This window comes from Plectropomus leopardus, chromosome 12, assembly GCF_008729295.1.
Source record: "Plectropomus leopardus isolate mb chromosome 12, YSFRI_Pleo_2.0, whole genome shotgun sequence".
Classification (NCBI taxonomy): domain Eukaryota; kingdom Metazoa; phylum Chordata; class Actinopteri; order Perciformes; family Serranidae; genus Plectropomus; species Plectropomus leopardus.
In genome coordinates, this window is record NC_056474.1 from 18,441,728 (window position 1) to 18,492,645 (window position 50,918).

Here is a 50,918-nt window from a genome sequence, read left to right on the forward strand (position 1 = left end):
TGACAGCAGGCCTTCGCATCTAGACAGTTAAGGAAATTAGTGCGTTCACCCGGGTGTTGTGTTCTCATCAATGCAAATTGGAGCCAAAGGCGTTAAAAACCCTTGTCTACCTTAAAGTCATTAGACCCTGGTGTGAATGCCGATTGTGCGCATTCTCATTGCATTAAAAAGCCAAACGTTAGCGGTGTAAGCAGGGTTTTTAATGCAGTGGGAATGAGGCTTATGGATCAAGAGAGGAAAAGTGAGGGCCCACAGAGACTGCTAATGCTAAGGGTCCAGAATTTGGATCTATGGCCCTGCACATGGCAAGTGGAAATAACAGCACAATTTAAATGGATTACAGTATAGAGTAGTTCAGAATATAAAATAATATTACTAAGAGTATTTCACTACACTGTGCTGTGGTACTCCTACTTTTACTAGATAAAAAAAAAAATGAAAACCCCAATTCTGTCATTACAGAATTTCTCCGGAAAATGTCGTTTTCGGACAGTAGGGGGCGGTGAGACTCTGCTTTCACGTTTGTTCAGCCAACAGAAGAAGAAGAATCCCGCAGCGGAGTAAACTCCTGCCTCTCTGCTTCCAGCATCATCAGTCTCCACCATCACTTCTCCGCAGACTTAACGCACAAAAACCTGGATTCTGCTGTCATCCGTGCTTCAATCTCACATCTCATATCAGGTATTTTAACACGCCTGCATAACCGTGTAGCTTTTATACGTGTCAGTGAACGGGGACGTGAGGCAGAAAGGCTCGGGCGTTGGTTTGCGGTGCTGCCGTCAGTGTTACCGTTAGTCGCTTATTGTGACAGCAGCTAGGCCCGCCGGACGGCCGGCTGCCATGGAGATTAGCATGCTAACACAGCCGAGACAGCAGTCTGTGCTCATAGTTCAGCCGTTAATTAGATTATACAAATGTTTGACAAGCCCTTGACCCGGTAGAAAAACCTCCACAACACGATTAAATCACCAAATGAGTGATTTATGGTGAAAAAACAAAGGGTGAAATGGAAACAATAGCTAGTTTTCATATCTGCGGTGAGTATAACAGCGGCTCTCTCTAACTATTCTGGACACTCATGACTCAAATCTAACGGGATTAACGCACCGATGTTAGTATCGGTATATTAGTTTGACGCTGCAGTGTGTATGTGATGACATGACTAGCTACATCATCATTTAAAACGCTGCTAGCTCTTACTATTAATATGTAACGTACAAGAGTTTGGCTAATAAGTCCCCAGCTGGATCCATCAACTGTTAAAAATAAATGAATACAATTAAAAAAAAAACAAAAACACAACTAAATCATTAGTTCTATAAATAGTGGACTTTTAGTTAACATAACCTCTGAGCTTGCAATAAAGACAGCAAGGGGGGAAAGAAATATCTTTAAAGGGATCAATTCAAGTCAATTTTATCTATACATCCAAATATTACAAATTTGCCTCAAGGGGCTTATTCTTGAAGTGTGATATAATTATTATTAATTATTATTAGTATTATTATGTTATTGCCCTATTGTCTCTGTGTCCTGCTCGTGAGTATTGAAGTCTACCTACAAAGCAACCAGCCCTTAGCCAAGATGGTCTAATTGCAAACACTCCAAAACTGTACCGCAGGTTTACTTTAGAGCTGAAATGACGTTTTGAAAAATTGATGAGTCTATTGACAGAAAATAAATTGACAACTATTCAGATGATCGATTACTTGATTAGTATTTTTTTCTAGAAAAACAGCAAACATTCTCAGTTTTCAGCATGTTTTCATACATAGTATTAAACTAAATATCTTTGACTTTTGGACTGTTGGATAAAAAAAGAAGGTACATTTTAGAGAGAAAACAGTCATTGGATTCACTGAGATGATTTTTGAAACAGTTGTATAACCAAAAGGAAGCTTTTTTTGTTTTTGTCTTGCTTTCCTCAGAAGTCAAGCTGGTCAAAAACACTTCAATTAAAGTGTGTGCTGAGCCGATAGAGAAAAAGAAACAGTATACTGAACAATTTCTAGGTAATAAAATAAACATTACTACTACGAAATAATCTTTTTCAGCATTCATATTTCACATATCAGTGCTGCAGTGTGCTGATTGTGATGTTTGGACCGATAGTCGCGCAGCATTATTCATCCACAGTAGCCCTGGGCCTGTCATAATGGTAACATGTGAACACCAGCCAGCTGTTGATAACAATGTTCTCTTTATCTGTTTTTTTTTTTTTTTTACATAATAACATGGCTATTTTTGAATGAATGAGGGAGTCTATTACTCCAAAAATATACAAACTAAGTAACTAAGTATAATCTATTAGACCAGGTAATTATGATTCCCTCAGTTATATTTACAAATAAATATCTTCAGTTTAGGGAATGTTAGTTAATCTGGCAATTTGCTGCATTTCTTTGCTTCATTTAATTGTAAATAGAATATATTTGGGTTTTTAAGTGATGGTTGGACAAGACAAGATATGACACGACAAAATTGTGATTGACATTTTCATATAATAACTGACAGGTTAATTGATAATGGCGATATGGATTACTAGCAGCTTGTAAGTCTATTATTCAGTATTCAGTGTAGCTTATTATGGGTGAAGCAAACTGATAAACTGAAATTCAATAACTTGGAAAAATCCAAAGGGAAAAAACGAGAGCAAGTACGTATCAGAGTGAAGATCCTCTCTTCCTCCTACAGAATGTCTGACAAGAGTGAGCTGAAGGCCGAACTGGAGAGGAAGAAGCAACGGATTGCCCAGATTCGAGAGGAGAAGAAGAGAAAAGAAGAGGAAAAGAAAAAGAAGGATGTAAGTGGTAGAGAGAAACAAGAATACCTGTAACTTCAGGTATCACAGTTGAACCTGCGGGGCTGCTGCTTTGTTTTTAGCTCGTTCTCTACTCTGCAGGGAGACTCAAAGCGTGGAGTCGAGGCGGGCGGCGGGTCCTCAGGTGGCCATGAAGACTCTGACCTGGAGAGGAAGAGGAGGGAGGCAGAGGCGCTGCTGCAGAGTGTCGGCATCACCCCTGACATACCCCACGGTAAACACGCATCGCCTGCATGCCTCTATTTTTATCTTTCACCCTCACTTATCTCCCATCGTTTTCTGGTTGTTTGCTTGATCAAACTGTGGTGTTTAAAAACTGTTAAAAAGTCACCTCTAACTTTGTGGTCTGGCTTGGTTCCAATTACTGCCACTCCCCCCTCCTCCCCATCTCACACAATATCTGAACATTTTACATGTTTTTAACTGTGTTGTGCATGACACCTAAAAGCTGCCTGCCATTTATTTCCATTCTCTCTTCTCTCCCCTTTCTCTGTCCTTTTGTGTCTCGTGTCCTCCTCACTGCATGCAAACTCAATCACTCACTCACTCATTCACACACATGCTCCATACCTCACTCCCTCACTCACTCTCTCCCTCACTCATTGACTTGCCCACTTACAAACACGCACTCACAGCTCAGCCCCTGAGGGTAGTAACAGAAGATACGTGTCTGTTTCACTACCTAGTCCCTGCCCCCATGTCTCCCTCCAACAAATCAGTGGGCAGCGATGCAGGAAGCCAAGATTCTGGGGACGGAAACGCAGGACCAAGGTCTGTGTGTGTGTGTGAGACAGAGGGAGAGATGGGGATTGGTTGTTTTAGGTCATTTTATGTAATGTTTTTGGGTTGTACCTGCATGGCAAGTGTGTGTATTAACATTGTAAAGATACTTGATGAATTCTGACCTGTCTCCTCTTTGCCTTTTCACCGGCACGCTTCCGTTTCTCGATTAACATGCACTCCGTTCTTCCTCTCTCTCTGTCTTTCTTCCTGTCTGTTTGCTGTCTCTCATATCTCTTAACTGGCTTACCTTTTGCTTGTCTCTTGGGTTTGGTTTCATCCTCTTGTTTTCCTTTCTGTCCTGTCTTTCTCTAACTAACACCATCCGGTGGTTTGGCTGTATTAGGACATTGCATTGGGATCCTGACCCCTCCACTCTGCAACTCCACTCCGACTCTGAGATGATGGGGTACTGCTCCTCCTCTCTCCTTTAGCTTGTCTTCCAACTTGATTCAGTTTTTGTGGTTTCATCTTAGATTTGTCTAAATGTGTTAATATTTTGTGTGTACATCCTTATTTATGTCTCTACATGTCAGATTTGCAGTCACAGTGCTTTGTACTGCAAACCCGTGTATGTGCTTAATTCCATGATGCGTTGTTGGTGTGTGTGTGTGTGTGTTTGTGTGTGTGTAGACGTGGAGCCGTTAGACTGGGCATGTCCAAAATGACCCAGGTGGACTTTATCCCGAAGGAAATGGTGTCCTACTCCAAAGAAACGCAGACACACACCGAGGCACCAACACACACCGATCAGAAAGCAGGTAAACAAACTCTAGGGTTCTGGCGAATTCTTAAAAAGTCTCAAGGTCATTACACACCAAGCCCCTCCTGTGCCGCTTCACGTCACTGTGTCCTGGCCAAAAAGTTGCACATTAGCACAACAAACTGACTGCCAGCACAGAGGAAATGCTGTCCCATACCAGCAGACGGCAGTCATGAAGTCAGAAACCGGAAGCCTGACATGACGCTAGTTAGCCACTTACCAAATTACCAACTCAACCCAATATTAAAAAAACAAAGCTTATTTACTGTGCATCAGTGAACATCACAAACCACCAGTTTTTATTTCATCTTGTAAAGGGCTCCTTGCATGGGCGAAATGGATTCTACAATATATATAAAATTCTACAAAAAATATAAAAAGCATGAAATGCAAGTCTCCTTCAAAAACAATCCATGGCACACTTTAGGATTTGTGTATATATTAAAATGCTTTTACTTTACACGGCAATATTCTGTAGATTGAAAAGACCAATGCATTGCGACCCACAGGTCCTCATTAGAGTCATTATCTGCTGAGGCTTACACGCCTGTGTTGTGTTACACTGATGAGTTAAGTGAGAGAATGACTCTCCTCCCATGTACAAGCCTGTTGGTCCACAAATCAAGGAAGTGATACATCAATTGAAGGGAGGGGCAGGAGAAGCAGTGAACCAACCTATCAGTGATTTCATTCTCTGACGGGCTCCACAGTCGCCCCCAATTCTGCATGTTGGAAAAAAAGCCAATAGTGCAGGACACACAGCAGCGACATGGGTCCCAGATGCTCACCAGCAGCCCAACTTTGGCTGGCCTGGTGTGTCAGAGCCTTTAGCTTCTCAATGCAAATTGTGATGTAATATGGCACAGTGTCCTTATTGCCAAAATGTCAAACAAATCATGTAGATCTTTGCATTTTTTTCCCACACCAAAAAAGTCTTAAAGGACATTTATCCCTAATCTAAAAAGGCCTAAATCAATCTTTCAAAAGTCTTAATTAAATCTGTATGTGTGTGTGTGTGTGTGTGTGTGTGTGTGTGTGTGTGTGTGTGTGTGTGTGTGTGTGTGTGTGTGTGTGTGTTCCAGATGAGGAAGAGGATGAGGAGATAACTGCTCCGCCGAAAGCAGATGATGCCCAGGAGGAGAAAGATGAACATGGCGAACAGCAGGAGGAGGGTGAGGACAGAAGTTTGTAACAGTCTTTAGACCCTTAAAAAGAGGGCTGGCTGTTAATGGCCTCTTCTTGGATACCAGTAACTGTGGCAGGCAGTCCACTCTGCCTTATATTTATACTGAATTCTCTGTGTATAGACACTCCCAAAGAGCTGACAGAAGAAGAGAAGCTGCAGGTGCTGCACTCTGAGGAGTTCCTGTCGTTTTTCGAGCGTGGCAGCAGGATTGTGGAGAGAGCTCTCGCTGAGCACGTGGACGTCTGCTTTGACTACAGTGGCAGAGATCTAGAGGATAAGGAGGGGTGAGGCACATGAGAAAAACTTCAATGACAGACAGATGGATAGGCAGGGTTAATAAATGTTTTGTTTTTTGTACCTTACAGTGACTTGCAGGCAGGTGCAAAGCTGGTTCTGAACCGACAGTTTGCAGATGAGCATTGGACTAAAAACAGAGTGGTCACCTGTCTCGACTGGTCTCCTCAGGTTGGTTATGTTTGTTATTGGTCATCACAGAAAAATCTATATTTACAAAACCGCACCCTCGGTAGGGGTTCAGCCAGAACAGACTGAAAATTGTCTGTGGTTTCTGTGTTGATTTATTTGTGACTCTTAAGTTATTCCTCCCCTGCTTCTCTTCTACATCTAAAAACACCACTGTGTCGCTCTCAGTATCCAGAGCTGCTGGTGGCTTCATACAACAACAACGAGGATGCTCCCCATGAGCCCGATGGAGTGGCACTGGTCTGGAACCTGAAGTACAAGAAGACCACACCCGAGTACATCTTCCATTGCCAGGTAAGAATTCACATGCAATTGTGCTACAAAAGGCTAGCATGAAGATATGATATTTAAACTACACTAAACCCCCCCACTTTTGACTTGAGTACCTCCTCCCTGTAATGTGAAAGAAGTCTCAAAAATGGCCAAAGGGTGTGAGGCAGTGTAAGACACACCCAGTCACCCAATCATGCCGCCTCTCGATCCACAGCACCTCCCTGTCCCCGCACCAACAAAGTTGTCGTTTGGTGAGAGCACAGTGACGGGTCAGCAACAGGGGGCTCAGTTGGTGATAAAAGCAGACTTCTGCTACCTTGATCAACCAATAACAAAATTCAATTACAATAGCCAGGTTTAACCTTTAGAGGGCAGTCACTATACGTGTTTATAACACAATATGTAGAATTTCAATACTCTACACTCAAATGTCAAGACTTGGACTTAAATCAATCAACAACGCTACTAAATACCCATATAAATCACCTTTTAACTGAAAAAAATGGTTAAACGGTTTACTTACTCTTTAAGGGGTTTATATGGCAAAATATAATGTTTCCAGCATAACTTAGGCAAATACTCAGGCAGAAGCAGATTTATTTAAATTGAATAATTTTCCTCCCCAGTCGATGGTGATGTCCACCGGGTTTGCAAAGTTCCACCCCAACCTGGTGGTGGGTGGGACGTACTCAGGACAGATTGTCTTATGGGACAACAGGAGCAACAAGCGCACCCCTGTTCAGAGAACTCCCCTGTCCGCAGCTGCACACACAGTAATGCACTGGCACTCACACACATTTATGGCTACACACACTCACTCAATTTAAGTTAATTCAATTGATATTACATCTAGCAGAATTCCCCTTTTAAGTGTATGTTAACTAACTCCTCTATCTGCTGTGTTTAGCACCCAGTCTACTGTGTGAACGTGGTGGGAACCCAAAACGCTAACAACCTGATCAGCATTTCCACTGATGGCAAAATGTGCTCCTGGAGCCTCGACATGCTCTCTCAGCCACAGGTACATTGAACCGGCATGGATTATGCACAGGCACACTGACATAGATATCAGATGGTGGAGTCTGACACTGCATGTGGTTTCTCCTGCAGGACAGTCTGGAGCTGGTGTTCAAACAGAGCAAAGCAGTAGCCGTCACCTCCATGGCCTTTCCTCTGGGTGACGTGAACAACTTTGTGGTGGGGAGCGAGGACGGCTCGGTCTACACAGCCTGTCGACATGGGAGGTGTGTGATCTTTAACCTTAGTCCTCATTGGCACCAAATGTCTTCCTAAGGACAGATTTTTGTTTGGTTTACAACCAGGATGACCTGGTGGAAAGACGGTTGCTAGCAGAAGTGCTCACGGTTATTTCTGTGTGTGCGTTACAGTAAGGCGGGGATCACTGAGGTGTTTGAAGGCCATCATGGTCCGGTGACCGGGCTGAGCTGTCACAGTGCTGGAGGGCCTGTTGACTTTTCTCATCTCTTCATCTCCTCCTCTTTTGACTGGACCGTCAAACTTTGGAGCACAAAGGTGAGACGTTTACAGTCACACACAGGCTGTTGATGTAGATGCACCATTTGTCATGTTTCTTAACATGAATCCATTTCTCTTTGTGTTCTGCTTCCTGATCTTCTGAACAGAGCACCCGTCCGTTGTACTCGTTCGAGGACAGTTGTGACTACGTCTATGATGCCATGTGGTCTCCAACACACCCTGCTCTGTTTGCTTGTGTGGACCTAGCTGGACGCCTGGACCTGTGGAACCTCAATAATGATACAGAGGTACTCACACACACACAATGCACTGAAACCTAAGACCTTCATTTCAGCATTTAAAAGAGAAGAGGGAAATGCACATATTTACTCTGTTGTTGAGAGGGTTGATAACCACTGTCACACCTGTATGCTGAGTATGTGGCCGGAGCCAGCGGGTGATTAGCTCAAAGGGTAACTTTCAGCCTAAACCCTATTTTCCCTTGTTTTTGTGTACAAGTGAGTAATGGAGACAACAGTTTTAAAATTAGTCCAATATTGAGCAAGTGCACTGCAGTCAGCAGCTGTGAAACACATTGCAATGTAACATTAATGGGCAATTGAGTTCTGTCCATGCATATGTACTAAAAATGTTTGTTTTGCCACTGAGAGGCTCAGATTACTATTTTTAGTGTCTGACAACATAATGGAAAGTACCTCTATAGAGATGGAGATCTGCTTCTTCAGGTGTTTGGTTTCCTTTTTTAGGTTCCCACCGCCAGTGTGTGTGTGGACGGGGCTCCGGCATTAAACCGTGTGAGATGGGCTCACTCTGGCAAAGAGATTGCCACTGGAGACTCAGAGGGACAGGTGCAGGTGTACGACGTAGGGGAGGTGAGATATCATTCCGTGTTTTTGTTTCAGTTATTTCCGCATAGGTTTGATCTTCTGATGCTTTCTGGCATCACTCTCTCCCAGCCTTTCTCGATGTGTTGATTCTATGTCTTGTCCTTCTTTCTAAAGCAAATCTGCGTGCCTAAGGCTGACGAGTGGACACGCTTCGTGAGGACGCTGGCTGAGATCAATGAGAACCGAGATGAAGCTGAGGAGCTGGCCAACGTCTGATGCTACAAACTCCACACTGCTAATCCATTTCTCTCCAGCACACTACACCACCTACACGACACTGCCAGAGGGGCGGTGCTCTCCTCTCTCTGGCTTCCAGCTTTTCCACCTACAACATTCATTGGCCTGAGGAGATTGGCAGAGCTAGAATGAATAGAAAGTTTTAGACAAGTTTTAGATGTGTTTTTAAAGCGTTTTAGAGAACAATAGTAGGGATGATGAATGTCATGTGTAGCAAGAGTAGAACAGAAACCACAGCGACGTGGTTGAAAGTTAAACTGACAGGAACACAGGGAAGTGATTTTCAGTGTAGATGAGACTTCTAGCTTTGATAATATCCTCAGGGCTCCAGAAACTGCTCTTCTCCTGAGGCCTCAACCAACTCAGCCCTTTTTTAAATATGCAAACCTTTGTACTTGCACCTTTTTATTACCATTTGAGTGTTTTTACATGTTTTAATATTTTCCAGACACACTTGTGCACACGGCTGGAAAACCGATAAAAATTGAAGCTGACATATCACTATCAGATCCTCTTTATCCTCGACAGCACTTGAATTTGATGACTAAAACAGCCGATGTGCTCAGACACGCACACTCTGGCCTGTGCAGAAGTGTGTCACTTACATTTCAACCACTACAATATTTAATATTTATTCTGGTGGTTGCACTTATTTAAATATTTTGTGTATTGTTTAAAAATGCTGCTTTGTACTAAAAGCTTGAGTAAAACATTCCTAAGATTAGCACTACAAGCTTTTTACCAGGCAAAATCTGTTAGTGTACTTGCCTTGAATTTATTGACACCAGTACAGTTTAAAAGTGATTTCTGTACCAAAGGTTATTCTTTTATACTACACGTACCTGTGTAATGAGTAGTAGAAACAGTTTCCTGACGTATCCTCTTTATGAGGATCTAAATAAACTACATGAAGTTTCAAAAGGAGATTTAAAGCTGAGGTTGGAAATGAGTTTTCACCACAGAACATTATATAATTTTCATTATTTTCCTTTTCCATCCAATGTTTAATTCCTTCCAGGATGCAGCAATCCAACCTCAGCAGGCTGGTATAAATTTCAGCTTCAAATGCTTTCTCTTTAATGTTAAAAAAATGCGCTTAAAATGCACTGTAGCAACCATATTTGATATGAACGAGATCAGTATTCTGCATAAACTAATTGTACTGTATTCTTTAATGTTATTGTTCCTGACACAGTTAATGGTTGCACTTTTCCATTGGAATAAAACTCAAAGACCTATTGGTAAAATTAAAACCATATGGATGATTTATTTCAATAAAATACAATGACTGAATTGAGATACATTTAATTTATTAATATCTAATTCTCTCATGATTCTTGTTTTATCAAGAAAACACTTAATCGAAAAGTTCTGTACATCAGTGAGTTATTCTCAGAGACCAGGACCGAAGGCCCCACATTGCCATAACATTACAGTTACTGTGTAATGATGCTGACTGAACGTTACGGACCTTTGTCTTGTAACATTTTCCTTCCTGTCAATGTGCTGTCTCAGTACAGTTATACAATATGTACAGTATGTAGCCTCCTGCGTGACGACCAACCCAGAGTGAAGCCCCACACACCATGCTGACCAATCTAATATTTCCTATGCCCGCTGTCCAAAAGAGAAGTCCTACTCGTACTGAGTATCAGACGGAAAACAAAAATCAAATCAGCTACTCATGAGAGACAGGAGTGCCCGAGGCTCTGTTTTATACCAATGCTGGAGAGAAAAACACAAAAGATGGAGGTACCAGGAGTGTACAGCCACTGAAGATACAACACAGTCAGCGCTCTGATCCCATCGCTGTCTGCTTTGTCAGCCAGCTCTCCACCTCTGGCTGGGCAACAGTGGAGCACACCTTCACCCTGGTGTTTGTTCCTATATTATCGCCCCCTTTTCGTGGAGTGTATTTTTATTTGTGTGCGTTTGTGTGTGTGTGTGTGCGTGTGTGTGTGTTTGTGTATCTATCTAAGTGTCTGGCTCCTGGTAGAGGAGGAGAGGGATGATGGCGAAGTGATATGGAGATTCAGACCTCTTATGGGGCCTGAGCCGGAGGGGCAGTGGCTGGCTCTGGGTGATGTATGGAAGCCACGCCAGAGGACTTAAATTTGGGGAGGTGGAGGCCAAATTTGTTCTCCACTCCGGCAAAGGTAGCTGCGGCCAGGCGGTAGCCTCCAACGTGGTCGGCGTTAATGGGAGGAAGTTCCGAGATGCGAGACTTTGGTGTGGGCTCAGATCCTGATGGACGACTGCAGAGAGGAGGAAATGAGTAATGATTACATAAACATAATGACATTTTTAAAGGAAGGGAAAATGTATGGTTGTAGCATTTTTAGTTACATTTACAATACATGTTTTTTTATGGCAAAAGTCCTTGTTCATTTTATTGGAAGCTACTGGTTTAAAATACTTCTCTTCTGAGAAGTCACGATAGAAAATAGGAAAGTAGTAGGCTGGGATGGTATCACAATATTGCGGTATACCAGGGTTTTTAGAAACTCTGAAGGTATGTTTTTCAATACCCTTATAAATACAAGCCCTCCCTTTTTCTATCAAACTCATTGTAACTAGTGCACAGCACGCACCACCAGAGCTCAGTCTCTGCTCTTTACTGGTGGAACAGGCAGGTAAGTTGAAAGACACCTAGTAAATTAGTGAATTAAGGATTTATTTTGACCAATCAGATCTGGTGAGTGTGTTTCTGTTTTGTTTGAATGAAGCGTGTTTTATGATGAGTTGCCTCACACCCTGGTGAAATTTCAGGACGGTATAAAATATTACATACCACCCAGGCCTACAAAAAGTAGTGTATCCTGATGTTTATGTGTAAAGTTGCTGGTATGTTGGTCTACAAAGTCAAAACCTTGCTGGTACTCTGCCGTTCAAAAGCTTTGGATCATTATATTAATGTTCTTCTTTCCTGCAATAATGGCTATTGGAACAGGTATAGAAACAATATAATTCCCCCAGATCAACGTACTGTCCTCCGAAGTCAATGTAGAACCATCGCTGTAGGAGCTCATAAGTCACCAGAGTCACACCAAACTGAGGAGAAGACCGGCACATACGAGCTGCAGAAAAAGAGACACATGATTCAACATGGTTTACATGCAAATCAATCTGGGACACACACTGTGTCTACACATGCAGGAGTTCACAAACACACACCTCCAGCTCCTTTCCACAGAGCCCTGAACCCCTCCTCTCTCATAATCTTCCTAAAGCAATCGATGACTCCTGAGTAAGTGGTCTGTCCGGCCCTTGCTGCAACTTGCAGACGCGTCTTGATGACATCAGCGGGTGTAACAAGGGAGGCTGCAGGGATACCTGGGAAACAGTTATGAAGGCGTCAGATTAGCCATGTTTGTCAGTTGAATGGTTTAAATTCTCTCATGCTTTTTTAAAACAAAAATATATACAGTGCAGGTACAGCGCTGTCTGACTGCTCCTGCTGTTCTTGGTCGTTATCTGCGGTTACCTGCTATCGCTCCAGCAGTGAGGAGCTGCAGGGGCCCCAGCCTGCCTTGCTCGTCAGCAAACTGTTTCTTGAGGTGAGCGTACGCAGGGAAATAGATGGCAGAGAAGGGGATGTCTCTCAGGAAACATGCTTTAGCACCCTACAGAGAAACATAACAGACGCATTTGAGCCCCTGATTTTTGGTGAGGCATTTTCACATCTGGAGCCTGAGAGAGGAATGTGGTGCTTTCAAAGACACATCACCTTATAGAGGCCGAAGAAGCCCAGGTCACGAACGACACTGACAGCGCTGACTCGAGGTCCAGTGGTGATCTCACCTGCCACCTGCAGGCGAATCTTCACAATCTCCAGAGGGTTGGTGAAGATCACCTGAGAGCCTCCAGCCTGGAGACATGAGGGGAAGAAGAGGTTGTTCACACATTAACATAGAAATAGCACTCCTCCTGCACCTTCACATGTGCGCAGCTGAAGGATAGGAGCCAAGTCTCACTCATGAAAAGTATTAAAAGTTAAAAAATATATATATATTAAATCCTGATCAATCATTTATGTTGCCATTTCCTTAAAAGATATGGTACATGGGCCAACGTGTGTAAGGATGAGGAACACTATCAAACACAAAAACAGAATTTGCCATTGGACAACTTAACAACTTAACTCTGGATGGGATAAAGCATTGCAGTCCTCTGATAGTAATGCCACTAGGAGCTCTGCAAGCCAGCTAATAACAAATAAACAGACTGCATGCAAGAGTTACTTTTTAAAGGCCTTGACAACTACAAAGACGAACGTCCTTGAGTAACTGACTACATTTCTTTTTATCTAGTGTTCATTTATGCATTCACAAACAGACGGAGCTGGATAAAAGAGGGTTTGGGACATGGTACTTACACAACCACCAGCTAAAACCTCAGCAAAGAAAGGAATTGTGTCATCCTTGTTGGTGAACTTGTCTCTTACAAAGTCATTCACCTGTGGGACACAAACACAAGGATTTTAGAGTAATACTGATAAGTCACTTAGTATTGTCTTGCCTTTTAAATTTTTTCCTAATGTAATATCTTTCATGCTACAAAAATTTACATTACATTTACATACATTTTTCATTTGTGGAACCTTTTGTTTCATTTTGTTTTCATTTTCATGTGTTGTGTTGCGTTATTATTGCCAACATGCAGTAAATGTTGGTGAAGAGGGTCATATAAAATAAATTATTATTACAAATGTAACATAACAAGTGTGTATGCAAAGTGAACATGAAGTGGAGTAGGGCTATGTGATATGCATGTGAGGGGAGGCACTCACTGTGAGTTTGATGGCCTTCTCAGGTGCCACACCTATAAGCTGAGGGACCAGACCTGTGGGGCATCATGGGAGAATGAGTAACAGGAGAATCTAATTTTATTAGTATAAGTGAGCTATGAGGAATTAGATGAGATATCCAAAGGAAATAAGAGGATGGAAAATAAGACAAGGGGTCAAAAACATGAAGGTGAAAACTGAAAGAGACAGACAGCTTTTACTGATTATCTGAAAGATAAGGACGCTTCAGAGAGGAAAGAGCAGCACTCATAAAGGTTGATCAAAGTAGGAGTAGTTTGTATTTTGTATGATGTAACACAGCCCAAAAGAAAGTATGCTGTAAAGGCTGCTGGTTCATTTCAGCAAGAAAAATAGCAAACATTTAAATTCCTATAAAGGAATACTTCACTCACAAAATGATCATCTATTACATTATGTCAAACTTATGAAGGAAACTCCTGTGCACCTTAACAGTGAACAAAGAATCCAAATACGGCAGAAAAAAATCTTGATGAATTAAAGTAATACTGCATAAACAGTCTCACACATGAACGAGTAGCGTGCCTCAACACCACAATGCATGAGCAGAGCTGAAATACACTCTCACACAGGCACGTCACATGCAAAATAACAAAAAAGTGGACAAAGATTAAACAAGTCTAAGATAAATAAAATAAGAGCCAGGACATTAAAAAACAACTCACTGGTGTTCTTTTAGAAGTTGTTTTGCTCTTGAATTTTTTTACTGTGTTGTTTTCATATTTTTCTTTTGTTTTGTATATTAAAATTTTTCCTGTGTATTTTTTATGATTTTAAGTGTAAAACACTTTGTGACATTGGTTTTGATAAGTGCCACAAATTATTATTATTATTATTGTGAGTGCACACAGGGAATAACACAGGTGTCTCTGTGGCCTACCTCTATAGAAGCCGAAGAAGCCCTCGTAGCGAAGCACCTTCTTAGCACAGTCAAAGCTGTTCTTGTACATCAGCTCTCCAACAAAGGATCCCGTTGACCTCTGGTTCTGCATACGAGTCTTGACCAAGTCGATGGGGTACACTGCCGTTGCTCCCGTGGCTGTGTAAACACACATCCGTAAATTAGATGTCTCAGACAGCCATCTGCCTCACAGGTCAAAGGTAACTCACCTCCAGCGATGGAGCCCAGGGTGAACCTGTAGGCCGACTCTGCAACCTGGAGCCACACAGGCCTGGAACTATCCCCATGGGCCTGATGGGAAAATTACATACGGGACATTTAATTTACAGTATGAACATTTGTTATGATGATGTCAATGATGCCACTGCTGTTAACTGTGGTGTGAATGTAAAATTTGTGATATTATTGTAAGAAGCTCTGGTGTTAAAACCTTTGAAACCTGAGCAAATTGGTTTGATTTTTTTTTTTAAAAAACATGGGAAGAAGGCAATGAACACCCAAAGAAGAAATCACCCCAAAATTAGCAAGAAATTAGTAATTTGTGCCAAATTGCTCATTGCCTTTTCGCCCCATGTTTTGAAAATAGTCACACCAATTCGCTCTGGGTTCAAAGGTTTAAATACATTTTACAGTCAGTTACATACTGATCTGATTTTATGTAAATGATGACAACTTAATCACTAGTGAGGACTTGCACATACAGACATAAAAGGTTTCATACCTGTTTTTGGGTTTCAGCCAGGTGGTGAGGCATAGAGCCTTCCTCTAACGGAGCTATCCTCTCAATGTCAGCAAAATTCAGGCGCCTAATACACACATATTTATTCCCCTGTTATTTACCCTCAACATACAGATCAAATTATTTTTCAGGAATTATCAGTTAAATGCAGAAGTATGAGGTGAATTCAAGGACTTGGACCTTACAGAGTATATCACAGACATCAACTGAGTATCAGAGCGAGTGTGTTTACCCAGAGGGGGAGTGCAGGCCTGACAGCTGGTACAGGATGTCAATTTCCATGGGAGTGATCTGACCAAACTTATTGGCAGCATGAACAAACTCCTCTGCAGAGACAGATATAAGAGAAAAATACTTTTTTAAAAAAACATGGACATTCCTGACACACACACATAACATCTTTAGCTTAAAGTCAAAGACACAACATTTCTGTAATGTCACAATTTGTGCACCTTTGGTCACGAGTGTGTCATTCCGCGAGCCAGCCAGTGTGCTGTAGATCTTGCGAATCAACTCCATGTTGTTCAGGAGGGAGTTGAAGGCATTGAAGTAAGAGAAACTGACCAGGTGAGAGGTGCTGCCACCTGCAGCCTGATAGAAGAAAGACATGTCAGGCATGGGGGTTTCCGTTTTCAGCCGTTTCTGTAATACACGAACCTACATCTATGTAAAAATGTGTTATTAACTGACACGTGTCACAGTGTCTGAACGGGTGGTGCTGACGGTAAAAAGAGAAGAAATTCAGACACTGACTGAAACTGAAGTGAATATTACGTGTTACAGTGTTGGACTGGGTGCCGCCGCGAGGACAGAGTTCTCCGTTTGTTAATCAGTGGCGATAGGACAATTCTAATATTCTTATATTGCTTAATATTCTTAATAACCATACAAAAATGTATTTCTATAGAGCAAAATATTTTTAAGATTTTTAAGTTGATGCTATGAGAATCTCAGATAACTCAGGGTAACACCACTACATTTAACCCTTTCAAAAAGTGTCTGAGATGCTTGGGATTATGTAAACCCCTGTTGAAGGAGAACACTGGAGAGCCTGAGTAAACTACTCATTTATTTGCAAAATTAGAAACCTACCACAAGTTGAAATTGACCACCAATATGCTAATAATAACCACAGTTGCAAAGCAGATTAGGATTTACTTCTGCTGAGTGTGTACACTTACATAATCCCACAGCTCAGTGTGGGTTATACTGCCACTAGCCAGTGATCAAAACTTAAGTACAGTTTTCATAGTTTGGGGCTAGTGAAAAACTTTATGTCCCTGTTCTCCTTGAAGTATTAACAGTTTGCTACTCCAAAAAGTGGGAGATGATGTAGCCTAGTAAAAACTGAAATGACTAAGCTTCCAGCTATGAAATTTAATTTAGAGCAAACTGTCGTTATCTGAAAATAACACTCCTCCTCCAGTCAATCAGAGCTGAACATTCGCTGTGGCCAAAAGTGATAAAAACTACTGACAGTAAGCTCTCTGTGGACGCACAACACTCACAGAGACAAGGTTCTCCTCCACAAACGGTGTGAGCATGTGGTGTCTGATGGTGGCCATAATGTCACTGAAGTCCATGGCAGTGATGACGCCATTCTTCCCTTTGTCCTTTTGGGCGAATGCCTGGCGTGCATGCTCCAGTTGCAGCTCCTATAAATCACGACACCACCAAGTTAAGTCTAAAAAATAGTATGGAGTGGATAGAGAAAAACAAAACAAAGAAAACAATAAAACTCTGATCAATGTGTGTGTGTAACCGCCCACACCTGCAGGAACTGGGTGAATTCGAGGTAGCTGAGGTGTTTTTTGCGGTCGTTCCCAAAGTGCAGACGGATGAACTCACAGTCCCAGTTGAAGGGAATGTGGTGGTGCACTGTGGTCTGACTAAAGATGTCCCGCACATTCTCTGCAATTAAACAAGGAATCAATCTTTCAGACAAATTTCGTAAACAATAGTTAAGTCATTAAAATGCCACAACATAAACTTTTGTATGAGTGACAAAAGAAAGTAAGTAGAGGTAGGAAGTAGAGAGGAACCACTGTGTGAGAGCTATTATGTAAGACCATCCATGTGTAATGTCTTAGACCGAGGAGTAATCTGGTTAACAATCCCATGTTAGGAAATTTTTCTCCACAGTGCACTGCAGGAAAACATGCAAATAAAGACATCACCGATGGATTCTGCAGTACTGCAGCTAAACTTGAGAACTTCCTCTAAAAATACTTGAAAATATTCTACAGTGCTTTACTTATATCATTTTTGTTTCTGTTGAAATCGCGTGAACTGAACTCAAAGTGAAAATACAGACAACACATTTGGCTCGTACCAAAGGAAATGTTTCCGGTCCCATTCTTGTCAAACAGCTGGAAGGCGACTATGAAGAGAGTGTCAGGGGCACACAACACCGATTCAAATGCAAGAAACTCCTGGAAAGAGATCAGCCTGCAATTGTTGATGCATATGTGGTGGAAAAGAAAAATAATATATGGTTAAAATAAAAATCAAAGACTTTATAATGAAGACAAGATCAGAGTATAAAGTACAGCTTATAGGACTAGTTCACAGAAATAACACACAGGCACGAATAAAAACCCAATTTTCTCTTTTTTATCATTTGGTATGAAAAGATTTGCTAACATCAAATGTACAGTGTTTTTATATTAAATGGTAAGTTCAGGGATTTTCTTTTTAAACTGGACCCTATTTTCCCATGTTTTTGCGTTTAAGTGACTAACAGGAACATCACTTTTCTCATCTTGTATTGGGCGACAGTGCTGCAGTCCACAAACGGGCTGCAATGTGCAATTCAGGGCTGTTCTCACTGTCAATGTACGTCCACTGAAAATGCTTGTTTTTTCCACTGTCAGGCTCAGATTATTACTGTGTCTGACAACAGTGTAGCATCCCTACAAGGATATACCTTTTATTAAAAGAGTAAGATGCTTTTTGTTTAACGTCAAGCAGCACAGAAATTACTATTGCCACTCTCATCAGACTGAGTTTAAAATAAACAGCAATTTTATCATTTTTTCAGGAACTTAATTCAAAGTCAACAGAAACCAAATTAAACTCACAAAAGCTGTCTTGGTTCTTCTTCCCAGTGTCCTAACAATCACCAACTCTACTTTGGTTGAATTCATCTCATAATTCACCCAGTTACATGTGAAAATATACTGGCTCTAGTTACACCAAAAAAGATTTTACTCTTTAACAAAAGGTCTGTCTCTGTAAGGACGATTTCAATAAAGTTGTCAGACACTTATTGATGTTCCATTAGTCACTTAAACACGGAAAACGGGAACACGGGAAAATTGGATCCAGGTTGGAAAATACTGAATGGAACCTTAAACTGATAAGCAAGACAGCAAATGACCTATGACAGACAGATAATGTCTTTCATTTCTGGGTAAAAATGAACATTTTTCAAGAGGGTTTCCTGACCAGATCTAAACATTAGGTCATTTGACCTGCATGCAAGTTGTGCACACATAACAGCATGCACATACAGTCTGTCAAATGAGAGTCATTGAGTTTTATCTTATCTGTGAGTGGCAATAATGTCGACTACTGATCAGACGAAGGTCAATAAAGTGTTGATTAGTAATGATAAGTTGTGTGCAAGCTTCTGTGTGTTCATGCACACTGTGTCAGTGCAGTTGCATACCCGTCCTTTGTGGTGTCAGCGACGGCAGCGATGAGCTGTACAGTTTTGGGGTTGTGGTGGATCTGCGTGTGTAGTCCTAGATACCTCTGGACAAAGTCTCCTGGGGTCATGAACCTCTCTCCATCTTTGTCCACTACACTGGCATACTGAGGGGAGAAACAAAGAATAACAGCAGCATGAGACCCAATCCTTTACAGGCACCAGCCTCTTTTCCTTCAACCATAAATAAACTGACCATCAGTGACTTTATTTAATAAACAGTTACAACTCCCAGTTCTCCTAGAATTGATCTTTGTCACTAGCATGACTTTACATTAACAGCTTTGTTTACCCTCACGGTGCCCTTGATAATGACCTGTTTAGTGAATGTCCAAAGGCACAAGTGTGCAGCATGACAAGTACATGGCTCTGAGTGGACCACAGGTCAGCAGTAGTATTACAATGTATGTTGTAGTCCCTCGTCAGTTAAAATTTAGCGTCAGACGCTGTGAACATACACGTTATATGGTGTATGTTTTTGCTGACTTGTTCTCTGTTGTGGTACAATCTAACTAAGTACAATTACTCAAGTCCTATACTTAAACGCATATTTGAGGTACTTGTATCTGTGTCTGTTTTTTCCATGCCACTTCACAGATCTACTTTAATATATTCAAGAGATGATTATTGTACTTTTTTACGTTCCTACATTATCTGAAAGATTTAGTTACCAGCTACTTTACGTATTAAGATTGCAAAAAAGCATGAGAAACGTTTAAAGTTTGATATTTTGTTATAATTTAAACTACATAGTTCATAAAAGTACAGCTGATCATTTAGCCAATTGACAGAAAATTAATTGCAAACTATTTCCGATTAACATTTAAGTTGTTTTCTAATTTATTTTGAGTAATTTTGAGTTTTGGGGGTGCTGTACTTTAAAAACTTGATTAAGTTCATGTTCCTGATTATATTTACTTAATTTTACTTACGCAACATTTTCAATGCAGAACATTTACTTGTATCTGAGTAATTTTACAGTGTGTTATGGATACTTTTACTTCGGTTAAGGATTAGAATACTTCCTCCACTACTGCTTCTCTGTGACTTTTTACAGATGCAAATTATTATTAACACAAAAACATAATCTCCGTCATTGGTCTTTCATGAAACTTTGCTGATGATTCTTGCAGCATATGAGGGTCACCATTCTTGCAGTTGGGGCATGACATGTTAAGAATTACACTGTCCTACATTTTCACACGCAGGAGCTTGAACACATGCACCAATGTCCGCTTGAGCTTGTAAGCTATTTGGCCTTTGCACATCAGAGTACTGACAACTGCATGCCCACACGACTATCACATGGTGAGTAACACAATCGCAATAGCAGAACATAGTGGGGCGAGGTGAAGGTTAACCAAATCCACTCAGTCACTGACGACATCTCATGTTCCTACACAGACCACTCTACCTTCATATCCTCTCACATGTAACAGTGACTCACATTGTTTCTATATACATAATATGAGCACCAGTGTGACACTGTGCTCTCTGATCCGTTAAGTACAAAGACATTTAGGTCCTTGCTTGTGCTGTAACAATCAAGTTTGTAACAAAAAGTGACAATATTACACATGAACAGAGACTTGAACCCTGGACCCTCACATTTAAAGTGCTGAGATACCGAGACTATCAATGACACTCAAACACGTTCCCTAAACATCCCATGACGATCAAAGCAGACTGAGGCTGTGAAAAACAGGACTTGCAGTACTGAACCAACATAACAACTCCACTCATACTAACTGCTGCTGCCTCAACAAATATGACCGGCAATTGCGTTTCAGCATTAATTTCTGTCACAAAACACAATAATTTTAGCCTAACTGATACACGTGATCACTGACAAGCTATTCTGTTACTGTTACTCAGGCTTTACTGTAAAAACAGGAGCCTGTGCTGGATTTTTAGCCGTGGCTAATGCTGTAATTCAAACCCCATGACAGACCTACAAGCTCCTTGTCCAAGTGAAAACACTGCTGGGTGAGCTGTTTTCTAAATGCTGTGAGTACTAACAAGGTCCAAGAAATGAGACCACAGCACCCTTATCCTTGCATCCTTACAGCGGCTCCTCATTCATTTCCTTCTGTCTATTAATCTTTTCAAGGTCTCACTCCTTCAAGCACCACCAGACTGCTCAGATCCTGGGACAGGGCTTTTTCTATAGCTGCTCCTTGGCCCTGGCCAAGTTGCTCATCATGGTTTTTTTTTGTGCTTTTGAAAGAAATTAAACTTTCCCAGGTTTCATGGGTTTAAATGCTAGTAAAAGGCATCTGAATGTAGCACAAGGAAACTGATGTGTATACTCAGGTATTAAAGAGTTAAGCACCTCTTTTTTTGTATAGACTACTGAGAAATAAATATATATTATAACATTGCTAAAATAAAGTTTAAGGGTGGCCTAAGATTATTGCACAGTACTGTACATCTATGACTAATGTGACATGTATAAAAGAAACATTTAAGACAGATTTTGTAAGGCTTAAATAAGTGCAAACTTTACCTTCTGGAAGATTGATTTCAGCTCACTTGGGTCCCCACGTTTGGTAGATTGCACCTAAAACAACACATTAAAACAACATTATGACCCTGTTCTGTCAATTCACAAAAAGGCTGCAGTTTAAAGCAAGTGTTGCAGGCGGTGTACTGAACATAACATGTAGCAAAACAAGCGGCTCTGACTTAAAGTCTCCTTGAAACGTCCACTGCTGTGAAGGAGACTCACAGCTCACTGCAGGCATGACACACAACCAAAGCGAAACGACTACACTCTGGCATGTCAAGCTGAGCAAGTTTAGGCAGCTAGCTAAACAGTCAATCGGCCAGACCTCTAAACACTCAAACTAATGTTACAGCTGGGTAACCGGCTAGCAAGCACAAACTACACATATGAAGAGGGCACAAACCGTTGCAATGACACGTTAAGCTTTAAAATGGCAAAATGCGCGAGGACGAGAGCAAAGCGACAAAGTGTCGACTGCTGCGAAAAAGAGCCAGCTTTGAGGTTTTATCACGGGAGTCTGGTAGCTGTTTAGCATTATCTCGCTAACTTGGAGGTTGTCTCATCAAGGCCACCGGGCGGCAGCTAGCCCAGGGATGCTACAGCCTCACGGTACACCGCCGCAGAGACACCTTGCCCGGCCGGGACCGGGGAGTCTAGCTTTAGTAATTCCTACACGACAAAACGAGCAGAAGGCATGCAGATATGTTAAAGTAGAGGTTTGAAAATCGCTAAGAGAGCGATGCCGAAGTCACCTTGACCGCCATGCTGGTTTGACGTCACGTACAGTGAGCGAGGAAGGCGCAGACGCCCTCGTGAGTGTAGTCAAGTCTGATGAAGGCACTGATGAGGGGTCATCAAACGACCTCACAGAAATATGTAACCGATAAATCAGTCAGCCGGTGAAGGTCATAATCAATTATCCTCCAACCAACGTTGTCAAATCACTTAAGGGTAACGAGTTAAGTCTTTATTGTGATAAGGAGACTGTATCCTGTACCACATAAGTATGCACTCGTGCATGCTCTCTCTCTCTCTCTCTCTCTCTCTCTCTCTTCACACACACACACACACACACACACACGCACACAGCGACACAGAGGCTGATGCAAGTAATGTTTATCTTGCAGCAGGGACGCAGCACCAAATTCTGGGTCCTATGATTGAGCAGTCTCTGTGGGCCCCCTGCCCTCCCTGCTGAAAAAAACTGCTTGTCCATCTTAAGATGGTTGGTTGACCAGCTGGTTTGACCAACTTAAGGTATGTCTTTGAATATTTTTTCTAATAACAGGTTTATTTCTATTTGCCACCGCACTAGCCGTCTGTTTCCCTCTTAATCCGTGGGTGCATTCTGAATCACATGCTTTGTACTTTTATATCCCTTTTACACCAAAATTTATGCATGCACGCAGGTTTTACAAGCTGGGGTAAACCTGCTAAAATAGGCTATAGAATGCTTTTTCATTGTTAGTAGATCAGCTGCTATCCAGAGCAATTAACAATCAAGCTTCATTTTCACTGTGCCTGCTGTTCTGCTGCTTCATCTGTGCCCAGGGTATATTCTCCACTACAACCTTCAAAAGTATAAAATCAGTTTGCAGTAACAGATGTTTTGATTATGATGGCCCCAACAAGTAAATTAATATGTGCATGAATACCCTGTTTTTAAGGGTATATAAGGTGCCAAAGTGCATTTAAAAAAGCATCAAAATAGAGCTTGTTCATCAAAAAAAAAAATCTGGGGGATGATCCCCACTGAATCCCTACAGAGGTCCAGACTAAGCCCCCAATGTCTTCAAATCCTGGGAATGCCCTTGGTTGCTGCTATTATAGTATTACTACTACTACTACTACTACTACTACTAATAGCCCAGCAGTGCTGTTACTGCAATATACTGCTATTACTATTGTGTAAATGACCTTTTCTTTATCCTTCAAACCTTACTGACTTTATTCCACCATCCAGTATATGTAACTAGAAATAAATACAGTAAAAGTGAAAATATTTCTCAGCACCAAAATAAACAATTGCTATCTCACTGACCTTGGTGAGGTGTCCATATGAGGTATCAACAGTGTTTGTTGTCACTGATAAGGCTGTGACCTATTACAGTATATCCACAAACTGTAGCACTTGCCACAGCATGTGTTATGTAACTTTGTTTAATATTCCAGGTAATGCCTTCAGTTGTAAGAGGTAATGTCCCATAAAGAGGTGTTCAAGGATATGCCTGGTTTCAGAGGGCGGGTGGGACAACTGGGGCTGAAGACCTCCACTATGCTTGCACAATCACATACATTGCAATATTCAAGATGTGAATCAATTCATGGAAATTCTAGTTTAAGCAGTATAACATTATATTATTTCATCATGACTCATTTTAGGAGTAATCGATTACCAAATGTTAACATTATATCACAAGATGGATATTTTTCAAGGACACTTCTTCACTTTTATCTGCATTCTATCAGTAAAAACGACACAAGTGTAACACTTTTTGGCTCCACTGATCTCCTGCTTGTAGTTATCTGGTTAAACAAGAAGTTAACAAAGTATTTGCATCATGTTAATTTTTGCACAGGTAGACAGGACAACAATGCAATGATGCAGTTTGTACTAGGCATTGATTGTGCTTCTCTCAAAGTAATTTGCAATTAATCAAATGAGAACAAACTGATAGATAACCAATTAAGCCACAGTACGGAATAAAAGTCTGTTTTCAAATGCAATTCTGAAAATTGTAACTATATAAGAAAGATAATAAGGGAACTACAGATGGCTGATTAAATAATTTGTATCTTATTTAAATTTGTCTTCTATTGTATTTATGACACAAGGATAAGTACTTTACTGCTGGGATGATGATCTTTTCAGAAAGATGGGCTATGCAGCGGAAAAGGGGAAATAGAGTGTCCCAGGAATATGTCCTAAGACCAGGAAACAAGTTTGCAATTTAACCCCTTACGGTTCCCTTGTATCAAAGTTAATGGGTTATTGAATGTTTTTTTTAGTTAGATGCCTGAAAAAGTCTGCGGTTAGTTGAAGAGATTTTTGTTCTACAGTATAAAATCTGCAGTAAATTCCCCACTGATGAACTCTACAAAAATAATCACACCGAACATGGCTTTTGTTGTAGTGGTAACGGTGGTCAAGTGACCATAGTGTTGTTGGTTTAAAGCCTAACGTTAACTTTTTACTTTTTGGAGTTGCATAAAGGAGAACATTTTCTGCAATAATCTAAAATCCAACAGAAATATCCCTTTGGCCTCTTGATGAGGGCACCAGGGCAAAGCTAATTTCTGCATCTTCCTGCAGAGAAACATCATCTCTGGAGCATTCTGTTCATTTGAAATTGGTGCTGTGTGATAGGAGAAAATAGAGAAAAAGAACGGAAGCATTCACTTTTGCTCAAGAGTTAGAAAACCAGCAACTACCAGACTGTACTGCGCTCCAACTGACTGATGACTGTTCCTGAAGGTGGGTGATGTTATGCGAACTCGTCAGTTTAACACAAAGGCAGCCGGGTGACTGGGACGCTGACCTTTGAAATGGTCCTGGGATAATCTCAGTAATCACCCTCCCTGTGGTGAGATTGTAGAGAACACAAAGTGCTTTTGTGAATTCCAGGTCTTTACTTCTGGAAGTATTCTGTAATCTCAGTAACCAGAAAAATCATTTTCCCTTTGCTGTGTGTGTCATCCTCCTGTGGCAGAGGCAGAGACTCAGTATCATCAACGACTGCACTGACTCTATTAATGAGGTCTCATATGATAGAAAGTATACTAATGCTTTTATTATAGCTAATCTTGAGCAGTTTATTACTCCCATTTTGAGTAATGGATGGTTTTATTTTTAAACAGAAAACAATGGAACACTAAATTTTTGTCACCTCATTATTATATATCACCAAATAGAATTAAAGAGTTTTTTTATTCAACATTGTACACAGATACTACCCAGTTGAAGTTAATATCAGTAGATGCACTTTTTGTAATTGTTAATGAGATTGGAGATTTTTGTTGACTGTTTTCATGTCGCATCTTTTTGGTTTGATTTTCTTTTCTTATTCCAAATTTCTTAGCTGATGAAGTATGTAAGAAAGTAATTCATTTGACATGATTTTTTAGCAAAAGATTCTATACATAAAAGCATTTGGCTTAAAATCTACACTTCCTCTATATTTTCAGAGATAGTGATTTTTAAATATAAATGACTACAACTGGAAATTTAAAAAATTGATTGATTTTAAAATCATTGGCTCAGATTATCTTGACATTTCAGTTTAAGTTCAGCTTTACAGCAGACCATGGAGGGTTTTTTTTATTTTTGTTATGTTCCTTGATTTCCTATACATTTTATTTATTATGCACATTATTTCTTTATTTTTATTATTAAATATTGTTATACAACTTCTATATTTTGAAAATATCAACTGTATATGTGTCGAGTGTGTCAATAAAGTTTGAGAAAAAAAGTCTGGATGACGTGGATGAATCTTTACATAGACATTATGCTTTACATTTGATATTTTCTGTTTCAGTTTGTTGTTTCTGTTTGTTTTTAAAATGATAATTTTTCATGTAAATTAAATAGTATATATATCCATCTTTACAATGCACTGTTATATTTGAAATTTGATCAATAAAAACAAGTGTGAAATGGTAAGTTCCTTCAAGCCTACCCAGTTCTTTGTTGAATTTCAGAGATTTGGAATTTATTTGTCTTATTTGAATTTTTCTCTGTTAACGTAGCGCATTTTGTGACTGATGGTGATGTTTTCCAGTCACAAAGACAAAAAGCATTCATCATAAATTATACAATCTATTGAACAGTATTTTAATTATTTTGAAGAAGGAATGAAAAGAAGGATTATGCATTAAACACAAAGACTTGTGGTGAGTAACCTGAGTGGGATGTGAGTATTCTTAAAATAACATCTATACCGCAAATGTGAAGCTGAATGTCGGCTGTCTGACTGATCTGACCTCAGAGCTGAAAGAATTCATATAAATTGAAGGCTGGCCCTTGAACAGAAATCATAGATTGCCTGTATAATATCTGAAAAGTTTACATTTTCCATCAGTACAATAATTGGAGGCTGTAAACAGACTGATGAAATTAATCTTATAAGATCTGAATAAATCGGAATAAATTATGGCTGTATTGTAGTGAAATAGAAATAAATAGGAAATCAAATCGAACAGGATGTGGGTGCTTCTGTAACTTCCTGTACAAACTGAAGGCTGCTGGAAAAGTCCAAGCCCCCAGAAAGTGCGCCACACGTCAATGCAGAATTTAAATAGTGGCCGAAAGTGGAATTACACCGTTTGAGTCGGTCACGTGATGCACACTGGCCCAGAAAGACTTTTCCTCATTTGCTAACATGGGGAAAGAGACGCCTGTTAATCATTTAATAATTTTTAGTGAGCATCAAAACCCCCGCGAAACGTCTGGATGTAAACCATCCGGTTCGATAACATTTTGAAAGTCTAAAAGAGCCGCAAGATAAAATTTTCCAGACCGTTTATCAAACTAGCCGAAGCGCTAATCCGGAAGTCGGTCGCTCCGCCGGCGTGAGTTAACCGCTCGGCCGCACCCGGCCAGCATTAGGCTGCTGTTATTCTCTACTACGCATGCTCTATGGGCCAGTAGACCCGAAAATTTTACACGTTTCCAAACCCGAAAAAGAGGTCTCCTTGTTATTTAGGAGCACAGTGGACCAGATCCCAGCTCTTTTGCCTATAGACCCAACTGAGCTCGAAGTCGGCAGGGTTTGTTTCTCGGCGACACGCAGCAACAATCGCGCTGTACGTGCTTTGTTTCACGTAAAGGGACATTGTGTCTCTCCCCTATGTAATTACTTATTGGAATAACTTATTACCAAATCTTGATTGGGGAAAGATCTGGATTTTACCAACCAAATACATGATCAGTAATAACATCTTAAAGTATCTTTCAAATTAATTCACAAAATGTATCCGTGTAAAATATTCTTTTTACAGCGGTTTAAGAATTGTGTTGACACTAATTGCTCTTTCTGTTCAGAATGCCCTGAAGATATCTTTCACTTGTTTTGGTCTTGCCCTTTTTCAAGCAGTTTCTGGATAGATGTTTGCCACTTTATTTCCTCCTTTATTGAAAATAACTTTACCCTTTGTTTTGAAAATATACTGTTTGGCTTCACTTCCTTTACACCCTCCAAAAACAAACAATATTATATAATTTATCTTATTATTCTGTTGGCTAAATGGCATATTCATAAATGCCGATACATAAATAAAAATCCTTGCTTTCTTTTTTTTTTTTTTTATAAATGAAACCAAACAGTATATATAAAAACAATCAAAAACTCAACCAACAGTAAAGCTGTCAAGACCCTGAACCTGTGTACCCTTTTTAATGTCTTTTTGTAAAGAAATTTATTTATAAAAAACAAAAAAAAAAAAAAACCCAAAACAATGGAATACCATGTATGTAACCCCCTGACAAAAACCCCTTCTTGTTTTTATGTTGTATTGTTATGTTCTTATTGGAATAACTTATTACCAAATCTTGATTGGGGAAAGATCTGGATTTTACCAACCAAATACATGATGAATAATAAAATCTTAAAGTATAAAATGTATCCGTGTAAAATATTCTTTTTACAGCGGTTTAAGAATTGTGTTGACACTAATTGCTCTTTCTGTTCAGAATGCCCTGAAGATATCTTTCACTTGTTTTGGTCTTGCCCTTTTTCAAACAGTTTCTGGATAGATGTTTGCCACTTTATTTCCTCCTTTACTGAAAATAACTTTACCCTTTGTTTTGAAAATATTCTGTTTGGCTTCACTTCCTTTACACCCTCCAAAAACAAACAATATTATATAATTTATCTTATTATTCTGTTGGCTAAATGGCATATTCATAAATGCCGATACATAAATAAAAATCCTTGCTTTCTTTTCTTTCTTTTTTTTATAAATGAAACCAAACAGTATATAAAAACAATCAAAAAACCAACAGTAAAGCTGTCAAGACCCTGAACCTGTGTACACTTTTAAATGTCTTTTTGAAAAGAAATTTATTTATAAAAAAAAATGTATGTAACCCCCCTCTTGTTTTTATGTTGTATTGTTATGTTCTGTCAAACGTTTAATAAAGTTATTAAAAAATAAATAAATAAAAAAACCCGAAAAAGAGCTTTCTCTGCTTCATGCGCCACTGAGCAGCTCTCAGAAGAATGACCGAGGCCCCGCCCCCACGGCTGTATACAGATTTATAGATCCATGGAAAAATCGGAAAAATTATAAAATTGCCCGACATAATCGCAGCTTTTTATCACCGCCTCCTGCTGTGGCCACCTGCTCTCGTGCGCTGTCCAGGTGAGCGTGGCGCAGTTCATGGGTTTAGCTCGAACCAGAGCGAACCTTGTGACGTTCTTTTAAATTATAACTCTGCCCCCCGTTACGTCCCACAGGTATCCGTTGCGTCCACACTGTGCACAAATCCAGATGACATCGCCAGGATTTACAGACCGTGAGTCCCGAACAATGTCATAGCTGTAACGGTTAACATAAATACAAACAATATCAGATGTTTGATTGGGGTAGTTTTTCGTGAGGGATAAACGCACGGTAGGTACAGCTACCTGTGATCCTACACTTAGGGAAAAATAAACACGTGTTTATTCGTGCGCTACCTCCCATTAGAGGCTGTTATGTAGGCTCGAGTGCACTGCTGCCATCTTCTGGTGTTTTTCTATGCAGAACAAATTGCAGACACAAAACAATATTGATGTGATTTGTTCTTCATTTAATATCAGTTAGGGGCCATTTTCTGCAGTTCGATGCTTTGTACCTTTTGGTGATAATACTTTGATTTAACTTTAAATGCAGGACTTTTACCGTGCACTGTAAGTATTCAACTGTTGTATTACTTTTACTTAAGTCAAGGATCTGAGTACCTCTTCCAATATTAGTAAAAAGGTTAGCCTACTACATTTATCTATATATTGTTTATATCTTGTATTTGAACATGTGCTTAGATTAGTAGACATATCTCTTTCAAATTTTGATCAACATCAATTTATTGGATAGGACAGAGAGTAAAGTGTGAAAGGGGGAGAGAGAGTGGATGACATGCAGCAAAGGGCCTAAGCCAGAGTCAAACCTGCAACCGCTGCAGCAAGGACTCAGCCTCTGTACATGGGGCGCCTGCTCTAACCAGTGAGCCACCAAAACCACAACATCCACTTTCTTGTGCTGCGCTCAGGTGAGTTTCGGGAGACTTTTTCAAGTATTTAAACCTCTGAACCATGACCAAATTGGTTTGATTTCTTTAGGAAACATGGGGGGAAAAGCAACAACAGCAAAAAAAAAACCAACTTGGAAAAAATATATAAATTTGGAAATTTTCCCTAGCTTTTAAAACATTTTCTAGATATTTATAATTATAGTAATTAGTGGAAATTATGTTACATAATGTTTTTGTAAAATTATTTTTCTAATGTTCGTTTTTGTTTTATTGTTTTTATTTACATTTTTCGTCCCTTTTTTGTGCTAATTTTTCCTGTACTTTTCAGAGTTTCTTGCTTATTTGGGGGGTAACATCTCGAGTTGCTCGTTGCCTTCTTCCCATGTTTTTGAAAGAAATCAAGCCAATTTGCTTATGCTTTAAGGGGTTAAAAGGAAGCAAAAAACCAAAACTAGACATGGAACTAACTTTTTCGTTATTTGTTTTGTTGTTGATTTCAGACGTGGGGGGGGGGAGAAACAGGCTTTTTGTTTTTGGGTGGCCTTTAATTTTTCGTGTGTAATGACCGTTTATCAACTCGAGATATGGATGTGATTCGGATGTTCAGCTGACATTTTAATGTATCCTGTTAGTGCGTGCTGCCGTTGCCTAGCAACGGTCGCTAAGCTGCAGTGGGGGTGAAGTCATAAAGGCCCCCAGAATGTCACTTAGAATGTTCTGACGTCAGATTCCAAAGTACGTCGCTCTATATCTGCTGGTGAAGCCCCACATTTGTCATTGTTTGCCGAGGAGAGCTTCAAGCAGTGCGTGAAAAACAAACTCCGACAGTATAACAAATCCATCAGAGATAATTGCAGCACATAATACGAATCGGGTCAAACAATGGTAACTCCAGTGAGAGACGAAATGGAACAGATAACTGTTGAAGATATCCGTCCTGTCATCGAAAGCTTTTTCGATGGGATATCAAGGAGACAGCAACTGCTCCTGGAAAGAGGCAAACTTGATAATGCCACAGAAGTTTTGCTGAGAGAGCTGCTTTTAGACCTGTCAGCATCAATAACAGATCTAATTTTTAAGAATCTTAGATCTACATATTTGAAAATATCTGAGGAACATGTTCAGTCCATTTTGGGCAACATACTTCCTCAGGCTTTTGCTCAAGTTCTGAACGTAGATGACGAAGAGCAGTGCGTCAGTTCAGAACACCTGACCAAAATGATTTCCAGGGAGGTTGCCACAATCCTAGAGTTCTCCATCGGATCAAGTGAGGACACCTCCAAGCCTATGTCTTTGGAGGTTGTGACCCCCCCTCACAGACTTAATGAAATGGTCAATCATGCTTGCTCTATGATAAAATCATTCATGGGCAAGATTAAACATAAGTGCACACCTCGTCCTAGGCCCAAAAATACTCTTGACGTCTCCACACAGGCGGAGACTAAAGAATATTCAGAGGACCTGGAGGTGGCAGAGTCCCTAGCGAGATCTGAGACGGCAGGAACTCCTAATAGAGTCTCAAGATGCTCAGTAGACAGCTCTGGATCTAATGCCGAGCTATTAATTAAGCAAGAGATGAGCGACATCACAGATCCTTTCCTAGGTTATATTAGTGAATCAGAGTTAGAGGTGTTGGCATGTAAAACCTCCCAGGAAAGTAAAACAATTGCAAGTGACATTGACGACATCAGTAGTGGATTCTGTTTGCCAAGTACAAGCACAGAATCCAGAGAGAAAAATAAGAGCACAGAATCTGTAGAGAACACAAAATTGTGCTGGAGGATTAAGACATTTTTTGCCAAACTATTCGCAAAAATGTCAATATTTAGAATTGCGAGACAGTTGAGGGCTAAATTCTTCCCCAACGCCAAAGATGAAAGCAGGAAATCAATACAGTCATTCTGTGATGAAATTGAGTCTCTGTTTCCATCAGAGGATGGTGAGGAACATCAGGGGGGAAATGAATTTTCTGTGTACCATAGGTTACAGAATATTTCCAGGGGTAAAAACCTGGTATTTACAAACACGCTATGTGATCTCCTGTACGATCACATATACGGGGGAGTGATTCCTAATATTGTCCCAGGAATTGCGCGATTAACGTTAAATGATAACATCAAAAATAACATAAACCGCAAAGTATGGCGTTTCCTGGGACTGCTAAGGTGGTGGCTGACCTCTAAGGCTGGCATCCACTGTGACAATGTCACACAGGCTTTGAAGGACACTGAGACAGTAACCCCAGTACCCTCAGTAATAGTACCTGAGGAGACGGATGCTGATTTTAGAGCACAGACAAAGTTTAACAAAATGTCTGTCAATGTCATTTTAAAGAAGCTGGTTTCGCGGGTTTTAAACAAGTCAGGGGTGAAAACTGACTACGAAAACTTAAAAATCCTCATTGACCGCCTGTTCGAAAAATTATGGGCTGAAGTCGAGGGAGTAGATTTTGAAATCACTGGAAAAAAGTTACAAAACATTGACAAAGCCGTTTTTAAGGATCTGTGCAAACATTTCGGCTGTGCAGAGATGGTGCTGGTTTTAATGACTGTTGGAAAGCCAAGCTTTGATGATTTTATTGTCAACGCCTTAAAAAATCAGATAGTAAAACCACAAAAGAAGCCAAATGCCATCTGCAGATTCTTCTCTCGGGTGGGCAAAGTTCTTGGCATAAAATAAATTTCCCTATAGACATAGTGAGGTCCATACCATTTAGGTCAAACATAATCATGATGGAGTAAAAGTTTTTTACTCCATCTCCATCTTTGGCAGTCAGCACTGCAAACTCACAGTTCTCAGTATTGAACCTGTGGGAATTTGTGTTCTCTACTTAGGTCGTTAGGGTTTTCTCCGGGTGCTCCGGTTCGCCCGCCTTCATGAAACCATGCAGCAAAAGCTATCTGGTTTTATGTTAAAAAAAAAACAGAAACAATTCATTCATACTTAGGTCGTTAGGGTTTTCTCCGGGTGCTCCGGTTTGCCCGTTATCATGAAACCATGCAGCAAAAGCTATCTGGTTTTATGTTAAAAAAAAAACCAGAAACAATTCATTCATACTTAGGTCATAAGGGTTTTCTCCGGGTGCTCCGGTTTGCCCGCTAATAATAAAATGTGATAATAATAATAATACATTTTTGCTTATCTCTCTTATTGTTAGCGTTTATAGATGTAAATATGCAACTCAGGCTGATGTGCTAAATCAGTTTAAAAGAAATAAAAAGAAAAAAACTGTTCTCTTCTGCAACAGTGTGTTTTTTTTAAATGTGAAAACTATCTTGTGTAAAAGTTATGTGCATGACCATAAATAGTAAGTTAATAAGTCTAGTGGTTGAAGCTGTAAAGATATAATTACAGTATTTGTTTACATCACTCAATTGATTTTAACCAATGTACCTTCTAGAGCTCCATTCCTCCTCAAAAATGATGTTTTACTAATTAAAAGTTGAGTGCTTCATATACGTTTCAACATATATCAAATTCTACATTCACAGATATGTCAGTGCTCACCAGTTCTCCTGTAGAGACAAAATGTCTTTACCTTATATATTCACCTTAATTACCCCATATAACATTTTGATTTCAAGGTACAAGGTAACTTTATTGTCATTTTTCTTAAATGTAGTTTAAGAGGAAATTAAATTTTAAGTTGATCCTAAATCTTGCTACATCTTTTGGCGTCAAGGGAGGAGTTGAGGAGTCTCACAGCCTGGGGAAAGAAGCTGCTCTGTAGTCTGGTGGTTCTGCAGCAGATACGTCTGTATCTTTTTCCAGATGGCAGCAGGGTGAACAGATTTTTGTTGGGGTGGCTGCTGTTTTTCAGTATCTTTTGGACTATGTGCAGACACCTCACTTCAGCGTCACTGATGCTCTGTAGATGGGAACTGGTGATGTTCTGGGAAATTTAAATCACCCGCTGTCAAGCCTTCCTGTTTTGGGCCGTGCACAAACCATGCTAGTTTGTGATGTTTCCAGTCAGTGTGCTTTCTATTGCTCCTCTGTAGAAGTTAACCAGGATATTGCTCTGGAAATTAGCCTTCCTAAGTTTTTTAGGTATTTGAATTCTGTCCTTTCAGCTAAAATAGTTTGACTTTGTTAAACCCCCTTTTTACATTACTTTTATCACTTCATTATACAATAATAATATATACTGCTTTTGTATCATTAGTTATTTGTTCACTCCTCTGAATGGAAATACAGTAATTTCCACCACATCTCCTATTTACAGTGAGCACCTAACAGTAAAGATAGAATAATGAGGGCTTTTTAAAGTATGCTTTGATGAAGATACAGAAAACACACATGCCTCCCAAGGTGCAAACAGAATTTGTACCAAAAAAAAAGAAAAAAAAAAAGATAGTAAACAAACAACTACAGAAAAAAATCTATAAACCTATACACCAGATTACAAAATATGGCAAAGACTGAGTTCCTTGATTACAAATAAGTAGATAAATTCAATCAGTGACTCAAAATCATGTGATTGCCAAAGAGTTGCTTATAATGATGTAGATGTATCATGTATGTAATGATGTATATTTTTGTTGTTATTTCCATCTTCAAGAGACTGCATCAAACAAAAACAAAACAAAACAAATAAAACTATCAAAAAACTGTTGGAAAATTGTGAATTGTTCATTCTGTGCAGAACTAGCAGAAAGACCTATAAGATTTGGATCTGTGCCCATACCCAATGGCTTAGTGTCAGGTTATTTTCTTGAAACGTTTTCTTTACAAATTTCTCTCTATTTTTTAGTAATTCCGTGTCTTCCCATGTTCCTAAAAGAAATCAAGCCAATTTGCTCAGCTTTCAAAGAGTTAAAAAAAATGAACTTGTGCGCCTTCCTTCATGTATTTGTATCAATAAAAACAGTTTTCAGTATACTTCTCTCTGTTTTTTATTCACTTGTTTATAGTGATTGACTTATCTCACTTACACGTGTTTTGTAGTCGATTGACTAATAAAGCACTTAAAGAGGAAAAAAAAAAAGTCACGCATCACGTGATTTTCTCACCACGTGATCGCCAATAAACGTCCATGGCGGCGCACTGCTCTGTAGGACTCGCTGCAGCCAAAGCAGGTACTGAGTCAAACACTGCTATCATGTAGAGAGACAGCTGGCATTGGCGTCAGCCCGGTCTACTCGTGCTCTTGCGTAACTTAAAAACAAAGAACTTATGTGGGAATTTCATCAAAATACGACAGCAGCACCGATATTTTGTAAGTAAAGTACGGGTGTTTTGCTAGCTGCTGCAAAGCCAGCTGGTTGTACCGGTAAGCTAACCTGCTGTGTGTCCCGTGGGTCTGTTTATGGACTGATTGCAGCACTGAATGTAATGCACTGTAGCTAATGGTATCTCGCAGGGCCATGCAGAGACCTTTAGAGGGGCAGGTGATCAAAATAAAAAAGCGGCACGTGGAACAATGTATTGTTCCACACACCAGTTTAACCCTCTGAAATCAAACTGGTTTGGTTTCTTTCAAAAACTTGGAGAGTAGGCAATGAGCCAGTTAACAACACGTAGTTCTAAAATAGCAAGACATGAACAAAATGTCAAGAAAATTACCTGTTAAAAGAGAAAAAGTAGAAAACAAAAACACACAAGAAATGAGCCAGAATATTGCAGAATTAATATATATACATATAATTATGTTTTTTTTTCACATAACATAATTTTAACAGTGATAAATGATACATATTTTTTTTTGGGACATCTTACCTAGTTTTTAATTGTTTTTGACTGCAAGATTAATATTATTGGTATAATATTAAAATTGATACTTGCCAATGTAGTTCTCCTACATGCTTGGCACACAGAAGAAGTTTGATCGCAATGTGCAGCCTCACTGCTCGATGCCACTGAATCCTACACACTCTTGTGGTTTTTACATAATGCCTGTGATTTGTAGTGACATATATCTTATTTTATGTAGTATTTTTTTGGGGTGGGGGTGGGGAATAAGGTGCAACAAAGTTCACTACTTAGATTTAAAGTGGGAATGTTGCAATTTCATAGTTGCTATATTGAGGTTACATATATGTAGTCATACATATGAGGAGGTGGTGTATTTCACTGGAGGAGAGCACTGGAATTGGGGGATCCCAGACAGCCTCACCATAAGAATTGCATGTCTACCTTTTTTTTTTTTTGCTGGAAAGTTTTGTAAAAAAAAAAAAAAAGAAAAAAGAGAGAGAACACTTTGTCCTTTATTCTGTTGCTCTCCTTTTGTCCAGGGCTTGGTGGTTTCCTGCGAAGAGTTTGTTGTTTAAGAAGCTGTGGTCCACCCACAGCCTTACTGTGTCAGCAACATCGCTGTTTCTTCTGGAGGAAGTGGAAAAATTCTCACCATGTAGTTCGCCCAGCTAATGTTAGGCCTGCCTATGCAGTACCCAAGGTACAGCACCTTATGTTTTCTTTTTTGCCTTGCTGAAGCACGTCAGCTCCTGCTTAATGAAAATTTCTATTGTAGTTTGGTTTCTGTCTCAAAATCATACAGAGCCTGGGGTCAATAATATGACCCGCCCTTTGTATCCTGTCCTTACTGTCCTCTCTGACTGTAGCACATTGTGCGGCCTGACTATGTTGGCACTGGACTGGTCCCAGAATGGCCCGACTACATAGAGATCAAAGACCAAGAGCAGATCGAAGGCCTTGCCAGAGCATGTCAGCTAGCCAGGCGTGTGCTGCTACTCGCTGGACGCAGTCTGAGGGTAAGCACCTGATCACTATAATAAAGGGATGCATAATAATGTTGGCTTATCATTGGATCAGCCCACATGCAGATTTCTGCTGATATGACAGCCAGATATTTCTATTTAACAGTGAATGTGTACAAAACATCAAGTTGGAATATTTTGTATTATTTTGCACAATAAATGAATATTTCTTACGTTGAAAAGCACTGTATTTTGTGGAACGATGTTTGAGCACTGATTTGGAGGAAACAGTATTTTGTGGTGGCAGTTATTGCATCACATTGGTTAAGGGGCTAAAATTAGAGCTGGATTTTGTGTCTCCATCGCTGCCGATCGGCACTTGGGCCGATAAAAACCTGTGACTATTACGCAGTCATTTGACCCACGATGCTAGCTGTTAACTTTCCCATTACATTAAAAAAACAGATGTTTATGGGTGTTAGTGGGCTTTTTGTGTGATGGGAAGGGCCGAAGTAATGTTTGTGTTTCTATGTCATGAAAAATAAACAAAACTATTTTGACCTGAAACTTTCAGGTTGGTATGACAACAGATGAAATAGACTTCATCGTGCACCAGGAGACAATCAAGCACAACGCCTACCCCTCCCCTCTCAGATACGGGGGTTTTCCAAAGTCAGTTTGTACGTCTGTGAACAATGTGGTCTGCCACGGCATACCTGACAGGTAAACAAGCAGAGCATTCACACACACATTTTTGTTTTTTTTTTTTTTAAAGAGGATTATAATAAGTGAGTTTTTAGCACTTTGTGATGTACAAAGTAGGAACAGCATTTTAAAACTGTCAGCTGGCTCAAATATCAATAATGCACATTATTGAAAATGTAAAGGGGGGGCACCCAGTAGTTGGTAGATAGGGAACCACATATACAGAGGCTGCGTCCTCATTGAAGCGACCGTGGGCTTGATTCCGGCCTCGGCCCTTTGCTGCATGTCATCCCCTTTCTCTCTCCCTCTTTCTCGTTTGAACTGTCCTATCAAATAAAGGCAAGAAGCCAAAAAAGTTTTAAAAATCGGAAAATGTAAGGGATTCTACACGTTGCGTGATTCATTTTTTATTCGTCTGTGTACCATAGTCGGCAACTTCAAGACGGAGATATCATCAACGTCGACGTCACTGTGAGTTGATGCTTTAACAGACGCAAACAAACTCAAAGACATTACCGTCAACGTTACCACTCGGAGCAACACTGTTCAGATCATTGACCTCTGCCCATTCATAATAGGTGTATTTGGATGGTTACCACGGTGACACCTCAGAAACCTTCTTGATTGGCCAGGTGGATGAAGCTGGGCAGCGACTGGTGGAAACCGCCAGGCGCTGCCGAGATGAGGCCATTGCTGCCTGCAGGCCGGGTGCACAGCTCTGTGTTATAGGAAACACTATCAGGTAAAAAAATAAAAAGCTATACAACATATAATCACATTCATTGTTTCTAATATGTTAAAACACCTTTTTTTCTGTACTGCTGGCAGTGAAATAGCCTGTGCCAGTGGCTTTCAAGTGTGTCCTTATTTCATTGGACATGGAATCGGCTCCTACTTTCACTGCCATCCTGAGATCTGGCACCACGGTGAGTTTGAGTCTGTGCTCACCAGAGACTTCAACAGCAGCACCTGCGTATGTGTGCATCACATGTGTTGCTGTGCATTTATGCTATGTGTTTGTCAGTACTTTCTGAGGTATTGTATTTGTCGGTTTTCTTTCAAAAACATGGGAAGAAGGCAAAGATGTATGTAAAATTAGTAAAAAGTATAGGTAAATGACCTGAAAGTTAGCACAAAATATAAAAAAATGAAAAAACATGCAAAAAAACTAACATAATTTCCAATATGTAATTATTATATAAATATGATTTTCTTTAAATTTTCCCTAGCTTATTTTTAATATTTTATCAAATCTACTATTTTTGTGGTTTTTTTTTTCTCCCCCTTTTGCCTTTATTGAGATAGGAAAGCTTAGGCATAAAAGTGTGACAGAGAGAGGGGATGACATGCAGTGAGAGGCCGCAGTTTGGAGTCGAACCCGTGTCCGCTGCATTGAGGACACGGCCTCTGTACATAAGGGGCGGGCGCTCTGCCAGGTGAACAACTGGGCGTCCCATAACTTTTGCAATTTGTGAAACATTTCTTGCCTAGTTGTTCATTCCCTTTTTCCCTATGTTCAAAGTTTTAAATGCTTGTGAAGTGCGTCAGAGAACAGCACACGAAAAGTGACGTTGATCCAGGTTTCAAAGAGTTAAACATTGAATTGATTATCAGAGTGATTAGAAACACTATAAACAAGTCAGAACCGTAAATATTATAGCGAATATATACAAAGCTCACTGTTAAGAGTGAAGTAGCTTTGACTAACTTAAGGTTGAAAAAGCACTTTGAATACTAAGGTCGAAGGCGAAGGTGACATGACTGTAGAGCCAACAGGAAGTAAACAGACGTGAAGTTTGTAAAACTGATATACTTCACACTACATTGTGCTAGTAAAGAGTGTAGTTATTGTGAGTCAGATAACCTCCACAAGAGACTCACAGACTTGTTTAGTTTGTGGGATATTGGAAACAGAAATGAGGAGAATAAATTCTGACATAAAAACCATAATCATGTTGCTGAAATGTCTTTTTAATGAATGAAGATATTCCTTCTTTCCTCTTCATTTTCAGCTAATGACAATGACATGACCATGGACGAAGGGATGTCTTTCACAATAGGTGAGTTACTTGTTTGCAGGATGCCACTGTGTATGAGTGCAGGGCTGACATTGTATTTTTTTATTGAAGCTTTTACATTTATACATGACAAAGTAAGACACACAAATCCAACCACTGACAACATTTAATATAGAAGGGGATATATAGTGCTTGCAATACCACATACATTCATTTCATCACCATGAGGTCCACTTTATCTTGTACAGGGTCGACACATGCCTCAGAGCAAAAGAAAAGCACCGGGCTTCTCATACTTAACTGAAATTAATTAAATTATTATTCTTGATACTAAGGCACATTTTCCAAACCTGTTTCTATATGGTTTCAGTCTTAAACTTACTGTCATGTAACATGTCTGCTATTGCTCCATACCAAGATGATTAAAATACTCAAGTAGCCATGTTTCAATTGAGAAACATTTTGGCTTGCGAGTTTTCCAATTTGACAAAGTCAGTCTTTTCGCAGCTAAAAAGGCTAAGCCCGTTGTCTTTCTGTCTTTTTTTGTCATGAAATGTGCCGCTCTGTGCCCTAGTAGGTAAGAAACCGGACATAGTGAAATATCTATATTCATAATAACACACTTGACTGCAGGGCAGTGCCACAGCATATGATACAAAGTTTCCACTTGTCCACATTCATGCGAGAGATCTGAAACATTTGAGTCTTTTTTTTTTAAGTCTAGAGGGAGTGATATAACTCTACTTCTGACTGACTTTGAAGTTATTTTAATGTCTTTGCAAATGTTCTCCCATTCATCTTGAGCGTATTTGATCCCTAAATCATGTTCCCATTGTAACTGAGTCTGAGTGTTTGGATTTGAGGAGGACTGAAGCAGCATCATGTAGGAACCTGAGACAACTCCTCAGTCTAATGATAAGAATCTGATTTTTTTTATTTATCAAAATCAGTCAAAATTTCCTTTGGGAAATTTGGAAAAAAAAATCATTTTAATTGGGCATATGGCAAAAAACTGTTCATGTTTAAATTATATCTTCTAAGTCACTCATTGGGGTAAAATCACCCTGTTCTCCGCAATTTGTGAAATTTCTTTAATATTGTCTTGATACCATATAATATTGGACAGTGGATTCCCTGCAGCCTTAAAAGCAGCATTATGCTATGTTGGGCAAGACGGTAGAGCATTTCTTGTAATTCCCATTGTTTTATGAATTTCTTTATTTATGTTGCACGATAATTTCATAGTAGAGTTATCTAGCTTTTGAGGTGGAACAGGATTATATCAGAGTGAAGAAAAGTAAATAAGTTGCTCTTTTTACAAGATATTCCTCCAGCCAATCCCAGCTCCCTTTATCTTCAGTCTTTTCATAACCCCAAGTAAGGGAATATTTAGCATTAAATGCAAGATAATACATCTGGGACACCAAGGCCTCCTTTGTCTCTCTGCAATGATAGATTTTTCTGATTATTTCAAGGCTTCTTGTTATTCCACAGAAAAGATGACAACATTGTGTTTATAGTATCAAACCAAGATTTTGGAATGAACAAAGGAACAGAAGAAAATAAAAAAATAATTCTTGGGAGAACGTCCACCTTTAGTACTTCTGCTCTGCCCCACAGGGACAAAGGCAGGGAAGACCACCTTTTAAGGTCTTCCTTTATTATATGCATTTAAATCAAATGTTTTACTAATAGACATTCTGATAACTATGCCTACGTATTTCAAACCATCTGTTCCTGGTCCAAGATCAGTAGAGTGTGTGCAGTTGTTAAAAGGTATGGATTCACTTTTAGTCCAATTCATTTTATAGCATGAAAGGCTTCCAAATGAATGAATAATTTCTAACACTTTTGGTATGGAGTATAATGGTTTGGATAGGGTCAACAAAATATAATCTGCATACATATTTAACTTGAAATTATGATCATCAATTAAAAAGCCTGTAACATCTTTGTCTTTGCAAATTGCAAGTGCTAATGGCTCTAAGGAGGGGCTGACATTGTCTGTTAATTTTTGTAGAGCCCATACTGATGGAGGGGTCAGCAGAGTTTAAAATCCTGAAGGACAAGTGGACTGCAGTGTCTGCAGACGATAAAAGGTACATTGACAATGAAAATGATCTTTGTTGTGGTGCTGTAGCTCTATTTTCAGCAAAACACTTCTTGCTGACTAAATGGTTTATACATATATACTATATATAAACACAGAATTTAAACAACCCAAAATAATGCAGTTACCATATAAAGTAATATCAGAACAAAACCAAATAATAAAAAATGGCTTGCACTTACATCGAATCAAGTGTCTCAAAACAAAATATCAATAAAGTTTGCAGTCCTTGGAATACAATATGCCAGCCAAATCGTAGCATCAGATTAGAAATGTACAATGTGTACCTGAAAAGAATGTAGAGCTTAAAGGAAAAAGTAATCAAAGCCAATTTAAAACCACATTAGATTATTTAAAAAAATTAATGAGAATTCACACAGACATAACTGATAGCAATCATTTAATTTCAAACTCAATGCAAAAGTAAGTAAAGTTGATTTCTATATAAATATAGAAAATACATTTTATAAATTTTATAGATTTCTCTATAAAATAATCAGAAAGTGCTTTACATTAAAGACGGACACGTAGTGAAAGCAATATAAAAATAAAAATTGATAACACATAGTTGCCTCAAATCTTGAACTTTTAAAACCTTTACAGTCTTATGTGTATCTTCTTAACTGACATCCGTGCAGGTCTGCTCAGTTTGAACACACGGTGGTCATCACATCTGACGGAGTGGATATTCTCACCAAGCTGCCAGAAGAGAGCAATCTGTGACCGGAAGGAATCTAAACGCTGACTCCAACTTTGACGGAAATGTCTTTACCTCAAACACGATTTAAACTACCCTCTGTGTTAACAAAGCACTGTTACAAAAACTTGAATAGTGATTCACCTAGACACTTTTTTAACAAGTGTGTCGTTTCTAACTGTAAAGTGTGTAAAAAGAAATTAAATTAAGTTTCTCAATTTGCTTTTGATTGGACACGCACAGTATCTGTATATTCAGTTTGAAGGCGTTTTTTTCACCCTCAATTGGAGCATATGTGGTGCTTCTCATGACTGAAGTAGAGCTCTGTTCAAATCAGGATTGTAGCTAGTGCCATTATAAGAGATCCCAGTCTCCTTCAAACTTCAGTGTCTTTTTTTGCCAACCCATCAACAGCTGACCAGTTAATTATGTTTCCACTTGGGCCATTTGTGCACCGTCCATTTACTAAAAGTGCTTATTAAAGATTATTATCTGGTAAGGATCTCTACAGAGATAGACCCTCAATTAACAAAATAATAAAATATAATGTCTTAAAAACTCCATTAAATAAACAGCAATTTTAGTGTGTATAGTGCCAGCATATTCTCACATATTACTGGGTGATTGAAGAGTTTATTTCAATGGTGGAAAGATGAACCAAGATGGGTTTTGCAAGTTTTATTTTGTTTCTGTCACTTTGATTTAAGTGTTATTAGACGATAGGAATTAACTCTTTAACAAAAAGGTCTATTTCTGTGTGAATCCTTTCCAAATCGTTGTCACACACTTAAAATAACAATCTAAGCCTGTTAGTGGTAAAAAAAAAAAAAACAACAACACACTTTCAGTGGACATAAATTGTCAGCACTGGTATGCCCTGAGTGGTTATCCTGCAGCCTGTGTGGCTGCTGATGGCTGCAACCCTCTCGCTTAATACTGGACCAATTTTAAAAATTGTCTCCATTAGTCATTGCGACACAAAAATGTGAAAAAATAGGGTCCAGTTTGAAAAATACCTAAGCTACCGTTAAAATTTGAATTCTAAATATCCAGATGGACTTGAAACAGTTAATTGGGAGCAACAAGAGAAGGGCTTAGGCCAGGAGTCCATGAGTCCAAAATTTCCCAGCACAACCTCGTCCACCTATGAAAGTAATGACTTACCATTTACTAAAAGCTAAATAATGCTTTTATTATTTCACCTTTTATGAATTCAGTCAATGGTCCACTTTGATTTTAATATTTGTCTCACATCATCATTGTCTAAGTCAGTGGTTCCCAACCTTTCCTTATGGGACCCCTTTTCTATTACTCAGTAAACTGAAGACCCCTGACTATGTGACACACATTATGGATATCATATTCTATGCATAACAATAATAGTACAGAACAACTGATAAACTGTACGGTTAACTCTAACAACGAACAAAATAACTGCTGGAGGTTTGTGTAAAACGTGCAATTTGGAGTATTTCTTTTGAATTTCTTCACATAGCTCTTATTCTGTGAGATTTTTATAAATTGTTTACATATTTAAGAATTATCTAAGCTTTAAAGAGTTTTGTTTTCTGAACAGAAAAACATGCTGAGATATAGGCCAACTGTATATATTTTAAAACATTTATATTTTATAACAGATTCATGACTTCCAGTGAAGCTTTGGTGACCCTTAGTGTGTCAGGACCCCCATGTTGGCAACATTGCTCTAAATGTTGTTTAAAAGTCTTCTCTACTCTGCAACGTATGTCATAGTGTTACAGAATACCAAATCATCTTTACTTTTCATAAACTAGGTTGGCTGAGGAGTACTACTTCACATATTTCAGAATCAAAAACACCCAAGGACAAGTATGACCAAAAAAGGTGGGAGAGGTCAGGCTTGTTATTTGTTTTCTCAGTAAGTTATGACCACCCAAAAAAGGGCACACTGTTATGCAAAAGCTAAAAAGCCTTTAATGAATGGGCAAAACACCTACACATTTCAGCTCACAGTCTTCATCAGGGCCTGTGAAAGAGTGTGGCAGCTCACAGACATATCAAGGCTGATGTCAGCTGCAGGCAGTCAGAGCAGCACAGTAGATGGCAGCACACACTGCGATACTTAAAACGTCAGCTTCACATCTTCACTCATGTCACAGAGGCACAACACATCTGACTGTATAGAACATGTTTGTGATCCATAACCATAAGAAGAAAGCACTGTTATATTGATCCAAAACAAGTGTCAATTATCAACCACTGTTGCATGTCTTCTCCCAGAGCCTAAAGCCTACTTTTTTCCTTAGTATGACCGATTGATTCAGTTTTTTTCTAAGAAAAAAAATGCACAAAGGAGACGGCAAAAGGGTGTTGTGATTGTAAATTCCACACATAGCATCATCCTTTTGTTCTATTTTAGTAGCTATATCTTTTCTCTACAGGTGGATTTGATAAAGAAAAGCGCGATCAAATATCTCAAAGATTCTTTCTCTCTTTACCTCACCACCTTTGTGCTTAGGCTTTTTTACAGTAACTCTCTTGTACATTATCTGACACTTCTCACCATGACTAGAGCTCAACTTCCAGGTTATTTAATATGCATAGAAGATTTATAATGCGTCTGTAACCGAGGAGAGGTTGGCAAAGAGAGGATGCTTCCGAGAGCAAATAACATAGGTGGAGAAAATGGATTTCAGCCGACTGGGTGTGTTTTCACTTCCTGCCAATGTGCACTGAGTGTGTGCGTCTGTGCTCATGCCAGTGCCAGTTTGTGGGTGAGGCAGGAAGGATTAGACAAATAAAGGTGGGTCAGCTAATCTGGAGTCTGATCATGTCCAGCCAGGAAATGATTCACAAATTATAATTATATTTGATGCAAGACATTTGATGATAATCAAATAATGATTATGAAACTCGAGGGCCAAAATCATATTTAAAACCATAAATTAAGACCTTCTAAAATACTGAACTGAGCTGCACGATCTTTATAGTATCTAAGGTTATGCGTTTAAGCCACACAGCACACTTTGTTTGATTTTAGTGCAGGGTGTGGCATATGTGGCAGGAGAAGTGGGAGCTTCCTGTGAATCAGGGCTGGAGTCATAAACAGCTCTTGATTATCTCCCACCAGCATATGACTCATTAAATTTAAAACATAAAAATCTGAAAAGATAAGAGGTTTGTCTGCGAGGAGAGAAAGTGAGTCAAAGAGCAGGAGGTAGACATTAGGGGGAGGAGAAGTGGGTAAGAGGGTAAGATTTAGGGAGGAGCAGGGAGTGGCGGGGTGAGGTGTTGGATTGTGGTCATGAATTCTCTCTCTCCTGCCTCTCGTTCTGTTCTTGCATGTTGGGACTCATTCCTGCTCTCTCCCCTCGCTCTGCAGATGAATCCTCGCCTGCTCTTTGGTATTCGACCTTGAAATAACACATTCACTACTTTAAAAAAAAGTGCCATGCTTCTTTTGCTTATAAGTGAAACCTTGTGGATTATCATTTCCTCTGTGAGAGGAGGTTTTTGTCCTGTTTGGGTATTAATGAGTGCGGAGTCTTAAGAACAACTCCAGTGAAATTTGGTAAAAAGTTAGGGCCATGAGCCATGGGAGAAATAATCAGTTTTCTGGTATCATTAGTGCCGTCATAAGACTCTCTATGCTTTTATTGTTTCTACCCACAAAAGTTTTGTCTGACATTTTACTTTTATTGAAAAACTACCTTTTTGCTATTCATTCCTATAAAATTGATATAATCGTAAACAGATTTGGATCATAACATGTTTGGAAGAGCCTGAAAACTAGTTTGTTTTTCTGTCTGACACAAATTCTGAAACTGACTCTTATCTTGACACATCTGATACTATTTATTACATTAACGCACTTGACGTAACCTCACTTAACCTCAAGTCAAAACTCTCTAAAGGTCAGACATACGAGAAAACATACACATATATAATGCATCTTACAGTGTTGTCAGACATATTGAATCGGTTCTATAAACAAGTCAAAAGGAAAGCCGTTATTCCATAGACACACTGCATATTTTAGAGTTTTGCTTATACTATCTCACATACCGGCATATACATTTCTGTGCCCTTGATGCTGATCGCATGTGACGTTCATATCTGCTATCTTCATTTCTAGTCATTCCACCATGTGCATGTGCGAGGGCGCTGCTGTGCATGTCAACATACTTATAGTTTTTCTTACAACTGCTGGATGAGTAGATTTATTTGTTATGTTTCTTCCACGTTCCCACGTTCCAGGTGTGCATACCTCTATTAGTGTGTGTGTGTGTGTGTGTGTGTGTGTGTGTGTGTGTGTGTGTGTGGTGTGTGTGTGTGTGTGTGTGTGTGTGTGTGTGTGTGTGTGTGTGTGTGTGTTTTGAGACTGAGTCTGTGATATTATCACACTTACCTGGCATCTCACTGAGGAGCTTCACAGGAATCTTTGGTTTCCTTGGTGAACTGTAAAACTGTGGCATTGACAAAGTGAGGTATCATTTTTCAGACTTGTGGAGGCAGATCTGTCTGACACACCATCACAGATGGCATGTACTGAATTTGACTGACTAAACGTCTCTGTGGGGACTTAGTCAAAGCACCTGAGGGCCAAGCAAAAACAGCTGAGTTTTGTTAGTTGGGATCAAATATGCACTCTGCCAGGACATGTAGCAACAGGGTGGTGTAGAGTGAGTGTTCACCTTTTGGTCACGGACATCCCTACAGTGGAAATTACTAGAAATGACTACTGGATTTTTTTTCAGTGGGTTTAGACAGGAATCATGATCTGACTCCAGCTTCAAAGAACCACACCCTCTCTGTGATAATGCATTCAGGCTGTTATTTCATACCTCCATTTTTAGTTTTGTTGCCTTTTTTAACAGAAGCCCTGCAGGCAATGTTGGCTAAGTTTATCTCCTATGTACAAGATATTATGTCCTATGTATAGGTCACTTTGATGCAGATCACTGATGACAGATGACATGAATATTTTGGTAGTTTTCAGTCGGGTTATTTCGGAACCAAAATCAGACATCTTAACATCTCATACCAACTTTATCTTGACTTATGACATTTAGTGGGAAAGTGTGGAAAGCAAAACCCAGTATGTTCAAAACATAATAATTTTAGCGTCCAGTCAGCGTGATTACAGTGTGAATGCTGATGTCGTTAGACATTGAAGATGTAGTCAACACAATTTTCATTACAACCAATCTGTCCAATGTAAGATTCCAACATCTTTCTGATGTCAAATTCCCGTCCAGTGCCAGCCTGGTACTCTACGAGGCTGCCTGAGTGGTACTCTGAGCTAAAAACTAAAACCAGCATGCTAACATGCTCACAATGACAATGCTAATATGCCGTAGTTAAGCAGGCATAATGTTTACCATGTTCACAACTTTAGTGTAGCATGTTAGCATGTTTCGGTCTGGACCAAAGTAGATGGCATTTTGCCTATATGATGGATGTCTTAGAGTCAGATTAGGCCACAAATGTGTGTCACAAGTCACAGTTAATCTGCAAGAATGCATTTGTGAGTGTGGCAGAAGGAGGGAGACAATCGTATACTGAAGTCACCAGACTGCTGCAGGGAGGGTTTCCTCTTGATTGACACTTACGAGGTGGAAAACTTTCTCTTTTGACCGCTTCAGCCTTTCATTGCAAGGAATGCTTTTTTTGGTCTTTTAACAAAGTGGAAACATTTTTAGAGGAGTGATCTGGTGCTTCAGGACCGCAGATAAGGAACCCAGTGCTAAGCCTTAATTCTTGGGTGTATCTCTTTGGCTTCTGTGTGTATCTTTGTTCCTTTGACTCCCCTCCTGAGTCTAAATAACTATAGCAGGCAGCCAGTAATGAGCACGAGTGCACTGTTTGTGTGTGTGGATGGTATGCATCGCCCAAGGCAGCTCTAAAAGGTCTCTGATAAATAGTAACTGTGTGCCTTTGTTGTCTTCTGACACACACACACACACACACACACACACACACACACACACACACACACACACACACAATCTCATAAACACGGAGCTCACTGCCCTGCACAATGCCCTCTCCTACGGTGTTTGGATCAGAGAAAAACCAGTAATGCAGCTCACACCAAGACCTGTTCAGCTGTGTGTGTATATGTTTATGGTCCTCACTGGGAGGTGTAAAGTCAAAGGTAGGATCAGTTAAGCTTGAAAGGAGGACGTGTTTTATTTATATATATTCCTCATAAAAATTCCCTCTCACTTTCTCTGATCTATGTCAAAAAGGTTTCACAAAAGCAAAGACTGGCTCTGACCCTGAGTCCACACAGTGCCAATAATATTGATATCATTGTCACTGAGAGACAATATTTTCATTTGATATATGTGATATTTGTATTTGGGTGTCCTGTCCTGATGAGTGGACAGAGAAGTAGATGAGCGACAAACAGCACATTTAGCTTTCCTGCTTTGACTACGCTCTTTCCTACAGACCAAAGATATTTTCAACAATAGAGACTGAGCCCTGTGTGTGTCTGTGTGTGTGTATGTGTGTGTGTGTGTTTGAATGTACTGTATAGTGCAGTGGATAAAAACAAAGGGAAGGAAGTTCTCCCTGTGGAGCAAAAAGGAATGGTCGAATTGTGGAGGAATTTCTAAACAAGTTCAAAGGTCTCTGCCAATCCTCAAAGTGCCATTAAAGCAGCTCAGTATGTATAGTGTGTGTGTGTGTGTGATTTAACAATTAGTTTCACCCAGTAATGTATAGCTCTCTCTGGCTGCCAAAGCAAGCCATTATGGTGGAAACTGTTTTGTTGTGTTGTCAACTGACTTGTGGACAAACGGGATGCACTGGTGTGTGTACAGTGTGTGTACTGTGTGCTTGTGTGTGTGAAATCCTTACCACAGAGCTGTGGTTAGATTTATTGCAGGGACCTTTTTCCAAATACAGCGAATCATAGACATCATAATAAGACTTTTCTGCTATATTTGGATGATGATATTTTGGATATATTTGCATTACAGATTCTCTCTTGTGTTTCATGAAATAACTATATTTTTCTTTGACCATACATTTATGTAAGGATTTTAATTATTGAATATCACAGGAAGATGGATTTAGTGGTATTAAGTGGTATTTATATTATATTACAATAAATTAATAAAAACAAAAGCCAACAGCACTGATACTGTGGGCCCATGGTAAGGTGCTGCGTAGCCTGCCAACTATTTTCTAATTTTTTTTTTAGATAAAAAGGTGTCAGAGTGCACCATAAAACATCAAAATACAAATACTGAACAGCTTGTTCATAAAAAAAAAAAAAGTGCCAGGGGAGGACCTCCCAGACCCCCGCCAGAGATCCAGTCTAATTATCTCTATATTAATTATTAATGTTTGTTTATTAACTAGCTCCTGCCTCCTGTCATTTTTCAAAAGTGGTCCCCAGGCAAAGCAAATTGAGCCTCCCTGGTCTACAGCAGCGTCAGCAGCTCTGTGAGGGTGTTCTCTTGCACAGAGGTACTTTGAGATAAATGCTGACTTTAGCATGCTGACGTCTCACAGTTACAGTGCTAACATGCTGATGTTTAATAGTATAATATTCACCATCTTAGTTTAGTGTGTTAGCATGCTAGCATTTGATAATTAGTGCTATACACAAAGTTCATTTTTTAGCTGTCATTAGGTTTACAGATATTTCTTAATAACTCATAAATTGAAAAATGTGACATGATGGTGGTGCTTCAGTTAGGTGATCACAAAAGCTGTTAAAATGTATCCTGAGGGACCATGAACATTTATCAAATTCATGACAGTCAATCCAACAGTTTTTGGGAAATTAGACCTAAAGCTACAAATGTCAGTGGCACAAGAGGAAAAGTCGAGCTTGAACATTATTGTCATCACAGCATTGTTGAAAATTTAAGTTTCATCGTATCTGTTTCATAATAAAGCATAAATATTTCAAATCCATGGATTGCAGAGATATGCAAAAACCAACAATTATTTGGTGATTGGGTTCATTTGTGAGATTGAAGTTAATCAAAAAGGACATACAAGCATTTTAGTCTTCTTGTATCTGTTGATGGTTGGTAATGAGGCACTTTATTGGTTTATTTTCTAGCTGCAACAATCTGACGTGGGAACTACAGTCATAGTCTTTTTATGTTTGCCACTGAACTGCTTTACTGGAGAAATTTGGACTTTACCATCATTTGTGGGGAGAATGTTAATAACAATCCTGTCCATATTTTCCTAGCCAGTCCAGGGACTGTGCTCATAACTTATGTTATTTTTGCCTGGTCAACATGGCCTTTTATTCGGGAAATATCACTTAACAATTTCACTATTGTTGTGAGAGAAAGATAAGGTTGTGGGTGGTGGAGATGTGGCGCCAGTGTTGCAGATATTGATGGCCAAACGCTAAATCAGGGGTTGAAGTACAAAAAATCTAAACACCATTTTATCATAAGAGTAAACAATACAGTACACCAGACACCGGAGTACATTCACTGGACAATTACAGTGAATTATAATGATGTTTTATAAGCTGGAAAAAGCTTATGATGCCATGAATCCGTCAGGGGAAAACTGAAAAGCAACTTTTCTCACTCTGCTCCTCCCTCCAGTGAGCTTTCACCTGGACCCACTGGACCCCTCCCATAACTGTTGTCATCTCAAATTACATCCTCTGGCACTCCCCTCATTCAGGAGGGAAATGTACAAAGGAGGGTTGCAGTTGTCCCGAGGGTGTTACAGCACTGCTGGACAAGAGAGGACATCAATTAGTCCTTATTGACTGTAATCAATACACTCATCAAGAGGGATGAAGGATCTGTTTCAGCCTCCACTGTGTGTGTGTGTGTGTGTGTGTGTGTCTCTTTATGTTTTAACCATGAGTATATGTTCTACTGAAAAACAGGATCAATACCTCATGGGGGAATGTAAATT

The 50,918-nt window shown here is 39.5% G+C and overlaps 3 protein-coding genes across 7 annotated transcripts; 2 read left to right on the top strand and 1 right to left on the bottom strand.

The window, feature by feature from the left end:
* Window positions 1–575: 575 nt before the first annotated feature.
* On the top strand, window positions 576–10,746 carry LOC121950972 (dynein, cytoplasmic 1, intermediate chain 2a-like). Of its 4 annotated transcripts, none has more exons than XM_042497116.1 (17): window positions 576–681; window positions 2,695–2,803; window positions 2,903–3,035; window positions 3,457–3,592; window positions 3,948–4,010; window positions 4,235–4,362; window positions 5,447–5,536; window positions 5,672–5,834; window positions 5,916–6,015; window positions 6,202–6,327; window positions 6,933–7,079; window positions 7,214–7,327; window positions 7,417–7,550; window positions 7,695–7,839; window positions 7,950–8,090; window positions 8,550–8,675; window positions 8,805–10,746. In XM_042497116.1, exons 2-17 carry the CDS (start codon window positions 2,696–2,698, stop codon window positions 8,904–8,906), a joined length of 1,956 nt encoding a protein of 651 aa, XP_042353050.1. In that variant the 5' UTR covers window positions 576–681; window position 2,695; the 3' UTR covers window positions 8,907–10,746. The 4 variants fall into 4 exon arrangements, with proteins under 4 accessions (XP_042353050.1, XP_042353051.1, XP_042353052.1 ...); XM_042497117.1 differs by having other exon boundaries at window positions 3,508–3,592; XM_042497118.1 differs by lacking the exon at window positions 3,948–4,010.
* On the bottom strand, window positions 10,382–22,457 carry LOC121950971 (calcium-binding mitochondrial carrier protein Aralar1-like). Its single transcript, XM_042497115.1, has 18 exons — window positions 22,360–22,457; window positions 21,608–21,661; window positions 19,063–19,208; window positions 17,725–17,840; window positions 17,164–17,303; window positions 16,901–17,047; window positions 15,845–15,983; window positions 15,625–15,718; window positions 15,375–15,459; window positions 14,863–14,944; window positions 14,633–14,791; window positions 13,717–13,769; window positions 13,303–13,383; window positions 12,655–12,795; window positions 12,412–12,550; window positions 12,102–12,260; window positions 11,914–12,004; window positions 10,382–11,182 (listed from the first exon to the last, which is right to left on the bottom strand). Exons 1-18 carry the CDS (start codon window positions 22,369–22,371, stop codon window positions 10,969–10,971), a joined length of 2,052 nt encoding a protein of 683 aa, XP_042353049.1. The 5' UTR covers window positions 22,372–22,457; the 3' UTR covers window positions 10,382–10,968.
* Window positions 22,458–34,860: 12,403 nt separating this feature from the next.
* On the top strand, window positions 34,861–42,614 carry metap1d (methionyl aminopeptidase type 1D (mitochondrial)). Of its 2 annotated transcripts, none has more exons than XM_042498213.1 (10): window positions 34,861–34,918; window positions 36,074–36,234; window positions 36,401–36,550; window positions 37,071–37,219; window positions 37,630–37,672; window positions 37,780–37,943; window positions 38,030–38,127; window positions 39,214–39,261; window positions 41,240–41,318; window positions 41,968–42,614. In XM_042498213.1, the coding sequence occupies exons 1-10, from the start codon at window positions 34,876–34,878 to the stop codon at window positions 42,050–42,052; spliced, it is 1,020 nt and encodes a 339-aa protein (XP_042354147.1). In that variant the 5' UTR covers window positions 34,861–34,875; the 3' UTR covers window positions 42,053–42,614. The 2 variants fall into 2 exon arrangements, with proteins under 2 accessions (XP_042354147.1, XP_042354148.1); XM_042498214.1 differs by having other exon boundaries at window positions 34,878–35,058.
* The last annotated feature ends 8,304 nt before the right edge of the window (window positions 42,615–50,918 follow it).

What these genes read in the sequence shown, in the direction of transcription:
- LOC121950972 (XM_042497116.1), top strand. Translation starts at nt 2,696, where the DNA reads ATGTCTGACAAGAGTGAGCTGAAGGCCGAACTGGAGAGGAAGAAGCAA. An exon ending in CACCCCTGACATACCCCACG is followed by an intron (nt 3,036 to 3,456) that starts GTAAACACGCAT and finishes ACGCACTCACAG; the next exon opens with CTCAGCCCCTGAGGGTAGTA. An exon ending in ACACACCGATCAGAAAGCAG is followed by an intron (nt 4,363 to 5,446) that starts GTAAACAAACTC and finishes TGTGTGTTCCAG; the next exon opens with ATGAGGAAGAGGATGAGGAG.
- LOC121950971 (XM_042497115.1), bottom strand. An exon ending in TGAAATCAATCTTCCAGAAG is followed by an intron (nt 19,209 to 21,607) that starts GTAAAGTTTGCA and finishes TTCTCCCCTCAG; the next exon opens with TATGCCAGTGTAGTGGACAA. An exon ending in AGAAGGCCATCAAACTCACA is followed by an intron (nt 13,384 to 13,716) that starts GTGAGTGCCTCC and finishes TGTGTCCCACAG; the next exon opens with GTGAATGACTTTGTAAGAGA.
- metap1d (XM_042498213.1), top strand. Translation starts at nt 34,876, where the DNA reads ATGGCGGCGCACTGCTCTGTAGGACTCGCTGCAGCCAAAGCAG. An exon ending in TGCCACGGCATACCTGACAG is followed by an intron (nt 37,220 to 37,629) that starts GTAAACAAGCAG and finishes TGTGTACCATAG; the next exon opens with TCGGCAACTTCAAGACGGAG. An exon ending in AGGGATGTCTTTCACAATAG is followed by an intron (nt 39,262 to 41,239) that starts GTGAGTTACTTG and finishes TAATTTTTGTAG; the next exon opens with AGCCCATACTGATGGAGGGG.